Source organism: Trichosurus vulpecula, chromosome 3 (assembly GCF_011100635.1).
Source record: "Trichosurus vulpecula isolate mTriVul1 chromosome 3, mTriVul1.pri, whole genome shotgun sequence".
Lineage (NCBI taxonomy): Eukaryota > Metazoa > Chordata > Mammalia > Diprotodontia > Phalangeridae > Trichosurus > Trichosurus vulpecula.
Window position 1 is genome coordinate 174,412,060 of NC_050575.1, and position 71,746 is coordinate 174,483,805.

General features: G+C 38.4%; 4 protein-coding genes across 8 annotated transcripts; 2 read left to right on the plus strand and 2 right to left on the minus strand.

Annotated features, from left to right (window-relative positions):
* Positions 1 to 2,683: 2,683 nt before the first annotated feature.
* Positions 2,684 to 6,980, minus strand: LOC118842307 (late lactation protein B-like). The gene is made up of 6 exons (XM_036749880.1): positions 6,894 to 6,980; positions 6,080 to 6,207; positions 5,230 to 5,300; positions 3,715 to 3,825; positions 2,942 to 3,043; positions 2,684 to 2,709 (listed from the first exon to the last, which is right to left on the minus strand). Exons 1-6 carry the CDS (start codon positions 6,978 to 6,980, stop codon positions 2,684 to 2,686), a joined length of 525 nt encoding a protein of 174 aa, XP_036605775.1.
* Positions 6,981 to 8,244: 1,264 nt separating this feature from the next.
* Positions 8,245 to 8,811, plus strand: LOC118843281 (transforming protein RhoA-like). 3 transcript variants are annotated; one of them, XM_036750842.1, is made up of 2 exons: positions 8,245 to 8,400; positions 8,638 to 8,811. In XM_036750842.1, exons 1-2 carry the CDS (start codon positions 8,245 to 8,247, stop codon positions 8,809 to 8,811), a joined length of 330 nt encoding a protein of 109 aa, XP_036606737.1. The 3 variants fall into 3 exon arrangements, with proteins under 3 accessions (XP_036606737.1, XP_036606736.1, XP_036606735.1); XM_036750841.1 differs by having other exon boundaries at positions 8,245 to 8,357; positions 8,454 to 8,811; XM_036750840.1 differs by having other exon boundaries at positions 8,245 to 8,811.
* A 15,320-nt stretch (positions 8,812 to 24,131) lies between these two features.
* LOC118842308 (late lactation protein B-like) lies at positions 24,132 to 28,438 on the minus strand. Its single transcript, XM_036749881.1, has 6 exons — positions 28,352 to 28,438; positions 27,538 to 27,665; positions 26,687 to 26,757; positions 25,167 to 25,277; positions 24,394 to 24,495; positions 24,132 to 24,157 (listed from the first exon to the last, which is right to left on the minus strand). Exons 1-6 carry the CDS (start codon positions 28,436 to 28,438, stop codon positions 24,132 to 24,134), a joined length of 525 nt encoding a protein of 174 aa, XP_036605776.1.
* A 1,248-nt stretch (positions 28,439 to 29,686) lies between these two features.
* Positions 29,687 to 50,076, plus strand: LOC118844250 (transforming protein RhoA-like). Of its 3 annotated transcripts, none has more exons than XM_036752103.1 (2): positions 29,687 to 30,209; positions 49,664 to 50,076. In XM_036752103.1, exons 1-2 carry the CDS (start codon positions 29,687 to 29,689, stop codon positions 50,074 to 50,076), a joined length of 936 nt encoding a protein of 311 aa, XP_036607998.1. The 3 variants fall into 3 exon arrangements, with proteins under 3 accessions (XP_036607998.1, XP_036607999.1, XP_036608000.1); XM_036752104.1 differs by lacking the exon at positions 49,664 to 50,076 and having other exon boundaries at positions 29,687 to 29,842; positions 30,080 to 30,253; XM_036752105.1 differs by lacking the exon at positions 29,687 to 30,209 and having other exon boundaries at positions 49,510 to 49,665; positions 49,903 to 50,076.
* The last annotated feature ends 21,670 nt before the right edge of the window (positions 50,077 to 71,746 follow it).

Here is a 71,746-nt window from a genome sequence, read left to right on the forward strand (position 1 = left end):
CAGCAAATACAACCTCTTCTCTCTCCTCATCACACATGTGCCTTCTGCCATGATTTCCTTCTTCATTCCTCTTTCACGTGAATAGATGACCTTTCTTCTTGCCAAGGAAAATCCCTCTACATTCAGGAGGGATCCCATTCCACCCCATCTCCTTCAGCAGATTGCCTCTCTCTATCAGCCATAATCTCTCACACCATTCTCTTTGTCTTTACTGTCTGCTTTTCTGCTGCCTACAAATATGTCCATTTCCCTCAACCACAAAAAACTGTTACTTGATTCAACCCCCACCACAGCTATCATCCTATATTTCTCCTTCCTTTTATGACTCAAATCCTTGAAAAATATATCTACAATAGGTATCTCCACTTCCTATCCTTTTTACCTCCTAATTCCCTAAAGTCTGGCTTCCAACCTCATTATTTAATTAAAATTACTCTCTCTAAAGGTATTCATTTTTCTCCTTGATACTCTTTTCTCTCCAGGTTTTCATGCATTACTCTCCCCCTTCACAACTTCTAAACTTCCCAATTTCTGTCAAGAGCACTACAACTCTCCCAGTCACCCAGGCTCAAAACCCTAGATACATCTAAATCATCTCACCAATGACAGCTAATGATATCACCAATAGAAGCAATGTAGGGGTTAAGAAAAAGAAAATACACTAGGGCAGAGACTTTAGGTATGGTCGAGTTAGGTGGTGTGACAAGGATGAATATCCAGCAAAGAAGACTGAAAAAAATACTTGAATATGTAGGAGAAGAAGCAGGAGAAAATAGAGATCAATGCTTTCAAAGACTACAGAGAGCTCAAGCAGAATGAGGACTGGAAAAATATCATAAGAAAGAGGAGGCTGTAAGAGAACTCATTTGTTTATTACAAAGTTGAACTGGCTCAGAGAAAGAAAGACATTGTTTTGATATGAACAGAGGAGGAAGAACAATTTTTGCACTCAGAATGAGCAAATTCCCAGGATTAAAGAGAATGAAATTTAAAATAAAATTCAATTGAGAGTGATCCGATCCATGGAGCACAGAGTCAGAGAGAAACTTTGGGAAGCTATTAGGAGTTGTCTTAGAAAGGGATGAAGGAAACAAGGAAATGAGGGAGGTAAGGAGGAAACACATCCTCCTGATTTACTATTTGAATAGTTTAATATCTGGAAAAATTATACTTACAAAATTATAGTGAAACTCAACTGATCCTCCATTGCTAAGGGTTTCAAGTGCTCAACTTTAGAGCCACGGAACATAAATTCATTTGCTATCATTACTGCTATGCTTAACATTATGAAGAGAAGGTGGATTACACTTTCATTTTTCAGGCAATAATTTCAATATTATATATATATGGAATGTTTGACTAAACAATATAGAAGACCCAAGTTCTTCTCAAACGTTGGAAATCCAAGGTCATAGATTTCCAGTCAAGAGTATCTAATATACTTGTCACCCACTTCTTATCCATGCTCCCAATTAAATTTTAAAAAAAAAGGGAGACTGAGGAAAAATGATTGCTTTATTTATTTATTTTGCATTGAAAGAAAGTACTTAAAAGTTGGGGAAAGAGGTTAAGAACTAAAGGGACAAGTTTAAGCAGCAGCCAGGCACAAGGAACAGCATGTCATTTAAGGCTATGACTGGGATTTCCTAGGCAGCAATGGTTATGAGGTTGAAGGGAATCATCTTCTCCTAGAAAACATCAAAGAGAAAGTCAGTGATAAGTGTCTAGGATTGCACGGAGGAGCTAAAATGATGGTTTCCCATGACCTAGCAAAAGCTAGCCCCAAAATGCAAGATAGGTGAGAAAGAGCAGAGAATTTAAAATCAGAGGGAGTGGTTTCCCTTATGGGTTTCACTGATTCAGAAAAGGTCACTTGTGCGATCTCTCTAGGCTTCATTTACAACAACTGAAAAATGAGTAGGTTGAACGACATGAAAAGTTCTAAACTTAGAACTCTATATCCTCAGAAAAGGAGAGGCCACTGCTAAGTAAGAACCTACCATGTGTAAAGCTATGGACAGGTTGATTTCCATGTCCCTGAAACCCTTTGTGTAAATAAACTTTTTATCCAACTGGATCATGTATTTGAGAGACCCTAAGAGATCCCCTGGAGAAACTTGGAGGGGAAGAATAAAGGACAATTTCATCACAACATTCAAAAACTTGAAATCATGATTATTATTATTATTAATTATTATATTCTAGATTTAAAGCTTGAAGACATAATAGGAGTGATCTAATCCAACCTCACTCATTTTGAATAAGAGGAACCTGAGGCCAGAGAGGTGAAGGGACTTTCTCAGGGTCACCCAGGTAGTTGAAACTTGTGCCTCCACATTATCATTCTTCACACTGATTCTCCTAAGGCTATGCATTTGAGACACTTGCTCTCTCCTTCCACTGAGAAACAAACAAGAGGTAGTAGTCTCAAAATGAAATGCCAGGCAATAGATCGAGATGTATCAAAACATTTCTAATGTGCGGAAAGACAAAAGACTAAGATAGAAATCCAAAGGGGCCTCAAACCTATCTGAGATGGGCAAAACAATCTCGCTGTCAAGATTAGAGAGTTCATCTTCCTGTATTTGAACTAGACCAAGTAGATGTTTAAATCCCAGGTAAAGTGGAAGATTTTAGATTATTTTGGAAAAATTTGTCTAGATGTCTTGAAAGAGTACATACCTTAATCATGTTCTGGGGTGCAGGCCTCTGCAGAAACAAAGATATATGTGAGTGGATTGGCCAAAATCACTTCCTAACATCAAGTTCAAACAATTATACAAGGTCTCCTAAGATATAAATGTATAATAGTTTGTAACAGCTTCTAAAAGGGAAATCTATGGGAAGGGAAGACCAAGAAAAGAAGGGAAATGAAGAGTTTGGGGTTCTGGGGATGGCAGAATATGGTACAACAAAGTGGAGCCAATTCTATTCTTATTACCAAGTTGGATGGGAAAGTCAATTTCTTCTTGTTTAAATCCTTTAAGGCTGACAAACTTCTTATATTCCTCTAAGGCTTTTGCGTTCTCTTCTAAATCTAGACCTGCAAAGAGAGGGCAGAATGAATAACAGTTCCTTCTAACTCAATCCTTCTCTCCTATAGTGATAGTCCTTGCATTTTGCCTCATGGTCAGTTAAATTGCAAGCACAAAAAGAGATGAGAGAACTAAGTGGTTGTGAGCAGTTCAGCACTCTTATCTTCTGCCAACAAATGCCCTACTCCCCCAAATTAAGCAATTCTCAAACCCATCTCTCTACAGAAAAACCCATCTACATCTCCCAAGCATGCACTAAAACAAAATAGCCCTAATGCCCTCAAATCTGCAGAAGTGGGATGGAAGAGAGAGGTAAAATATGAAGACACAATGTCTTCTTCCCCCTGCTGCTTTCTTCAAAGCAGCATTTTGCTTTTTACAAACTCATTACAGAGTAGTTCGGTCAGCATTGACAGCCTGGGAATGGGATTGCTAAGCAATGCCTTTGTTGCCATGAAATCTTCAGAGAGAAAAACATTTGAGGGAATGCACGGAATCCACTGGCCACTCTATTGGGCTTTGGTTTGTATCAAAATGCATTCCCTCCTGCTGTTTTTAAAAATGCCAAATCTGGGAAAACCTGAAGAGCAGAAGGAATCCAGGTCAGCAGTTTCTAGCAGCTGTTCCACATCTTAACACTCTTCTCTTCGAGAAATTCATAGAATCCCACATTCCTTACCCAGAAGGTCGGCGATTCTTATTTGCCTGCCATAGAACTCCCCTTCAGAGAAGATAATCCAATGATCCTTGACAGATGTCTTTTCTATGAGTACCTGGCGTTTGCCCTCATCTGTGGAGATGGTGAAGAGATATACTGTTAGCATCTCTAATCCTCTTGGAAAATTTGTTGGGAGGAGACTACTGCAGGCTTTAGGATCTCACTCTGTTGGGAAAGACCCCACACCTGGTGGGCAGCAGCATCCAAGAATCAAGAAAAAGAGCTAGGTGGCCCCATAACCAGGACAACATCCCCTTGGATCTGATATGGCAGCCTTCTAATGTACTTATCAAGTAATATTGTATATTAAAGAAGCCCAGGACTGAATGTTTAAGAGTTTCAAAGTACCTAAAAAAAACCCAATACATTCCCTAATTTTACAGATAAGGAAACTGAGATGAAGAAAGTAATTAGTTTATCCTACTATCAAGGGATACTGTGCTGTAGTGAACAGAGAAACATTGGGGTTTGTTGGTCCTGAGTTTAGTCTCACCTCTGACATATACTGACAAGGTTACCATGACCAAGTCACTTAAATTCTCAATACCCTCAACCAACTCTCCAAGAATATAACTTGCAGAACAGGGGCTGATCTGTCTCGATAGAGGGAGTTTCCTTACTGGAAGGTCTTGATACCAATGAAATCATAAGTCAGGTCTAAAGTGACAAAGAAAGCAAGAATAAATGCATATCTGTTTTTGTGCCTTTGGCAAGAATCCCATTGAACTAAAATTTTGTCCCCTCCCTCAAAGACAAGCATAATGCTCTAAACATTGGTGTTGGTTAATAAATGTTTGTTGAATGAGGGCAGCAGTAGCATGATGTCACTGTCCTTGGCTTTGGGAAATGATTCAGACTCAATTCTTCCTAATATATAAATGGAAACCTCCATTTTAAAAAATAGTGATGCAGATCGCTTGTTTTTGCATATAATCCCTTGCATACAAAAATCTGATCCCAGGAATCAAAGCAAGTGACTGGTTTAGTGCCCCATCTTTTGATGTCTTCCTCTTCCCCCCCCCCAAGAAACATTCTGCAGAGTCGTCATATTTATTTGTAATGAGCCCTATTGTGACACGTTTTTACAGATTAATTATGAATCCCAAGAACACCATTCATAACAATATTTTGGCCCAGTGAAGTTTCTAATGGTAGGACAAAACTTAAAGAAATGTTCTTGTTCCCATAGCAAATTATAAGAGTAGCTACATAATCTGACTTTGTCACTGCAGCTCTTCATACCCAGGGATTTAGTCAGTCACATCTGCAGACAGACAATCCTACTCATAGACTCAATCTATATCATAGAAAATGCATGTAAATTTGCTAGATATTGTCAAGAAAACCCAGCTTTTGAACTCCATCATTTAAGAAAAGACTCATGTCGCAACCACTGTTTGGACCTGACAGATCACCTTGAAGGAGGCCTTATCTCAGGCTGGATTTCCTTTAATACAGAATGTTTGATTTACTTACCCGCAGAAAATATCCCAGGCTGGTTTGTTTTCTCTAATTTAAATTTAATCTCTTTGCACCTGCCATGCTTGCTAGAAAACAGAACACATGTGATGATTTTGCTGGAGACAACAAGAGGAAGACAAATTTATAAGTGACTGAAATGAGGAAAGGTTATTTGATTCCTTCACTCCTATCCCAGTTCTCAACGTGGCAAGCACTGGAAAATGTCCGAAAGCGATTAGCATTACAGACTGTGGTCTGATTATTCACACTCATAGAAAAGAACTGTGTGACTGAGCACCCATCTTTTGAATATTGAAAAATCTCTGGGTCAAGCTATAGAGCTGGAAATCACAGTATACCATGACTTCTAAGAAATCCAAACCCAAGTGACCCCAAAGGAAGTGAAGAGAGATGCACACTATGAGGAGGCTGCAGTATATAACCTAGGACATCTCATGTCATGAACTTCATGGAGCAAAGGCATCCACAGAAGAACAAGAAAAGTTTAGAGGAGGCCTAAGGCCACGTGGGGATTGGAGTTAGACAATGAATCAGAAAAAATTTAGTCAATGAGTGCACTGTAAGCATTTCACTCATTGCTGGGAAAGTAAGCCAAAGTTTCATATACATACATGTTTTTATATGTCTATATGTACATGTACGCAATTGTATATGTCTATGTATATACTCTAACTATAACCTGAATCTTAACTTTCTCAGTCTCTAACTCTAACACATATAGATACTGTGTGTGGTCATATTAGAGATGCAGAGGATATCAAGTGATCTGCTCTAGTTGTGTTCCTAGAATAGGAGAGGTAAAGATGAAGCAGGGTGACAGGACAATTCTCGATGGTCTACTTACTTGCTGGTAAGTTTGACCTCCAGATTCCCATCACTAAATTGGGTGACTGTCAAGGGTGGTATATGCTTATGCTTCTTCTTCCGAGGTAATTCATTGTGTGCCACAATGGCCTTTACAAAGTATGTACCCTAGAGGCAATTGTGATATGTAGCTAGTAATTGAAGGAGGAAAAATGAGGGAGAAAATGAGGGACCCAACCCTTCACAAATGTCTCTTCATCATCTGGACCTTCTTCCCCATCTCTCAAAAGAATCCCAGCTCTGAGGCAAAATTCTTGCATGGGTCAGTTACCCAGGAATGACCATGGACTTTCAGGCAACATATACAAAGTAGAGTTTTGTGAGAAACCATTAGGTTGAAGTGAACTAGCCACGAGAACACAAACCTATCAAACTGGCCCAACTTCAACATGCCCTAAATGGAAGCAGACATTTGGCAATGAACCCCCAAATGGAATCCTTAAAAAAATTCACTGAACCTTGGGAGACTTAACTCCACTCAAGAACATTATTTGTTGTGAATGGTCATTAGCAAAGATAAAATAACTGAATCATGTCCCCCATTTCCAGTTCATTCTGGAAAGAGTAAATTAAAGCAAGAGAAAAGTGAAATGCTTGACTTGAAATCAATTTCTTATACTAACTTTCCCCCGTAAACTCAATACAAGATTTTCTGATGGAATCTATAGTGCTAAAATATAAGGCTACAGAACCAAATTAAAAAGAGCCCAGTGGGGCCCTAATTTTGAAATGAGAGCCTTTTGCTAGCATACATCCCTCCTTCTAGTCTACAAGATCTCCCAATGAAGTCTCACCTCAAATTGTTCTTCAGAAGAGGATGACTCCTGAGCTTGGAGGATAGAGAACAAGCTTAGTGCTAGAGTGAGGAAAAGGACCTTCATCTTTGCAGACTTTCACAGATCTTTACCTTCAGTCCCTCACTCACTGAAGCAGGTGACAGTATGTGTCCTCCTCTCCTAACATCTCTCCCTATAAATATATTCTGAGATCAATGTGGCATTGAAAACTCTTATCTTTTTGCACAGTGTTCCAGTAAGTCTTACAACAGAGCAATGGGAGATAAGAGAAAGGTAAAATACTATGTTATTATTTTTGGAAGCCTCATGCCTTTCTTCATTTTCAATGACTACTCATTAAAATCCATCCAAATAATCAACTAGACCTAACTTTTGCATTGCTGCATCCTCCTCCAGTTCTAATAATTGATTCATTTACTCTTGGGAAGGAGATTGTTATCAGAATAGGAAGCAGTTCAAAGATTCTTTGAGCAACAAAGAGAAAATCAGTGGCTTTAATCCAACCACACCCCATCCCACCCCCTCATTTTTGCTGGCACATTTTGTAAAGTTTTTCATGTGTATTAAAGACCTCTCTCTAGTTCTGTTTCCATGATGCAGTAAAAAATAAATAAATAAATGACCACACACACACACACACACACACACACACACACACACACACACACTGGGCAAAACAACAGTCAGAAAATCTGGGTTTGAATGCCACTTCCCTTACTCATTCCATGTTAAACAAGGTTCCCCTTCTCTCAATCAGAAAGGGCTCTTAACTTCTAGCACTTTCACATCAGTCCTGTAACGTCAACAAATTATACATCGTGATCCCCATTGTGGAGGCAGAGACCTTAATGACTGCCCTGCCATCACAAAGAGTGGAAGAACTAGAGCCAAAGTCCAGTTCTCCTAGGCTTGGCCCCACCACTCTCACAAACACGTCACTAAAAATGAAATTGTCTTTTTCCTTGGAACGTTTATAATTATCTGAGTTGGGGAGACCCACCCGACACCATGAATCTACCCAGGTTGTTTGGACGTATGATATTGATCACGTGAAAACTGGCGGTAGAGCATTTGGGCTGAGTTTTACTTGTCAAAGTGAAGCTCTCTGGGACATTGAATCATATATGTTTAACTTCTTTAAAAGTAAAAAAGTACATCAGGCTTTGCAACCAGCCCTCCAGCTACCGCCGCCACCGCTGCCCGCCAGCACTCCTGCTCGCCCCCAGCACTCCTGTTCCCCACCCGCCTGCTCCTCCAGTTTTTTTGTGTAGAAACGTCCTGGTTCCTAGAACGCGAGCCTCGAGGGGCAACGGGTCTGTCGCCAAGGTACTCGAGAAACGCCTGAGCGATGGCCACCACTAGAAAAAAGTTTGTTGTAGTGGGTGATGGTACATGTGGGAAGACATGCTTGCTGATTGTATTTAGCAAAGACCAGTTCGCTGAAGTTTTTGTGCCCGTGTTGTTTGGAAATTATGCGGCAGATATTGAAGTGGATGGAAAACAGGTGGAGTTGGCTCTGTGGGACACAGCTGGTCAAGAAGATTATGACCGCCTCAGACCTCAATACCATCCAGATACAGATGCTATACTTATGTGCTCTTCCATCGATAACCGTGACAGTGTAGCAAACATCCAAGAGAGGTGGACCCCGGAGGTGAAACATTTCTGTCCCAATGTGCCCATCATCCTGGTTGGGAACAAGAAGGATCTTCGAAATGATGAGCACACGAGACGAGAGAAGAAGCCAGTGAAACCTGAAGAAGGCAGAGATGTGGCAAATCGGATTGGTGCGTTTGGTTATATGGAGTGCTCAGCAAAGACCAAAGACAGTGTGAAGGAGGTCTTTGAAATGGCCACAAGAGCAGCTTGGCATGGCAGATGTGGAAAGAAAAAATCCAGGTGCCTTGTCTTGTAAACACAGTGGAAAGCGCAAGCCTTCACTTGGTTATGAAGTTCTGTTTATTAATCTTAGTGTGTGCTTACTGGCCTTTTTCATTTATCTAAATTTCCTTGAAGAGATTTACAAATCAGAAATCAACTTGCTACCAGCATTTAGAAGCCAACCATGATTGTTTAATGACAGTCTGTGTCCAACACATCTGTGCACACCAGGGTCCTTCTGACATTACTCTTAATAACCTTCTTCATTCTCCCAACCAGCATATCACGTGCTCATTCAAAGGAAGTCTTAACTTCTTTCTAGAAAGAGAAATTTTGTGAAATTGGACTTTAACTGCTTTTATACCTACCATGTCCTGTTGCTGTCAGTTGCAGGGCCCTGTGGGGAGTAAATACAAAGTCACTTCAGAGCAGGACCTCTAATAAGGCTTTCATTGCTATAGCACTGGGGTATTATTCAATTGTTTGAAAATGGGACCCAGCCAGAGATGCCAAGTCCCCATATAACTGCGGCAAAGCTACAGTTCTGTGGTTTCATGTTAGTTACCTTAGAGTTACTGTATAATTAGTGTCACTTAATGTATGTCACCAAAAAATAAATATATCTACCCCTCCCCCAAAAAAGAAAAATAAAAGTAGCAGATCATTTATTTGCAGGTCACTCAGCAACAACTTCACTAATATTTTCCTAGGGAACCTTATTTTTTCTTGCAAACAAACTCTTTGACTACTGATCAGTTACCCCAGATATTGATAATTTTACTGCGATATACCAAACAATAATTATTAATTAAGTGCCTGCTATGTGCCAGACATTGTGCTAGCCATTAAACAAAACCAATATAGTCTCTGTGCTCAAAGTGCTTCTGTTCCATTAAGGAAACAACATGTATGGGTATAGTAATGTATATGGAATAGCTAAAAGGTAATTTGAGAGGCAAGAGAAGCATTAACTGCTAGTAAGATAAGGAAAGGCCTCATGTTTGAAGTGGCTTTTAAAGTGTAAAATCCCTAAAGATTTCAGCAAATGACCCCTACCAACTCCTCCCTGTCTCTCTGTGATCAGAAATGCTGCTCCAGTACACATTTTCCTGGGTTTTTTGTCAGTGTTGCAAGAATGGGAGGTAAATCAGATAAATGGTGTAAGCATAGGGAACATCTATTTCAACTACACGTGTGTCAAAGTTTCATAGGTTCTCCTTCTATGCAAAATGGGTTTCATGATGATTTTCAATATCCACAGAATTACTGGACCTCAAAAGTAAATTATCACATTTGTAAAATGACATAAAGCTTAGGAAGTTAGCTAACATGAAGAACAGATTAGGATCCTAAATGATCCAAACTACTTAGAATGGATGGGCCATACTAAGGGAATATACCTGGATTGAAAAAAAATCAGCTTCTCAAGACAAGACTAGAAATTTGTACAATAATTCACAGGAAAAATAGTGATTCTTTGGGCATCCCAGTTCAACAAGAGGCAACATCATGTCCTACATGAACAAACTAACAGAATTCTAGGCTCTTAGCTGTACGTCAAATTTCAAGAATAAGAGAGATGATATTCATGTTCTGCCATGCCCTGGTCAAATGTCATCCGCATTAGCATGTTCAGTTCTGAGTGCTACCTAACAGTGACAAGCCGGAGCATATCCAGAATAAGACTGCCAAGATGGTGAAGAGACCCAAAACTATGATATACAAGAATCTGTTAAAAGAACTGCCATGCTTGCCTGAAGAAGAGACTTATGAGACTGTAAAAATAGTCTTCATGAACTTGAAGGGATCTGTGATGGGAAAGGATTGAATTTGGAACAATGGGTGTTGCAAGGAGAAAGTTTTGGCTGAATTTGAGGAAAAACTTTCTAACAATGCTAACAAAAGTGGAATGAGGTGCCTGGGGAGACAATGGATATCCCAGATATGTATATCTATTATTTGTCTATGTGTCTTAGATACAAATCACTTATCACAGAAATTCAATGAAAAGATTTATCCCATTCAACCACTTCTTATCTTAACCTACATTCATTCATTTTGTTGTTGTAGAAACTTTTCAATTTCATGGAATAGATTAGGTGCACTATATACAGTAGCAAATGGAAACAGCCATCAAGTGCTTCATAAATCCAAAGATCTCACCTATTGAGGAAAGAACTCACTATCTGACAAAAACTGCAGGAAGAACTGGAAAACATCTGGCAGAAACTAGGCATAGATCCACATCTCACACTATATATGAAGACAAACTCAAAAATGATGATATGATTTAGATTTAAAGGGATATATCATAAGCAAATTAGTGAAACGTGGAAAAAAATTACCTTTCAGACCTATGGATGGGGAAGAGTTCATGACCAAACAAGAGATAGAGAGGACCATAGAAGGTAACATGGATAATTTTGATCACATGAAATTAAAAGATATTTGCCTAAACAAAACCAATGCAGTCAAATTTAGAAAGTAAGAAATTGGTAGGAGAATTTGCAGTAAGATTCTCTAATAAAAGTCTCAGTTCTCAAAATTACAGAGAATAGAATCAAATATACAAAAATAAGCCATTTCCCAATTGACAAATGGTCAAAGAATATGAACTAGCAGTTTTCAAAAGAAAAAAAATCGTAGTTATCAATGGTCAAGTAAAAATGCTCTAATAATTAGGAAAATACAAATTAAAAGAGCTCTTAGGTACCAAGAAATGCCCATCAAATTGATCAAAATGACACAAAGGGAAAGGGAAAATGACAAATGCCATAGGAGTTGTGGGAAAATAGGTATACCAATGCCCTATTGGTGGAGCTGTGAATTAGTCCCACCATTCTGAAGAACAATTTGGAACTGTGCCCAAAGGGCCATAAAACTATGCATACCCTTTGACCCAACAATACTACGGTAATACTAGGTCTATACCCAAAAGAGATGAAAGACAAAAGAAAAAGACCCATATGTACAAAAATATAGCAACTCTTCTTCTGAAGGCAAAGAATTGGAAAATGAGGGGATACCCATCAATTGGAAAATGGCTGAACGAGTTGTAGCATGTGATTGTGATGGGCTACTATTGTAATACTATTGAAATGAAAAGCACTATCGGTCCAGAAAAAACTAAAAATAACTTATATGAACTGATGCAAAGTGAAGTGAGCAGAACAAGGAGAACCACGTACAAGGTGATGGCAATATTGTAATGATAATCAACTGTGAAGGACTTAGCTATTCAGATCAATACAATGATCCACAACAATCCCAAACTGATGAAAAATACTAAAGACTTCCTGATGGAGAAGTGGTAAATTTCTGCATATAGTACAATAGAACACTGCATTGTGAAAAATATTTTTCCTCCTCACTTTTTTTAATTGCAACGTGGTGAATGTGAACATTTGTTTCACATGACTTTATATGTAAAATTGGTTTCATATTTCTTTAAATCTCAATGCAGGACACAGGGAGAGAAGTTTGGAGCTGAAAATAAAAATTTGAAAGAAAAAACAAAAATCTGATTCACAAGTAGAAAGTGTTATTAGGTCTAAGCCATAGGGTTTCAGGCTTGTTGTTCCATGTTTTCTCAGTTTAAGTTCTACTTTCATCCTTATCTTCTTTTAGAATGAAAATTATGAATTTACTTCCTCTAGTTTTTTTGTTATCATTGTTGCTTTTAAATAAATCCACGTTTTTATTTCTAGACTTTCCCTTATTTTTCTGAAATAATTTCTTACCCTTGCTTTCCATTGAAGCTGTCTTCACTTACCTATCTTGAACTTCTGTTGTCTGCAGTATTTGCAAAGCAAGCAAATACTCAATTCTGTTTAAACATAACAAATGTATTCCTAAAAATCACCTCAATATGCAAAACTGAGCAATAAAAACTACAGGCCTGATGGGAAAATGGAGTTAGGGCTACAACACTCAAAAACTTCATCACTGACACATAAAAAAGATAGGAACCTAATGAAAGTGGTAGCATGTTTTTATACTTGTTAAATTATTAAGAAATGCGTAAATACTACATTAAGTAGTAACATTATCCTAAGTCTTAGGCTGTTGCTCTTTCTTGGTCCCATATTTCTGCAGGGCTAGGACTAGCAAAATAGTGAAGCCAGAGGGTAACCTTGATATGCCTGAACACCAGGGTCCAGGCTTTGGCCATCGTGGAATGTGGGTGAGGAAGTAGCAGCAGACCAGCCCTCCTATCACCACAGTTCCTACTGTACCAAAAACATAAAAATAAATATGGTACTTTACCCTGAAAAAGATACAAAGTGTGGGCAGAGCCACAATGGTGGAGAAAAGGTAGAGACTTCCATGAGTTCTCCCCTAAACCCCTCCAAATACCTTTTAAAATGACTCTAAACAAATTCTAGAGCAGCAGAACCCACAGAAAATGGAGTGAAAGAAATTTCCAGCCCAAGACAACTTGAGAGGTCATCAGGAAAGGTCTTTTGAACTAGGGGGAGAGAAAAGTAAAGTCCAATGCAGGCCAAGCCACAGGCCCAGCCCCATCAAAAATGGAACAGGCATAGAAACAACTGAATCTCCTGCAGCAATGGCAGCTTCCGGACTTCTCAGCCTATACACACCAAAGACAAGTTGGAAGATCAGACAACTTTTTCTGAAGTTTTTACTTTTGGGTGACAATGGAACACAGTCCAGTGCAGGCCTCACAAGCACAGCCTCAGTCTAAGTAAACCAGGAGGAGGCCTTGGGAGTGATTGAATCAGCAGCAGCAGTGGCAGTGGCTGCTTTCCAGAGCTCTCAGACCATAGATAGTAAGGGGGTCAAACAACTGGTGAGAAGGAGAGTTAAATTATTTTACATTATATTATTTTTAGTATATTTATATTATTATATTGGTCATTACTAGCAGTGGGGGCAGCATTCTATTGCTTTGCTCATACTTGGATACAGACCCCAGTCCTGGGAGGCAGTCCCAGGGTGAGGAAGAGCACTAGCAGAGCAGAGATAGCAGCCACAGTGAAGGGAGACCCTCCTCACAGTTCCAGGGCAGAAGATAGTGCTTTTGGTCACTCACAGACCAGAGTGCAGGCCAGGACAATAGTAAACACTTCTCCTTAGATAATACCACCTTGGAACAACTGAAAACTTACAGGTCCCTAGAAGTATCTCTGAAAATAGCTGCACAAAACCCCTGAAGATTGGGACAGTGTGCCCTCCATACTGGAAGCAGAGCACTATTTTAAAAAAAGAGTTAAATGTCAAGTAACAGGCTGGGAAATGAGCAATCAATAGAAAAAACTCTGACTATAGAAAGTTGCTATGGTGACAAGAAAGATGAAAACAAACACTCAGAAGAAGACAACAAAGTGACAACTCCTACATCCAAAGCCTCAAAGAAAAAATATGAATGGGTCACAGGCCATGGAGGAGCTTAAAAAGGATTTTGAAAATCAAGTAAGAGAAGTAGAGGAAAAATTGGGAACAGAAATGAGAGTGACACAAGAAACTCATGAAAAACAAGTCAATAGCTTGGTAAAAGAGACACAAAAAATAATGAAGAAAATAACACCTTAAAAAACAGACTAACCCAAATGGCAAAAAAGGTCCAAAAAGCCAATGAGGAGAAGAATGCCTTACAAAGCAGAATTGGCCAAATGGAAAAAGAGGTCCAAAAGATCACTGAAGAAAACAATTCCTTAAAAATTAGAATGGAGCAAATGGAAGTCAATGACTTTATGAGAAATCAAGCAACAAAGAAAAAAAATCAAAAGAAAGAAAAGGTAGGAGACAACGTGAAATATTTCATTGAAAAAAAAACTGACCTGGAAAACAGATCTAGTTGATATAACTTAAAAATGATAGGACTACGTAAAAGCCATGATGAAAAAAAGGATCCTAGACATCATCTTTCAAGAAATTGTCAAGGAAAGCTGTCCTGATATTCTAGAACCAGAAGGTAAAATAGAAATTTAAAGAATCCACTGGTCACCTGCTAAAAGATATCCCCAAAAGAAAACTTTGAGGAATATAGCCAAATTCCAGAGTTCTCAAGTCAAGGAGAAAATATTGGAAGTAGCCAAAAAGAATCAACTCAACTATCATAGAGGCACAGTGGGGATAACACAAGATTTAGCAGCTTCTACATTAAAGAATCAGAGGGCTTATAATATGATATTCCAGAGGGCAAACAAGCTAGAATTGCAACCGAGAATCACCTACCCAGCAAAACTAAATATAATTCTTCCAGGGGAGGGTGGGGGACATGGATATTCAATGAGATAAAGGACTTTCAAGCATTCTTTTTTTATTTTATTTTAGGTTTTATTTTATGTAATATTTTAGTTTTCAACATTGATTTCCACAAGATTTTGAGTTACAAATTTTCTCCCCATTTCTACCCTCCCCCCATTCCAAGATGGCATATATTCTGATTGCCTGGTTCCCCAGTCAGCCCTCTCCTCTTTCACCCTACTCGCTCACCCCATCCCTTTTCCCCTTACCTTCTTGGAGGGCAGAATAGATTTCTATGCCCCATTCCCTATATATCTTGTTTCCCAGCTGCATGCAAAAAAACTTTTTTTTATTTTTTAAGCATCTGCTTTTAAAACTTTGAGTTCCAAATTCTCTCCCCTCTTCCCTTTGCACACATCCTCCACAGGAAGGCAAGCAATTCAACATAGATCACACATGTATCATTATGTAAAACACTTCCACAATGCTCATGTTGTGAAAAGCTAACTATATTTCCTTCCATCCTATCCTGTCCCCCTTTATTCCGTTTTCTCCCTTGACCCTGTTCCTTTTCAAATGTTTTTGCTTTTGATCACCTCCTCCCACTATCTGCCCTCCCTTCTATCATCCTCCCTTTTTTATCCCCTTCACCTTACTTTCCTGTGGAGTAAGAAAACCAATTGAGTGTGTATGATATTCCCTCCTCAAGTTGAATCCGATGAGAGTAAGATTCACTCATTCCCCCTCACATGCCCCCTCTTACCTTCCAACACAACTGATTTTTCTTGCCACTTTTATGTGAGATAATTTACCCCATTCTATCTCTCCCTTTCTCCCTCTCTCAATATATTCCTCTCTCACCCCTTAAATTTATTTCATTTTTTTAGATATCATCCCTTCATATTCAACTCACCCTGTGCCCTCCATCTATATTCCCTTCAACTCCCCTAATACTGAGAAAGGTCTCATGAATTACACACATCATCTTTCCATGTAGGAATGTAAACAAAACAGTTCAACTTTAGTAAGTCCCTTATGAATTTCCTTTCTTATTTACTTTTTCATGCTTCTCTTGATTCTTGTATTTGAAAGTCAAATTCTCTATTCAGCTCTGGTCTTTTCACTGACAAAGCTTGAAAGTCCTCTATTTTGTTGAAAATCCATATTTTGCCTTGCAACATTATATTCAGTTCTGCTGGGTAGGTGATTCTTGGTTTTAATCCTAGCTCCTTTGACCTCTGGAATGCCATATTCCAAGCCCTTCAATCCCTTAATGTAGAAGCTGCTAGATCTTGTATTATCCTAATTGTTTTTCTACAATATTCAAATTATTTCTTTCTGGCTGCTTGCAGTATTTTCTCCTTGACCTGGAAACTCTGGAATTTGGCAACAATATTCCTAGGAGTTTTCTTTTTGAGATCTTTTTCAAGAGGCAATTGGTGGATTCTTTCAATTTCCATTTTACCCTCTGGTTCTAGACTATCAGGGCAGTTCTACTTGATAATTTCTTGAAAGATGATGTCTAGGCTCTTTTTTTCATCATGGCTTTCAGGTAGTCCAATAATTTTTAAGTTCTCTCTCCTGGATCTATTTTCCACGCCAATGGTTTTTTCCAATGAGATATTTCACATTGTCTTCCATTTTTCATTCCTTTGGTTCTGTTTTATAATACCTTGGTTTTTCATAACTTCACTAGCTTCGACTTGCTCCAATCTAATTTTTAAGGTGGTATTTTCTTCAGTGGTCTTTGGGACCTCCTTCTCCATTTGGTCAATTTTGCCTTTCAAGGCATTCTTCTCCTCATTGGCTTTTTGGAGCTCTATTGACATTTGGGTTAGTCTGTTCTTTAAGGTGGTATTTTCTTCAGTACTTTTTCAGTCTCCTTTAGCAAGTCATTGACTTGTTTTTCATGGTTTTCTCGAATCACCCTCATTTCTCAGCCCAATTTCCTCTACTTCCATTACTTGCTTTTCCAAATCCTTTTTGAGTTCTTCCATGGCCTGAGCCCAACTCATATTTTTCTTGGAAGCTTTTGATGTAGGCTCTTTGACTTTATTGACTCCTTCTGGCTATATGTTTTGAACTTTGACACAAAAAAAGGAATCTAGAGTTTGAGTCTGAGTCTGAGTTTCTTTTCACTGCCTGTTCATGTTCCCAGCCAACTACTTGACCCTTGAGCTTTTTTGTCAGCATATGACTGCTTGTAGAGTAGAGAGTACTTTCCCTCTGCTGTTTTGTGGGTTCTGCAGCTCTAGAATTTATTCAGAGTCATTTTTACAGTGGTTGCAGGGATTTGGGGAGAAGCTTAAGCAAATCCCTGCTTTCCAGCCACCATCTTCCTTTCAAGCATTCTTGATGAAAAGACCAGGGCTGAATACAAAATTGGACTTTCAAATACAAGACTCAAGAGATGCATAAAAATGTAAACAAGAGAAATCATAAGGAATTGAATAAAGTTAAACTGTTTACATGCCTACATAGGAAGATAATATTTGTCACTCATAAGACCTTTCTCTTTATGAGGGCAGTTAGAAGGAGTGTATATGGACAGAGGGCACAGATGTGAGTTGAATATGAAGGGATGATAGCTAAAAAAATAAAATTAAGTGGTGAGAGAGAAATGTACAGGAAGAAAAAGAAAGGGAGAGGTAGAGAAGCAAGAAAAGGTTTTACAGTGGAGGGGAAGAAGGGAGAGAGGAGGGAGAGTGCATGAAGCTTACTCTCATCGGAATTGACTAAAAAAGGCAATAACACATTCATTTGGGTATAGAAATCTATCTTACCATACATGAAACTAGGAAGGGAGGAGGATAAGAAAATAGGGGGTGATAGAAGGGAAGGCAGATTGGGGGAGTGGGTAATCAAGCAAACACTTTTGAGGAGAGACTGGGCAAAAGTAGAGGGAGAATAGAATAGATCGGGTAATAGGATGGAGGAAAATATGTTATCAAATGTGTGAACAATTTTTTGAAGCAAGCTTCTCTGATAAAGGCTTCATTTCTCAAATATATAGAGAACTGAGGCAAATTTATAAAAAAAATAAGAGCCATTCCACAACTAGTAAGTGATCAAAAGATATGATCAGTTTTCAGATAAAGTAAGCAAAGCTATCTGTATAAAAATGAAAAATTACTCTAAGTCAACAAAATTACTCTACTCAAACAATTCTGACATACTACCTCATACCTATTAGGTTGGCTAATAGAATAGAAAAGGTAAATGACAAATGTTGGAGGGGATGTGGGAAAAATGAGACATTAACACACTGTTGGTGGAGTTGTGAACTGCTCCAATTATTCTGTAGAGCAATTTGGAACTATGCCCAAAGGGCTATAAAACCATGCATAGCCTTTGACCTAGTAACATTACTTTTAGGTATGTATACCAAAGGAGAGCTAAAAAAAAAAGAAAAGGACCTGTATGTACAAAATATATATAATACCTCTTTGCTTATGGCAAAGAATTAGAAATTGAAGGGATACCTATCAACTGGGGCATGGCTGAACAATTTGTGGTATGTGATTATGTTGGAATACTGCCGTACTATAAGAAATGGTGAGCAGGATGCTCACAGAAAAAGCTGGAAAGATTTGCATAGGTAGATGCCAAGTGAAAAGTGTGCACGAACTAATAGCAATATTGTAAGATGAGCAGCTTTGAATGATTTAGCTATTCTCACCAATACAATTATCCAAGAAAATTCTGAAGGACTCATGATGAAAAATGCTATCCATCCAGAGAAAAGGAAATGATGGTGTCTGAAAATAGAGTGAAGCGTACTTTTTTTACTTTATTTTTCTTGTTTTTTTTTTATTTTAGTCTGTATTCTTTCACAACATGACTATTGTGTATATGTTTTGCATGACATGTATAACCAAAATCAACTTATTTGCCTTCTCAGTGAGGGGGGCATGGGCAGGGAGGGAATTTGGAACCCAAATTTTTTAAAATGAATATTAAAAATTGTTTTTACATGTAACTGGGGGAAAATAAAATACTAAATACAATATAGTTTTAGATCTGTAAAAAAAAAATACCAAAAGTTATCTATTAGTGGTGGGCATCAAAGGGGTACACTTTAGGAGTTATTGTGAAATGGTACAGTTTCTGTATTGTCTTCCTAATTTCTCAGAAAAAATAGCAAATGTGTAAATGAAAACTTCTAGTTATGATAAAAATCTTTCAATCAGGTTAAAACAAATTTGTATTTTCAAAATAAGCATTTTATCAGACCTAATTGTAATTGGTTGAGGATGATTTTTCATTGTAGAAATACTTCAAATGCCTTCTCTTTTATTAAATATCCATCTTTTTTCATTTATAATTATGACTGTTTTGACGTATGTCACCTTAGATTGTATCTTGAACTTCTTGGCTCCTTGAAACAAAATTTCCATTCCCTTATGTGGTTTCCTTTTGGGTACAGAATCACTTTTTTAAATTACCAAGATCTGGGCAGGCTAAAGAGGGTCCTTAAGTTGATAGGGTGATTTTTGTGTGTTGAGCTCTAGGAGCAAGGGCCTTGACCATGGTGGGAGATGGAGGACAAGGGATGGTGTTATAAGATTGGTCCTGGTAGTCTTGAAACCACCATGAGGGTTTCCCCTTGAGGGAGACCATAGCTTATAAAATCTATGCATGGACACCATTGTTAACTTATTAAACCTTGATGGTCTTGAAGCTCACTTCTATATAAGTTCAAGGCTTCTTCAATGTGATATATTTATTGTATATATTCTGGTGCAATAGGACATGAGGGTTAAAGAAGGTTGCTCTATCCCTCTGTTTTGAGATAGTCCTCTGGCATAAGGGAATCCCTGCTGGCAGAACATAGGGTTCCCCTATTGACCCTTGCTGTCCATAAATGGGATCACAGTGCCATACTCCCCTAGCATAGGTGGAACTGTCTATAGGTTAAGTCCTTGTCCAAGTATCCATTCTACGTGTAACTAAGGGCCCATGGGCGAGCCAGCGATGTTGGGAAAATAATCTCTTAATGAGTTCAATTGCTGAGTAACAATGAGAGTCAGGTCAATGCAAAACTTTATTACTAGCAGTGGGAGAAGGTGGAAAGAGAGAAAGAAAAAGGAGAGCCAAGACATATACACTAACAAACACTATAACTCACATAACGGCAGTGCTGAATTTGGAACACAAAGACATGTGTCCATCCAGTAAAAAAGGGTGCTCCAGGGAGAAGAGGTGATCCTGTTAGAGAAGAGAGTATGCCCCAAAGTATTCTTCTGAGAGGGAGGTTCTTATTATACTATCATTTTGGATGGTCTCCCTGGATCTGGCATAATTGGTATTAGGGTCAGAGAAAAATATTTGGGGGGAGGGGATGTTATCAGGAAGAAAAATAATATATTGCAAAGGTTTTAGGGAACCTGTGAAGGATCATATGAGATGATACAAAAATAGGGGCAGATTCAGGTGAATATACATAATAAGAACAACATTGTAAAGACATTTCCTCATACCCCCTGACTCATTGACTTAGGTTGTGGAGTTGGAATAATTCTTACTCTGTATTGCTGTTTCAAGGTTTTGCCTGCACCCTCTATCATGCTGTAACCCCTCCTGCTTTAAGGTTCACTCAGTCCATATGTACCACTCGCTCTTTTGTTGCTTCTTCTCTACTAAAATACAAGACACACTCTTCAACATTCTCTCCTTAATATGTTCAGTGCCTGGGCCACAATCTTTCTCCTCCTCAATGCCTGCCTTTGTGCTATAGGACTTCAATATACATAACTGATATTCCCTAAAATAAACAAATCTCACAGTCCCTCAATTTTATTCATTTCACATAACTAACTCCTCCCATAGCCACCTCCAAAGATGTCAACATCCTTAATCTTCCCATCACCTACAATACTCCAATTCCACATTCATGAATTATTAAATTCCTTTATCTGAGCATAAGCTGATGTTATTCCATTTCTGCCTTAAAAACTAACACTGTTCTTCATCTTTATCAAGAGCTCCAATACCTCTACTTCTCCATTCTTTCCCAGGCCATCACCTTTGCATCACCTACATTCTCCACCCTCATTTTGATTACTTAGTTAAACATTCCAATTCTACACTGTCCTCATCTCTTCAGTCCCTTGCCCTATGAGGATGGTGCCTATCTTGTCCTGACAATGCTCAATTTTTAATAACTCCCGCAATCTGTTGTCTTCATTCGGATTTATGTGTTAATGAAAAAAGCTGGAGAAAAGCATGCAACTGTGCTGACTGGGTCCATTAAACAATCTATGTAACATGTCCTCAATAGGGTCCTTGCTACAAGTAATGGAGCATTTTACACCTCCCTAATTAACTCATTAATACCCTCCCCATAATAATTCTTGCTTCTTCAAACATTTCCATCTCTCTTCTGATGTCTCTTAGTCCCACCTTACCCCCATTCTCAGCTGAGAACCTTACATTATATTTTACTGAAAAAGCTGAGGCTATTCAGCAAATACAACCTCTTTTCCCTCCTCATCACACATATGCCTTCTGCCATGATTTCCTTCTTCATTCCTCTTTCACATGAATAGATGACCTTTCTTCTTGCCAAGGAAAATCCCTCTACATTCAGGAGGGATCCCATTCCACCCCATCTCCTTCAGCAGATTGCCTCTCTCTATCAGCCATAATCTCTCATATCGTTCTCTTTGTCTTTACTGTCTGCTTTTCTGCTGCCTACAAATATGTCCATTTCCCTCAACCACAAAAAACTGTTACTTGATTCAACCCCCACCACAGCTATCATCCTATATTTCTCCTTCCTTTTATGACTCAAATCCTTGAAAAATATATCTACAATAGGTGCCTCCACTTCCTATCTTTTTTATCTCCTAATTCCCTAAAGTCTGGCTTCCAACCTCATTATTTAATTAAAATTACTCTCTCTAAAGGTATTCATTTTTCTCCTTGATACTCTTTTCTCTCCAGGTTTTCATGCATTACTCTCCTGCTTCCCAACTTCTAAACTTCCCAATTTCTGACAAGAGCACTACAACTCTCCCAGTCACCCAGGCTCAAAACCCTAGATACATCTAAATCATCTAACCCATGATAGCTTATGATATCATCAATAGAAGCAATGTAGGGGTTAAGAAAAAGAAAACATACTAGAGCAGAGACTTTAGGTATGGTCGAGTTAGGTGGTTTGACAAGAATGAATATGAAGCAAAGAAGACTGAAAAAAATACTTGAATATGTAGGAGAAGAAGCAGGAGAAAATGGAGATCAATGGTTTCAAAGGCTACAGAGAGCTCAAGGAGAATGAGGACTGGAAAAATATGATAAGATAGAGGAGGCCGTAAGAGAACTCATTTGTTTATTACAAAGTTGAACTGGCTCAAAGAAAGAAAGACACCGTTTTGATATGAACAGAGGAGGAAGAACAATTTTTGCACTCAGAATGAGCAAATTCCCAGGATTAGAGAGAATGAAATTCAAAATAAAATTCAATTGAGAATGATCCGATCATGGAGCATGGAGTCAGAGAGAAACTTTGGGAAGCTATTAGGAGTTGTCTTAGAAAGGGATGAAGGAAGCAAGGAAATGAGGGAGGTTAAGGAGGAAACACATCCTCCTGATTTACTATTTGAATAGCTTAATATTTGGAAAAATTATACTTGCAAAATTATAGTGAACCTCAACTGATCCTCCATTGCTAAGGGTTTCGAGTACTCAAATTTAGAGCCATGGAACATAAATTCATTTGCTATCATTACTGCTATGCTTAACATTATGAAGAGAAGGTGGATTACACTTTCATTTTTCAGGCAATAATTTCAATATTATATATATGGAATGTTTGACTAAACAATATAGAAGACGCAAGTTCTTCTCAAACGTTGGAAATCCAAGGTCATAGACTTCCAGTCAAGAGTATCTAATATACTTGTCACTCACTTCTTATTCATGCTCCCAATTAAATTTCAAAAGCAAAGGGAGACTGAGGAAAAATGATTGCTTCATATATTTATTTTGCATTGAAAGAAAGTACTTAAAATTTGGGGAAAGAGGTTAAGGACTAAAGGGACAAGTTTAAGCAGCAGCCAGGCACAAGGAACAGCGTGTCATTTAAGGCTATGACTGGGATTTCCTAGACAGCAATGGTTATGAGGTTGAAGGGAATCATCTTCTCCTAGAAAACATCAAAGAGAAAGTCAGTGATAAGTGCCTTGGATTGCACGAAGGAGCTAAAATGATGGTTTCCCATGACCTAGCAAAAGGTAGCCCCAAAATGCAAGATAGGTGAGAAAGAGTAGAGAATTTAAAGTCAGAGGGAATGGTTTCCCATATGGGTTTCACTGATTCAGAAAAGGTCATTTGTGTGATCTCTCTAGGCTTCATTTACACCAACTAAAAAATGAGTAGGTTGAACGACATGAAAAGTTCTAAACTTAGAACTCTATATCCTCAGAAAAGGAGAGGCCACTGCTAAGTAAGAACCTACCATGTGTAATGCCATGGACAGCGTGATTTCAATGTCCCTGAAACCCTTTGTGTAAATAAACTTTTTATCCAACTGGATCAAGTATTTGAGAGACCCTAAGAGATCCCCTGGAGAAACTTGGAGGGGAAGAATAAAGGACAATTTCATCCCAACATTCAAAAACTTGAAATCACGATTATTATTATTATTAATTATTATATTCTAGATTTAAAGCTTGAAGACATAATAGGAGTGATCTAATCCAACCTCACTCATTTTGAATAAGAGGAACCTGAGGCCAGAGAGGTGAAGGGACTTTCTCAAGGTCACCCAGGTAGTTGAAACTTGTGCCTCCACATTATCATTCTTCACACTGCTTCTCCTAAGGCTATGCATTTGAGACACTTGCTCTCTCCTTCCACTGAGAAACAAACAAGAGGCAGAATTCTCAAAATGAAATGCCTGGCAATAGATCAAGATGTATCAAAACATTTCTAATGTGCAGAAGGACAAAAGACTAAGATAGAAATCCAAAGGGGCCTCAAACCTATCTGAGATGGGCAAAACAATCTCGCTGTCAAGATTAGAGAGTTCATCTTCCTGTACTTGAACCAGACCAAGTAGATGTTTAAATCCCAGGTAAAGTGGAAGATTTTAGATTATTTTGGAAAAATTTGTCCAGAAGTCTTGAAAGAGTACATACCTTAATCATGTTCTGGGGTGCAGGCCTCTGCAGAAACAAAGATATATGTGAGTGGATTGGCCAAAATCACTTCCTAACATCAAGTTCAAACAATTATACAATGTCTCCTAAGAAATAAGTGTATAACAGTTTGTAACAGCTTCTAAAAGGAAAATCAATCTATGGGAAGGGAAGACCAAGAAAATAAGGGAAAGGAAGAATTTGGGGTTCTGGGGATGGAGGAATATGGTACAGCAAAGTGGAGCCAATTCTATTCTTATTACCAAGTTGGATGGGAAAGTCAATTTCTTCTTGTTTAAATCCTTTAAGGCTGACAAACTTCTTATACTCCTCTAAGGCTTTTGCGTTCTCTTCTTCATTTGGACCTGCAAAGAGAGGGCAGAATGAATAACAGTTCATTCTAACTCAATCCTTCTCTCCTATAGTGATAGTCCTTGGATTTTGCCTCATGGTCAGTTAAATTACAATCACAAAAAGAGATGAGAGAACTAAGTGGTTGTGAGCAGTTCAGCACTCTTATCTTCTGCCAACAAATGCCCTTCTCTCCCAAATTAGACAATTCCCCAATCCATGTCCCTACAGAAAAACCCATCTACATCTCCCAAGCATGCACTAAAACAAAATAGCCCTAATGCCCTCAAATCTGCAGAAGTGGGATGGAAGAGAGAGGTAAAATATGAATACACAATGTCTTCTTCCCCCTGCTGCTTTCTTCAAAGCAGCATTTTGCTTTTTACAAACTCATTACAGAGTAGTTCGGTCAGCATTGACAGCCTGGGAATGTGATTGCTAAGCAATGCCTTTGTTGCCATGAAATCTTCAGAGAGAAAAACATTTGAGGGAATGCACGGAATCCACTGGCCACTCTATTGGGCTTTGGTTTGTATCAAAATGCATTCCCTCCTGCTGTTTTTACAAAGGCCAAATCTGGGAAAACCTGAAGAGCAGAAGGAATCCAGGTCAGCAGTTTCTAGCAGCTGTTTCACATCTTAACACTCTTCTCTTCGAGAAATTCATAGAATCCCACATTCCTTACCCAGAAGTTCGGCGATTCTTATTTTCCTGCCAAATAACTCCCCTTCAGAGAGGATAATCCGGTGATCCTTGACAGATGTCTTTTCTATGAGTACCTGGCATTTGCCCTCATCTGTGGAGATGGTGAAGAGATATACTGTTAGCATCTCTAATCCTCTTCGAAAATCTGTTGGGAGGAGACTACTGCAGGCTTTAGGATCTCACTCTGTTGGGAAAGATCCCAGACCTGGTGGGCAGCAGCATCCAAGAATCAAGAAAAAGAGGTAGGTGGCCCCATGACCAGGACAACATCCCCTTGGATCTGATATGGCAGCCTTCTAATGTACTTATCAAGTAATATTGTATATTAAAGAAACCCGGGACTGAATGTTTAAGAGTTTCAAGGTATCTAAAAAACCCAGTACATTCCCTAATTTTACAGATAAGGAAACTGAGATCAAGAAAGTAATTAGTTTATCCTACTGTCAAGGGTTACTATGCTGTAGTGAACAGAGAAACAAACTTGGGGTTTGTTGGTCCTGAGTTTAGTCTCACCTCTGACATATACTGACAAGGTTACCATGATCAAGTCATTTAAATTCTCAATACCCTCAACCAACTCTCCAAGAATATAACTTGCAGAACAGCGGCTGATCTGTCTTGATAGAGGGAGTTTCCTTACTGGAAGGTCTTCATACCAATGAAATCATAAGTCAGGTCCAAAGTGACAAAGAAAGCAATAATAAATGGGTATCTGTTTTTGTGCCTTTGGCAAGAATCCCATTGAACTAAAATTTTATCCCCTCCCTCAAAGACAAGCATACTGCTCTAAACATTGGAGTTGGTTAATAAATGTTTGTTGAATGAGGGCAGCACTAACATGATGTCAGTGTCCTTGGCTCTGGGAAATGATTCAGACTCAATTCTCCATAATATATAAATGGAAACCTCCATTTTAAAAAACAGTGATGCAGATCGCTTGTTTTTGCATATAATCCCTTGCCTACAAAACTCTGATCCCAAGAATCAAAGCAAGTGACTGGTTTAGTGCCCCATCTTTTGATGTCTTCCTCTGCACGCCCCCACCCCAAGAAACATTCTGCAGAGTCGTCATATTTATTGGTAATGAGCCCTATTGTGACACGTTTTTACAGATTAATTATGAATCCCAAGAACACCATTCATAACAATATTTTGGCCCAGTGAAGTATCTAATGGTAGGACAAAACTTAAAGAAATGTTCTTGTTCCCATAGCAAAATATAAGAGTAGCTACATAATCTGACTTTGTGACTGCAGCTCTTCACACCCAGGGATTTAGTCAGTCACATATGCAGACAGACAATCCTAATCATAGACTCAATCCATATCATAGAAAATGCATGTAAATTTGCTAGATATTGTCAAGAAAACCCAGCTTTTGAACTCCATCATTTAAGAAAAGTCTCATGTGGCAACCACTGTTTGGACCTCACAGATCACCTTGAAGGAGGCCTTATCTCAGGCTGGATTTCCTTTAATACAGAATGTTTGATTCACTTACCCACAGAAAATATCCCAGGCTGGTTTGTTTTCTCTAATTTAAATTTAATCTCTTTGCACCTGCCATGCTTGCTAGAAAACAGAACACATGTGATGGTTTTGCTGGAGACAACAAGAGGAAGACAAATTTATAAGTGACTGAAATGAGGAAAGGTTATTTGATTCCTTCACTCCTATCCCAGTTCTCAACGTGGAAAGCACAGGAAAATGTCCCGAAGAAGATTTGCATTACAGACCGTGGTCTGATTATTCACACTCATAGAAAAGAACTGTGTGACAGAGCACCCATCTTTTGAATATTGAACAATCTCTGGGTCAAGCTATAGAGCTGGAAATCACAGTACACCATGACCTCTAAGAAATCCAAACCCAAGTGACCCCAAAGGAAGTGAAGAGAGATGCACAGTATGAGGAGGCTGCAGTATATAACCTAGGATATCTCATGTCATGAACTTCATGGAACAAAGGCATCCACAGAGGAACAAGGAAAGTTTAGAGGAGGCCGAAGGCCACGTGGGGCTTGGAGTTAGACAATGAATCAGAAAAAATTTAGTCAATGAGTGCACTGTAAGCATTTCAATCATTGCTGGGAAAGTAAGCAGAAGTTTCATATACATACATGTTTTTATATGTCTATATGTACATGTATGCAATTGTATATGTCTATGTATATACTCTAACTATAACCTGAATCTTAACCTTCTGAGCCTCTAACTCTAACACATAGAGATACTGTGTGTGGTCATATTAGAGATGCAGAGGATATCAAGTGATCTGCTCTAGTTGTGTTCCATGAATAGGAGAGGTAAAGATGAAGCAGGGTGACAGGACAATTCTCGATGGTCTACTTACTTGCTGGTAAATTTGACCTCCAGATTCCCATCACTAAATTGGGTGACTGTCAAGGGTGATATGTGCTTACGCTTCTTCTTCCCAGGTAATTCATTGTCTGCCACAACGGCCTTTAAAAAGTATGTGCCCTAGAGGCAATTGTGATATGTGGTTAGTAATTGAAGAAGGAAAAATGAGGGAGAAAATGAGGGACCCAACCCTTCACAAATGTCTCCTCATCATCTGGACCTTCTTCCCCATCTCTCAAAAGAAGCCCAGCTCTGAGGCAAAATTCTTGCATGGGTCAGTTACCCAAGAATGACCATGGACCTTCAGGCAACATATACAAAGTAGAGTTTTGTGAGAAACCATTAGGTTGAAGTGAACTAGCCATGAGAACACAAACCTATCAAACTGGCCCAACTTCAACATGGCCCAAATGGAAGCAGACATTTGGCAATGAACCCCCAAATGGAATCCTTGAAGAAATTCACTGAACCTTGGGAGACTTAACTCCACTCAAGAACATTACTTGTTGTGAATGGTCATTAGCAAAGATAAAATAACTGAATCATGTCCCCCATTTCCAGTTCATTCTGGAAAGAGTAAATTAAAGCAAGAGAAAAGTGAAATGCTTGACTTGAAATCAATTTCTTATACTAACTTTCCCCCATAAACTCAATACAAGATTTTCTGATGGAATCTATAGTGCTAAAATATAAGGCTACAGAACCAAATTAAAAAGAGCCCAGTGGGGCCCTAATTTTGAAATGACAGCCTTTTGCTAGCACACATCCCTCCTTCTAGTCTACAAGATCTCCCAATGAAGTCTCACCTCAAATTGTTCTTCAGAAGAGGATGACTCCTGAGCTTGGAGGATAAAGAACAGGCTTAGTGCTAGAGTGAGGAAAAGGACCTTCATCTTTGCAGACTTTCACAGGTCTTTACCTTCAGTCCCTCACTCACTGAAGCAGGTGACAGTATGTGTCCTCCTCTCCTAACATCTCTCCCTATAAATATATTCTGAGATCAATGTGGCATTGAAAACTCTTATCTTTTTGCACAGTGTTCCAGTAAGTCTTACAACAGAGCAATGGGAGGTAAGGGAAAGGTAAAATAATATGTTATTATTCTTGGAAGCCCCATAAATTTCTTCGTTTTCAATGACTACTCATTAAAATCCATCCAAATAATCAACTAGACCTAACTTTTGCATTGCTGCATCCTCCTCGAGTTCTAATAATTGATTCATTTACTCTTGGGAAGGAGATTGTTATCAGAATAGGAAGCAGTTCAAAGATTCTTTGAGCAACAAAGAGAAAATCAGTGGCTTTAATCCAACCACACCCCATCCCACCCCCTCATTTTTGCTGGCACATTTTGTAAAGTTTTTCATGTGTATTAAAGACCTCTCTCTAGTTCTCTTTCCATGATGCAGTAAAGAATAAATAAATAAATGACCACACACACACACACACACACACACACTAGGCAAAACAACAGTCAGAAAATCTGGGTTTGAATGCCACTTCCCTTACTCATTCCATGTTAAACAAGGTTCCCCTTCTCTCAATCAGAAAGGGCTCTTAACTTCTAGCACTTTCACATCAGTCCTGTAACGTCAACAAATTATACATCGTGATCCCCATTGTGGAGGCAGAGAAGACCTTAATGACTGCCCTGCCATCACAAAGAGTGGAAGAACTAGAGCCAAAGTCCAGTTCTCCTAGGCTTGGCCCCACCACTCTCACAAACAAGTCACAAAAAAGGAAATTGGCTTTTTCCTTGGAACGTTTATAATTATCTGAGATGGGGAGACCCACCCGACACCTTGAATCTACCCAGGTTGTTTGGACATATGGTATTGCTCATGGGAAAACTGGCAGTAGAGCATTTGGGCTGAGTTTTACTTGTTAAAGTGAAGCTCTCTGGGACATTGAATTATATATGTTTAACTTCTTTAAAAGTAAAAAAGTACATCAGGCTTTGCGACCAGCCCTCCAGCTAACGCCGCCACCGTTGCCTGCCAGCACTCCTGCTCGCCCCCAGCACTCCTGTTCCCCACCCGCCTGCTCCTCCAGTTTTTTTGTGTAGAAACGTCCTGAGTCCTAGAACGCGAGCCTCGAGGGGCAATGGGTCCGTCGCCAAGGTACTCGAGAAACGCCTAGCGATGGCCGCCACTAGAAAAAAGTTTGTTGTAGTGGGTGATGGTGCATGTGGGAAGACATGCTTGCTGATTGTATTTAGCCAAGACCAGTTCTCTGAAGTTTTTGTGCCCGTGTTGTTTGGAAATTATGCGGCAGATATTGAAGTGGATGGAAAACAGGTGGAGTTGGCTCTGTGGGACACAGCTGGTCAAGAAGATTATGACCGCCTCAGACCTCAATACTATCCAGATACAGATGCTATACTTATGTGCTCTTCCATAGATAACCGTGACAGTGTAGCAAACATCCAAGTGAGGTGGACCCCGGAGGTGAAACATTTCTGTCCCAATGTGCCCATCATCCTGGTTGGGAACAAGACGTATCTTCGAAATGATGAGCACACGAGACGAGAGAAGAAGCCAGTGAAACCTGAAGAAGGCAGAGATGTGGCAAATCGGATTGGTGCGTTTGGTTATATGGAGTGCTCAGCAAAGACCAAAGACGGTGTGAAGGAGGTCTTTGAAATGGCCACAAGAGCAGCTTGGCATGGCAGATGTGGAAAGAAAAAATCCAGGTGCCTTGTCTTGTAAACACAGTGGAAAGCACAAGCCTTCACTTGGTTATGAAGTGCTGTTTATTAATCTTAGTGTGTGCTTACTGGCCTTTTTCATTTATCTAAATTTCCTTGAAGAGATTTACAAATCAGAAATCAACTTGCTACCAGCATTTAGAAGCCAACCATGATTGTTTAATGACAGTCTGTGTCCAACACATCTGTGCACACCAGGATCCTTCTGACATTACTCTTAATAACCTTCTTCATTCTCCCAACCAGCATATCAGGTGCTCATTCAAAGGAAGTCTTAACTTCTTCTTTCTAGAAAGAGAAATTTTGTGAAATTGGACTTTAACTGCTTTTATACCTACCATGTCCTGTTGCTGTCAGTTGCAGGGCCCTCTGGGGAGTAAATACAAAGTCACTTCAAAGCAGGACCTCTAATAAGGCTTTCATTGCTATAGCACTGGGGTATTGTTCAATTGTTTGAAAATCGGACCCAGCCAGAGATGCCAAGTCCCCATATAACTGTGGCAAAGCTACAGTTCTGTGGTTTCATGTTAGTTACCTTAGAGTTACTGTATAATTAGTGTCACTTAATGTACGTCACCAAAAAATAAATATATCTACCCCTCCCCCAAAAAAGAAAAATAAAAGTAACAGATCATTTATTTGCAGGTCACTCAGCAACAACTTCACTTATGTTTTCCTAGGGAACCTTATTTTGTCTTGCAAACAAACTCTTTGACTACTGATCAGTTACCCCAGGTATTGCTAATTTTACTGTGATATACCAAACAATAATTATTAATTAAGTGCCTGCTATGTGCCAGACATTGTGCTAGCCATTAAACAAAACCAATATAGTCTCTGTGCTCAAAGTGCTCCCATTCCATTAAGGAAACAACATGTATGGGTATAGTAATGTATATGAAATAGCTAAAAGGTAATTTGAGAGGCAGGGGAAGCATTAACTGCTAGTAAGATAAGGAAAGGCCTCATGTTTGAAGTGGCTTTTTTTTCACTTCTTTTTTTTAAATTTATTTTTATTTTTAGTTTACAACAGACGGTTCTATATAATTTTGAGTTCCAGATTTTCTCCCCTCCCTCTCTCCTCCCTCCCCAAAATGGCATGGAATCTCATATAATTACCACAAATGACTTCGCATTGAATTAATTTATACACTAGTCAAATTGGGGAGAAGAATTAGGACCAATGGAATGAATAACGAGAAAGAAGAAATAGAACCAAAAAAAAAAAAAACAATCCAAAAACTAAAACAAAAGAGAAGAGAAAAAGGCGAGCATGAAGTGTGCCTCAATCTGCATTCAAACTTCACAGTTCTTTCTCTGGATGTAGATAGCATTCTCCATCGTGAGTCCTTTGGAGTTGTGCCTGCACCTTGTGTTACGGAGAGAAGCGAAGTCTGTCAGGCTTGGTTCTCACAGAATCCGTGTATCTGTGGTTACGTACAGTGTTCTCCTGGTTCTGCTCCGCTCACTCAGCATTATGTCGTGTAGGTTTTTCCAGGTTGTTATGAAGTCCATAGCATCCCCATTTCTTATGGCACAATAGTATTCCATTACCTTCCTATGCCACAGCTTGTTCAGCCATTCCCCAATTGATAGGCATGCCTTTGATTTCCAATTCTTGGCTATCACAAAAAGAGCCGCTATAAATATCCTTGTACGTATGGGTCCTGGTCCTGCTTGTGTGATTTCTTTGGGATACAACACTAGAGGTGATATTGCTGGGTCAAAGGGTATGAATATTTTTATAGCCCTTTGGGCATAGTTCCAAATTGCTCTCCAAAATTGCTGGATCAGTTCACAACTCCACCAGCAATGTATCAATGTTCCAATTTTCCCACATCCTTTCCAGCATTTATCATTTTCCTGTTCTGTTATTTTAGCCAATCTGACAGGAGAGATATGGTATCTAAGAGTTGTTTTGATTTGCATTTCTCTAATCAGTAGTGATCCAGAGCATTTTTTCATATGCCTATAGATAGCTTTAATTTCTTTCTCTAAAAACTGCCTGTTCATATCCTTTGACCATTTCTCAATTGGGGAATGGCTTGTATTCCTATATATTTGGCTCAGTTCCCTGTATATTTTAGAAATGAGGCCTTTATCAGAGATACTAGTTGTAAAGATTTTCTCCCAATTTTCTGCATCTCTTCTAATTTTTGTTGCATTGGCTTTTTTTGTACAAAACCATTTCAATTTAACATAATCAAAATTATCCATTTTGTATTTTGTAATGCTCTCTATCTCTTGTTGGGTCATGAATTCTTTTCCTTTCCATAAATTTGATAGGTAAACTATTCCTTGCTCTCCCAAATTACTTATAGTATCAGCCTTTACTCCTAAATCATGAACCCATTTTGACTTTATTTTGGTATATGGTGTAAGACATTGGTCTATGCCCAGTTTCTGTCCTACCATTTTCCAATTTTCCCAACAGTTTTTGTGAAATAGTGAATTATTAGCCCAGAAGCTGGCCTCTTTGGGTTTATCAAAGAGTAGATTGCTATAGTTGTTGACTTCTCCATCTTGTATTCCTATCCTATTCCACTGACCCACACCTCTGTTTCTTAGCCAGTACCAGGTAGTTTTGATGACTGCTGCTCTGTAGTACAGTTTAATATCTGGTATGGCTAGGCCACCTTCTCTAGCCTGTCTTTTCATTAATACCCTAGATATTCTAGACCTCTTGTTTTTCCAGATGAATTTTCTTATTATTTTGTCCAGCTCAGAAAAATAATTTTTTGGTAGTTCGATTGGTATGGCACTGAATAGATAGATTAATTTAGGTAAAATTGACATTTTTATTATATTAGCTCGGCTTAACCATGAGCAACTGATATTTTTCCATTTATTCAGATCTGACTTTATTCGCATGAAAAGTGTTTCATAGTTATGTTCATATAGGCCCTGGGTTTGTCTTGGCAAATAGACTCCCAAATATTTTATAGTGTCTACAATAACTTTGAATGGAATTTCTCTTTCTCTCTCTTGCTGTTGGGCTTTGTCAGTAATGTACAGGAATGCTGAGGATTTATGTGGGTTTATTTTATATCCTGCAACTTTGCTAAAGTTGTTTATTATTTCAAGTAGTTTTTTCTTGATTCTCTAAATAAATCATCATATCATCTGCAAAAAGTGATAATTTAGTTTCTTCTTTTCCTAATCTAATTACTTCAATTTCTTTTTCTTCTCTTACTGCTACAGCTAACGTTTCTAGTACCAAATTGAATAGTAGGGGTGATAATAGACATCCTTGTTTCACCCTTGATCTTATTGGGAATGCATCTACCTTATCCCCATTACAAATAATGCTTGTTGATGGTTTTGGGTAAATGCTTTTTATAATTTTAAGGAAGGTTCCATTTATTCCTATGCTTTCTAGTGTTTTTAATAGGAATGGGTGTTGTATTTTATCAAAGGCTTTTTCTGCGTCTATTGAAATGATCATATGGTTTCTGCTAGTTTTGTTGTTGATATGGTCAATTATGCTAATAGTTGTCCTAATATTGAACCAGCCTTGCATTCCTGGAATAAATCCTACCTGGTCATAGTGTATTATTCTTGTGATGAGTTGCTGCAATCTTTTTGCTAATATTTTATTTAAAATTTTTGCATCAATATTCATTAGAGAAATTGGTCTATAATTTTCTTTCTCTGTTTTAACTCTACCTGGTTTGGGTATTAGTACCATATTTGTGTCATAAAAAGAATTTGGTAGGACTCCTTCTTCACCTATTTTCCCAAATAGTATACAAAGAATTGGAATTAGTTGTTCTTTAAATGTTTGATAGAACTCACATGTAAAACCATCTGGCCCTGGAGATTTATTCCTAGGGAGTTCATTGATGGCATGCTCAATTTCTTTTTCTGAGATGGGGTTATTTAGAAATTTTACTTCCTTTTCTGTTAACCTGGGAAGTTTATGTTTTTGTAGATATTCATCCATATCTCTAAGGTTCTCAAATTTATGGGCATACAATTGGGCAAAGTAATTCCTAATTATTGTTTTGATTTCCTCTTCATTAGAGGTGATTTCACCCTTTTCATTTTTGATACTGGTAATTTGATTTTCTTCTTTCTGTTTTTTTTAATTAAATTGACCAAAGGTTTATCAATTTTATTTGTTTTTTTCATAAAACCAGCTCTTTGTTTTATTTATTAATTCAATAGGTTTCTTGGTTTCAATTTTATTAATCTCTCCTTTGATTCTCAGAATTTCTAATTTGGTATTTAATTGGGGATTTTAAATTTGCTCTTTTTCTAGCTTTTTCAGCTGTATGCCCAGATCATTTATCTCCTTTATCCCTATTTGATTCATGTAATCATTTAGGGATATAAAACTTCCCCTAAGGACTGCTTTTGCTGCATCCCATAAGTTTTGGTATGTTGTTTCATTATTGTCATTCTCTTGAATGAAGTTATTAATTGTTTCTCTGATTTGTTCTTTGGCCCACTCATTCTTTAGAATTAGATTATTTAGTTTCCAATTAGTTTTTAGCTTATTTTTCCATGGTTCTTTATTAAAAATGATTTTTATTGCACCATGATCTGAAAAGGATGCTTCAAATACTTCTGCCTTTCTGCACTGGATTGTGAGGTTTTTATGCCCTAGTACATGGTCAATTTTTGAGTATGTGCCATATACTTTTGAGAAGAAAGTATACTCCTTTTTATCCCCATTCAGTTTTCTCCAGAGGTCTATCATATCTGTCTTTTCTAAAATTCTGTTTACCTCCTTACCTTTTTTCTTATTTGTTTTGAGGTTAGATTTATCAAGTTCAGAAAGGGGGAGGTTGAGGTCTCCCAATATTATAGTTTTGCTGTCTATTTCTTCCTGTAACTCCCTTAACCTCTCCTCTAAGAATTTGTATGCCTTACCACTTGGTGCATATATGTTAAGCAATGATATTGCTTCATTGTTTACGGTGCCTTTTAGCAGGATATAATGTCCTTCCTTATCTCTTTTAATTAGATCTATCTTTACTTTTGCTTTGTCTGAGATTAGGATTGCTACACCTGCTTTTTTTACTTTAGCTGAGGCACAATATACTTTACTCCAGCCTTTTACCTTTACCCTGTGTGTATCCCCCTGTTTCAAATGTGTTTCTTGTAAACAGCATATTGTAGGATTATGGTTTTTAATCCATTCTGCCATATGCTTCTGTTTTGTGAGAGTGTTCATCCCATTCACGTTCAGAGTTATGATTTCTATCTGTGTCTTTTTCTCCATCCTATTTCACCCTGTTTATGCTTTTATTTCTCCCTTTCCACTTCTCCTCCTCAACAAAGTTTTGCTTTTGACCACTGCCTTCCTCAGTTTACCCTCCCTCTTTACTCCCCTCCCTTATCTTACCATTTCCCACTTCCTACTTCTCCCCTCCCTTCTGACCCCCCCTCCCTTTTCCACCCTTCCCTTCCTACTTCCCGTAGGTCAAATTAGATTTCTAAACTTATCAGGGTATGTTATTCCCTTCTTGAACCAGATCAGATGACAGTGATGCTCAAATACTGCTCTTCTCCCTCCCTTCTTTCCCTCTACTATAATATGTTTTTGTGTCACTTCATTTGGTGTAATTTACCCTTTTCTACTACCTCCTTACCTCTTTTCTCATAGCCCTCCCTTTACATCTCTTACCTGTGTTTTTTATCTTTACATCAGTTATCAGTTAGTTTATACAGGCATTCACAATCTATGTGTATCCCTTTCAATTGTCATAATAGCTGTACCATTCTCAAGACTGACATATATGCGTGTGTATATATATATACATATATATGTATATATATACATATATATATAAAACATACATATGATGATATAATCCCACGTAAAGATACAGACAACCTGCCCTTATTAGTTAATAAGGTTTGTGGGGGTTTCCCCCCTGGTTACCTTTTTATGTCTCTCTTGAGTTTTGTATTTGGAGATCAAATTTTCCCTTGAGTTCTGGCCTTTTCATCAGGAAGGTCTGGAATTCCCTTATTTCATTGCACGTCCATCACCTTGCCTGAAAAATTATGCTTAGTTTCGCTGGGTAGTTGATCCTTGGTTGTAGTCCCAGCTCCTTTGCCCTTCGGAATATTATATTCCAATTTCTCCTGTCTTTTAATGTGGAAGCTGAGAGATCCTGTGTGATCCTGACTGTAGTTCCACGATATTTGAATTGCTTCTTTTTGGCTGCTTGCAGTATTTTCTCCTTTAGTTTATAGTTCTGAAATTTGGCTATAATATTTCTTGGTGTTTTCAGTTTGGGATCTCTTTCAGGAGGTGATCGGGGAATTCTTTCAATAACTATTTTGCCCTCTGGTTCTAGGACCTCTGGGCAATTGTCTTTAATAATTTCTTCGAACATACTGTCAAGGCTCTTTTTTTCATCATGGATTTCTGGTAGACCAATAACTCTTAGGTTGTCTCTCCTGGATCTATTTTCCAGGTCAGTTGTTTTCCCAATCAGATATTTCACATTTTTTTCTATTTTTTCATTCTGTACATTTTTTTACTACATCTTGGTGCCTCATAGATTCATTAGCTTCCACTTGCTCAACTCTAATTTTTAATGAGTTAGTGGTTTCATTTTGCTTTTGAGTCTCCTTTTCCAATTGGTTGATTTTGCCTCTCAGGGTGTCATTTTTCTCTCTCTAGATTCTGAATCTCCGTAGCCATTTCACCAATCTTATTCTTTAGGGACATTTCCATTTTTTCCATGTTTTCTTTTACCTCCCTAATTTGGTTTTTAAAATCCTCCTTTAGCTCTTCCAGCAATGCTTTTTGGGCTGGAGACCAGTTCATATTACCTTTTGAGGTATCCAATGTATCTACAATGTCATTGCTGTTTTCTTCCATATTGATATTTTGATCCTGCCTGTCTCCATAAAAAGAATTTATTGTCCTTGGGTTTTTTGTGTTCTTCTTCATGTTTGTTGGTTTGCCTTTTCCGGGTTTACAACGAATTTCTACCTTTGGACCTCAGGGCTCTCTGTCCCAGCTTTCTTATTCTGGGGGTTGTAAGTCTAGAATTATAGCCTTCAGTTTCCTGAGGTGTGGGGGAAGGGTCTGGCTCCCTGACATCTCCCTCCCTATGGTTGCTCTCCAGCACTGTTGCTCTTCAGCAGTGGTCTCAGCTGTTTGTTGTTTGAGCTGATGTCTGGCACTACCCCTGGGGGAGCAAGATTATGTCTGGGCTGCTGGCGTTGACCCCTGCTGACTCTGTCCTTCTGGGACTGATGAACTTCTACTATTTGACCACTGAAGCCCCACTACTTTCTGCTCAGTTCCAGTGTCCTTTTTTTTTTCCCCAAGGAATTCTCTGGGTGAGAAGAGGAGGGATTAGAGCCATTTACCTGGACATTATGTCTTCTGCAAGTTCAAGAAACCGAGTTTCTGGGCTGCAAGCATCAGGAGTTGGTGTTTTCCCAGCCGGTGGCGTTGCACTGCCTCTCCTCGCTTCCACAGACTGCCGTCCTGTGTTGGGAGTCCTGGGGATCTCCGCCGGTTTCGGGCACCCAGCTTTTTCCCAGCCAGTCTCCCACGTGGATTACCCGGGTGGCCGATTCTGCTTTGGTCTGGAGTAGCTCCGCACCGAGCACTCCCGAGCCTACAGGTTCTTACCTTTGGCCTTTCAGACTCTCCCGGCTCGGAGATTTGCCCCACTCAGACTCCTTGCGGTTTCTAACTCTCTCAAATCTGCTCAAATTCACTTTTTTATAGGAATCTGACAGACCTTGTGAGAGAAATCTGGTAAGACACTGCCTTCATGCAGCCATCTTGGCTCCGCCCCTCTGAAGTGGCTTTTAAAGTGGGAAATCCCTAAAGATTTCAGTAAATGACCCCTACCAACTGCTCCCTGTCTCTCTGTGATCAGAAATGCTGCTCCAGTACACTTTTCCTGGGCTTTTGTCAGTGTTGCAAGAATGGGAGCTAAATCAGATAAATGGTGTAAACATAGGGAACATCTATTTCAACTACAAATGTGTCAAAGTTTCATAGGTTCTTCTGGTCAAAATGGGTTCCATGATGATTTTCAATATCCACAGAATAACTGGACCTCAAAAGTAGCTTATCACATTTGTAAATGACATGAAGCTTAGGAAGTTAGCTAACATGAAGAACAGATTAGTATCCTAAATGATCCAAACTACTTAGAAGGGATGGGCCATAATAAGGGAATATACTTGGATTGAAAAAGTCAGCTTCACAAAACAATATGAAAAAATTTGTACAACAGTTCACAGGTAAAAGAATCAATTATTCTAGGGACTTTCCACTTCCACATGAGGCAACGTTGTGACCTACCTTAACAAACTGACACAATTCTAGGCTCTTTGCTGTAAGTCAAATTTCAAGAATAAGAGAGATGTTTTCATGTTCTGCCATGCCCTGGTCAAATGTCATCTGCATTAGCATGTTCAGTTCTGAGTGCTACCTAACAGTGACAAGCTGGAGCATATCCAGAATAAGGCTGCCAAGATGGTGAAGAGACCCAAAACTATGATATACGAGAATCTATTAAAGAACTGCCGTGTTTAACTGAAGAAGAGACTTATGAGAATATAAGAACAGTCTTCATGGACTTGAAGGGATCTGTGATGGGAGAGGATTGAATTTGGAACAATGGGTGTTGCAAGGAAGCAGATTTTTGGCTGGATTTGAAGGAAAACTTTCTAAGAATGCTAACCAACCAAAGTGGAATGAGTTGTCTGGGGACACAATGGATGCTCCAGATATGTATATCTATTATTTGCCTATGTGTCTGAGATACAAATCACTTATCCCATTCCACCACTTCTCATCTTAACCTACATTCATTTATTTTGTTGGTGTAGAAGCTTTTCAATTTCATGGAGTAGATTAGGTACACTATATACAGTAGCAAATGAGAACAGACACCAAGTGCTTCACTGATTGAGGAAAAAACTCACTATTTGACAAACACTGCAGGAAGAACTGGAAAACATCTGGTAGAAACTAGGTATAGACCAACATCTTGCACTACATACCAAGACAAACTCAAAATGAGTATATGATTTAGACTTAAAGAGTTTTATCATAAGCAAATTAGTAGAGCAAGGAAAAATTACCTTGCTGATCTATAGATGGGGAAGAGGTCATGACCAAACAAGAGATAAAGAGCATTACAGGAGGTAACATGGGTAAATGTGCTTACATGAAGTTAAAAGGTATTTGCACAGACAAAACCACTGGAGTCAAAATTAGAAAGAATGTAAACTGGTAAGAAAGTTTACAGTAGGATTCTCTAATAAGGGTCCAAATTCTCAAAATTACAGAGAACAGAGTCAAGTATACAAAAATAAGTCATTTCCCAATTGACAAATGGTCTAAGAATATGAACTAGAAGTTTTCAAAAGAAAAACACCATAGCTATGAGTGATCAAAAAAAGGAATAGGGAAATACAAATTAAAACAGCTCTTAGGTACCAACAAATGCCCATCAAATTGATTAAAATGACAGAAAGGGAAAATGACAAATGCCATAGGAGTTGTGGGAAAATAGGTATACTAATGCCCTATTGGTGGAGCTGTGAATTAGTCCAACCATTCTGGAGAACAACTTGGAACTTTGCCCAAAAGGCTATAAAATCATGCATACCCTTTGACCTAACAATACTACTACAGTACTAGGTCTATACTCCAAAGAGATGAAAGACAAAGGAAAAGGACCCATATGTACAAAAATATTTATAGCAGCTCTTTTTCTGAAGGCAAAGAATTGGAAAATGAGGGAATGCCCATTAATTGGAAAACGGCTGCACAAGCTGTGGCATATGATTGGGATGGAATACTATTGTGCTATAAGAAATGACAAGCCCTACGTTTTCAGAAAAACCTGAAAAATACTTTTTAAAAATGATGCAAAGAGAAGTGAGCAGAACAAGTAGAACCACATACACGGTGATGGCAAAATTCTAATGATAATCAGCTATGGAAGACTTAACCTGTGAACAATCATATATGATGCAGAAATAGGGGCAGATTCAGGTGAATATACATAATAAGAACAACATTGTAAAGACATTTCCTCATACCCCCTGACTCACTGACTTAGGTCGTGGAGTTGGAATAATCCTTACTCCCTATTGCTGTTTCAAGGTTTTCCCTGCACCCTCTATCATGCTGTAACCCCTCCTGCTTTAAGGTTCACTCAGTCCATATGTACCACTCGCTCTTTTGTTGCTTCTTCTCTACTAAAATACAAGACACACTCTTCAACATTCTCTCCTTAATATGTTCAGTGCCTGGGCCACAATCTTTCTCCTCCTCAATGCCTGCCTTTGTGCTATAGGACTTCAATATACATAACTGATATTCCCTAAAACAACTGAATCTCACAGTCCCTCAATTTTATTCATTTCGCATAACTACCTCCTCCCATAGCCCCCTCCAAAGATGTCCACATCCTTCATCTTCCCATCACCTACAATGCTCCATTTCCACGTTCATGAATTATTAAATCCCCTTATCTGAGCATAACCTGATGTTATTCCATTTCTGCCTTAAAAACTGTAACACTGTTCTTCATCTTTATCAAGAGCTCCAATACCTCTACTCCTCCATTCTTTCCCAGGCCATCACCTTTGCATCGCCTTCATTCTGCTCCCTCATTTTGATTACTTTGTGAAACATTCCAATTCCACACTGTTCTCATCTCTTCAGTCCCTTGCCCCTTTAGGATGTTGTCTATCTTGTCGTAACAACACTCAATTTTTAACATCTCCGCCAACTGTTGCCTTCATTCAGATGTATGCGTTAACAAAAAAAGCTGGAGAAAAGCATGCAACTGTGCTGACTGGGTCCATTAAAAATCTATGTTATATGTCCTTAATTGGGTCCTTGCTACAAGCAATGGAGCATTTTACACTTCCCTAATTAACTCATTAATACCCTCCCCTAATAATTCTTGCTTCTTCAAACATTTCCATCTCTCTTCTGATGTTTCTTGGTCTCTCCTTACCCCCCATTCTCAGCTGAGAACCTTACATTATATTTTCCAGAAAAAGCTGAGGCTATTCAGCAAATACAACCTCTTCTCTCTCCTCATCACACATGTGCCTTCTGCCATGATTTCCTTCTTCATTCCTCTTTCACGTGAATAGATGACCTTTCTTCTTGCCAAGGAAATCCCTCTACATTCAGGAGGGATCCCATTCCACCCCATCTCCTTCAGCAGATTGCCTCTCTCTATCAGCCATAATCTCTCACATCATTCTCTTTGTCTTTACTGTTTGCTTTTCTGCTGCCTACAAATATGTCCATTTCCCTCAACCACAAAAAAACTGTTACTTGATCCATCCCTCACCATAGCTGTCATCCTATAGTTCTCCTTCCTTTTATGACTCAAATCCTTGGAAAATATATCTACAATAGGTGCCTCCACTTCCTATCCTCTTTATCTCCTAATTCCCTAAAGTCTGGCTTCCAACCTCATTATTTAATTAAAATTAATCTCTCTAAAGATATTCATTTTTCTCCTTGATACTCTTCTCTCTAGGTTTTCATGCATTACTCTCCCCCTTCCCAAATTCCAAACTTCCCAATTTCTGTCAAGAGCACTACAACTCTCCCAGTCACCCAGGCTCAAAACCCTAGATACATCTAGATCACCTAAGGCATGATAGCTTGTGATATCACCAATAGAAATATTGTAGGGGTTAAAAAAAAAGAAAATAGACTAGGACAGAGACTTTAGATATGCTTGAATTAGGTGGCATGACAAGGATGAATATCCAGCAAAGAAGACTGAAAAAAGTACCTGAACATGTAGGAGAAGAAGCAGGAGAAAATGGTGATCAATGGTTTCAAAGGCTACAGAGAGCTCAAGCAGAATGAGGACTGGAAAAATATCATAGGAAAGAGGAGGCCATAAGAGAACTCATTTATTTATTACAAAGTTGAGCTGGCTCAGAGAAAAAAAGACACTGTTTTGATATGAAGACAGGAAGAAGAACAATTTTTGCACTCAGAATGAGAAAATTCCCAGGATTAAAGAGAATGAAATTCAAAATAAAATTCACTTGAGAATGAGATGATCCATGGAGCTGGCAGTCAGAGAGAAACTTTGGGAAGCTATTAGGAGTTGTCCTAGAGTGGGTTGAAGGAGACAGAGAAGGAGGGAGGTAAGGAGGAAACACATCCTCCCGATTTACTATTTGAATAGCTTAATATTTGGAAAAATTATGCTTGCAAAATTATAGTGAAACTCAACTGATCCTCCATTGCTAAGGGTTTCAAGCGCTTAGCTTTGGAGCCATGAAACATAAATTCATTTGCTATCATTGCTACGATGCTTAAGATTATAAAGAGAAGGTGGATTACACTTTCATTTTTCAGGCAATAATTTCAATATTATATATATGGAATGTTTGACTAAACAATATAGAAGGAAAAAGTTCTTCTCAAACTTTGGAAATCCAAATTCCATAGACTTAGAGTCAAGAGTGCCCGATATACTTGTCACCCACTTCTTATTCGTGCTCCCAATTAAATTTCAAAAACAAAGGGAGACCGAGGGAAAAATGATTGCTTTATATATTTATTTTGCATTGAAAGAAAGTACTTAAAAGTTGGGGAAAGAGGTTAAGAACTAAAGGGACAAGTTTAAGCAGCAGCCAGGCACAAGGAACAGCTTATCATTTAAGAATATGACTAGGATTTCCTGGACAGCAATGGTTCTGGGTTGAAGGGAATCATCTTCTCCTAGAAAACAACAAAGAGAAAGTCAGTGATGAGTCCCTTAGATTGCACAAAAAAGCAGAAATGACAGTTTCCCATGACCTAGAAGAACCTAGCCCCAAAATGCAAGAGGTTCAGAAAAAGGCACCATTATAGGTAAGAAAGAGCAGAGAATTTAGAGTCAGAGGGAACGGTTTCCCATTTGGGTTTCCCTGATTCTGAAGAGGTCATTTGTGTGATCTCTCTAGGCTTCATTTACAACAACTGAAAAATGAGTAGGCTGAACTACATGAAAAGTTCTAAATCTAGAACCCTATATCCTCAGAAAGGGAGAGGCTATTGCTAAGTAAGAACCTACCATGTGCAAAGTCATGAACAGGATGATTTCAAGGTCCCTGAAACGCTATATGCAAACAAATATTTTACCCAAATGGATCATGTATTTGAGAGACCCTAAGAGATCCCTTGGAGATGCTTGGAGGGGAAGAATACAGGACAATTTCATCACAACATTCAAAAACTTGAAATCATGATTATTATTATTAATTATCATTATTAATTATTATATTCTAGATTTAAAGCTTGAAGACATAATAGGAGTGATCTAATCCAACCTCACTCATTTTGAATAAGAGGAACCTGAGGCCAGAGAGGTGAAGGGACTTTCTCAAGGTCACCCAGGTGGTTTAAACTTGTGACTCCACATTATCATTCTTCACACTGCATCTCCTAAGGGAATGCATTTGAGCCACTTGCTCTCTCCTTCCACTGAGAAACAAACAAGAGGCAGTAGTCTCAAAGTGAAATGCCTGGCAATAGACGGAGATGTATCAAAACATTTCTATTGTGCAGGAAGACAAAAGATTAAGATAGAAATCCAAAGGGGCCTCAGACCTATCTGAGATAGGCAAAACAATCTCGCTGTCAAGATTGGAGAGTTCGCCTTCCTGTACTTGAACTAGACCAAGTAGACACCTAAATCCCAGGTAAAGTGGAAGATTTTAGATTATTCTGGAAGATTTGTCTAGAAGTCTTGAAAGAGTACATACCTTAATCATGTTCTGGGGTGCAGGCCTCTGCAGAAACAAAGACATATGTGAGTGGATTGGCCAAAATCACTTCTACCATCGAGTTCAAACAATTATACAAGGTCTCCTAAGATATAAGTGTATAATAGTTTCTAACAGCTACTAAAAGAGAAGTCTATGGGAAGGGAAGACCAAGAAAAGAAGGGAAAGGAAGAGTTTGGAGTTCTGGGGATGGAAGAACAGGGCACAGCAAAGTGGACCTAATTCTATTCTTATTACCAGTATGGGTTGGAAAGTCGATTTTTTCTTGTTTAAATCCTTTAAGGCTGACAAACTTCTTATACTCCTCTAAGGCTTTTGTGTTCTGTTCTACATCAGGACCTGCAGAGAGAGGACAAAATGAATAACAGTTCATTCTAACTCAATCCTTCTTTGGCCCTTGTTTCTATAGCAGTCATCTCCTATAGTGAAAGTCCTTGGATTTTGCCTCATGGCCAGTTAAATTACAAGCACAAAAAGAGATGAGAGAACTAAGTGGTTGTGAGCAGTTCAGCACTCTTATCTTCTGCCAACAAATGCCCTTCTCCCCCAAATTAAGCAATTCCCAAACCCATCTCTCTACAGAAAAACTCATCTACGTCTCCCAAGCATGCACTTAAACAAAATAGCCCTAATGCCCTCGAATCTTCAGAAGTGGGATGTAAGAAACAGGGAAAGTATGAAGACACATTGTCTTCTTCCCCCTGATGCTTTCTTCAAAGCAGCATTTTGCTTTTTACAAACTCATTACACAGTAGTTCGGTCAGCACTGACAGCCTGGGAATGTGATTGCTAAGCAATGCCTTTGTTGCCATGAAATCTTCAGAGAGAACAACTTTTGAGGGAATGCATGGAATCCACTGGCCACTCTATTGGGCTTTGGTTTGTATCAAAATGCATCCCCTCCTGCTGCTTTTAGAAATGCCCAATCTGGGAAAACCTGAAGAGCAGAAGGAATCCAGTTGAGAAGTTTCTAGTAGCTGCTCCACATCTTAACACGCTTCTCTTGGAGAAATTCATAGAATTGCATGTTACTTACTCATAAGTTTGGCACTTCTTATTTGCATGCCATGTAACTCCCCTTCAGAGAAGATAATCCAATGATCCTTGACAGATGTCTTTGCTATGAGTACCTGGCATTTGCCCTCATCTGTGGACATGGTGAATAGATATACTGTTAGCATCTCTAATCCTCTTGGAAAATCTATTGGGAGGAAACTATTGCAGGCTTTAGGATCTCACTCTGTCAGGAAGGACCCAAGACCTATTGGGCAGCAGCATCCAAGAATCAAGAAAGAGAGCTAGGTGGCCCCATGACCAGGACAACATCCCCTTGGATCTGATATGGCACCCTTGTAATGCACTTGTCATGTAATCTTGTATACTAAAGAAGCCCAGGACTGAATGTTTAAGAGTTTCAAGATACTTAAAAAACCCCTGTTCATTCCCTAATTTTACAGATAAGGAAATTGAGGACAAGAAAGTAATTAGTTTATCCTACCTTCAAGGGATAGTATGCTATAGTGAACAGAGAAACAAACTTGGGGTTTGTTGATCCTGAGTTCAAGTCTCATTTCTGACATATACGGACAAGGTTACCATGACCAAGTCACTTAAATTCTCAGTTCCTTCAACCAACTCTCAAAGACTATAACTTGCAGAACAGGGGCTGATCTGTCTTGATAGAGGGAGTTTCCTTACTGGAAGGTCTTGATACCAATGAAATCATAAGTCAGATCCAAAGTGACAAAGAAAGCAAGAATAAATGGCTACCTGTGTTTCTGCCTTTGGCACGAATTCCATTGAACTAGAATTTGGTCCTCTCCCTCAAAGACAAGCATAATGCTCTAAACATTGGAGTTGGTTAATAAACATTTGTTGAATGAGGGCAGCACTAGCATGATGTCAGTGTCCTTGACTCTGAGAAATGATTCAGACTCAATTCTCCCTAATATATAAAGGGAAACCTCCATTTTAAAAAATACTGATGCACATCGCCTTTTTGCATATAATCCCTTGTCTACAAAACTCTAATCTCAAGAACCCAAGCAAGTAACTGTTGCAGTGCCCCATCTTTCCATGTCTTCCTCTTCCCCCCACAAGAAACATTCTGCAGAGTCATCATATTTATTTTTAATGAACCCTATTGTGACACACGTTTTTACAGATGACTTTTGAATCCCAGGAACACCATTCATAACAATATTTTTGGCCAGTGAAGTACCTAATGGTAGGACAGAACTTAAAGAAATGTTCTTCTGATTTCCCAAAGCAAATCATAAGAGTAGCTATCTAACCTAACTTTGTTACTGTAGCTCTTCACATCAGCGGATTTAGTCAGTCACATCTGCAGTCACATCAACTCAATCTATGTCATAGAAAAGGCATGTAAATCCGCTAGACATTGTCAAGAAAACCCAGCCTTTGATCTCCAACATGTAAAAAAAGTCTCATATCCCAACCATTGTCTGGGCCTGGAAGACCACCTGAAAGGAGGCCAGATCTCATACTGGATTTCCTTTAATACAGAATGTTTGATTCACTTACCCACAGAAAATATCCCAGGCTGGTTTGTTTTCTCTAATTTCATTATAATCTCTTTGCACCTGCCATGCTTGCTAGAAAACAGAACACATGTGATGGTTTTGCTGGAGACAACAAGAGGAAGACAAATTTATAAGTGACTGAAATGAGGAAAGGTTATTTGATTCCTTCACTCCTGTCCCAGTTCTCAACGTGGCAAGCACTGGAAAATGTCCCAAAGCAGATTAGCATTACAGACCGTGGTCTGATTATTCACACTCACAGAAAAGAACTGTGTGACTGAGCACCCATCTTCTGAATATTGAACAATCTCTGGGTCAAGCTATAGAGCTGGAAATCACAGTACACCATGACTTCTAAGAAATCCAAACCCAAGTGACCCCAAAGGAAGTGAAGAGAGATGCACAGTATGAGGAGGCTGCAGTATATAACCTAGGATATCTCATGTCATGAACTTCATGGAACAAAGGCATCCACAGAGGAACAAGGAAAGTTTAAAGGAGGCCTAAGGCCACGTGGGGATTGGAGTTAGACAATGAATCAGAAAAAATTTAGTCAATGAGTGCACTGTAAGCATTTCACTCATTGCTGGGAAAGTAAGCCAAAGTTTCATATACATACATGTTTTTATATGTCTATATGTACATGTATGCAATTGTATATGTCTATGTATATACTCTAACTATAACCTGAATCTTAACCTTCTAAGCCTCTAACTCTAACACATATACTGTGTGTGGTCATATTAGAGATGCAGAGGATATCAAGTGATCTGCTCTAGTTGTGTTCCTAGAATAGGAGAGGTAAAGATGAAGCGGGGTGATAGGACAATTCTGGACAGTCTACTTACCTGCTGGTATATATGGCCTCCAGATTTCCATCACTAAGTTGGGTGACTGTCACGGGTGACATGTCATTACGCTTCTTCTTCCCAGGAATTTCATTGTCTGCCACAGTGGCCTTTACAAAGTATGTACCCTACAGGCAATTCTGATATGTGGTTAGTAATTGAAGGAGGAAAAATGAGGGAGAAAATGAGGGACCCAACCCTTCACAAATGTCTCCTCATCATCTGGACCTTCTTCCTCATCTCTCAAAAGAATCCCAGCTCTGAGGCAAAATTCTTGCATGGGTCAGTTACCCAGGAATGACCATGGACCTTCAGGCAACATATACAAAGTAGAGTTTTGTGAGAAACCATTAGGTTGAAGTGAACTATCCATGAGAACACACATCTATCAAACTGGCCCAACTTCAACATGGCCCAAATGGAAGCAGACATTTGGCAATGAACCCCCAAATGGAATCCTTGAAGAAATTCACTGAACCTTGGGAGACTTAACTCCACTCAAGAACATTACTTGTTGTGAATGGTCATTAGCAAAGATAAAATAACTGAATCATGTCCCCCATTTCCAGTTCATTCTGGAAAGAGTAAATTAAAGCAAGAGAAAACTGAAAGGCTTGACTTCAAATCAATTTCTTATACTAACTTTCCCCCATAAACTCAATACAAGATTTTCTGATGGAATCTATAGTGCTAAAATATAAGGCTACAGAACCAAATTAAAAAAGATCCCAGTGGGGCCCTGATTTTGAAATGACAGCCTTTTGCTAGCATACATCCCTCCTTCTAGTCTACAAGATCTCCCAATGAAGTCTCACCTCAAATTGTTCTTCAGAAGAGGATGACTCCTGAGCTTGGAGGATAGAGAACAGGCTTAGTGCTAGAGTGAGGAAAAGGACCTTCATCTTTGCAGACTTTCACAGGTCTTTACCTTCAGTCCCTCACTCACTGAAGCAGGTGACAGTATGTGTCCTCCTCTCCTAACATCTCTCCCTATAAATATATTCTGAGATCAATGTGGCATTGAAAACTCATCTTTTTGCACAGTGTTCCAGTAAGTCTTACAACAGAGCAATGGAAGGTAAGGGAAAGGTAAAATAATATGTTATTATTTTTGGAAGCCTCATGCCTTTCTTCATTTTCAATGACTACTCATTAAAATCCATCCAAATAATCAACTAGACTAACTTTTGCATTGCTGCATCCTCCTCGAGTTCTAATAATTGATTCATTTACTCTTGGGAAGGAAATTGTTATCAGAATAGGAAGCAGTTCAAAGATTCTTTGAGCAACAAAGAGAAAATCAGTGGCTTTAATCCAACCACACCCCATCCCACCCCCTCATTTTTGCTGGCACATTTTGTAAAGTTTTTCATGTGTATTAAAGACCTCTCTCTAGTTCTGTTTCCATGATGCAGTAAAGAATAAATAAATAAATGACCACACACACATAGCAAAACAACAGTCAGAAAATCTGGGTTTGAATGCCACTTCCCTTACTCATTCCATGCTAAACAAGGTTCCCCTTCTCTCAATCAGAAAGGGCTCTTAACTTCTAGCACTTTCACATCAGTCCTCTAACGTCAACAAATTATACATCGTGATCCCCATTGTGGAGGCAGAGAAGACCTTAATGACTGCCCTGCCATCACAAAGAGTGAAAGAACTAGAGCCAAAGTCCAGTTCTCCTAGGCTTGGCCCCACCACTCTCACAAACACGTCACTAAAAATGAAATTGTCTTTTTCCTTGGAACTTTTATAATTATCTGAGTTGGGGAGACCCACCCGACACCTTGAATCTACCCAGGTTGTTTGGACGTATGATATTGATCACGTGAAAACTGGCGGTAGAGCATCTGGGCTGAGTTTTACTTGTCAAAGTGAAGCTTTCTGGGACATTGAATCATATATGTTTAACTTCTTTAAAAGTAAAAAAAGTACATCAGGCTTTGCAACCAGCCCTCCAGCTACCGCCGCCACCGCTGCCCGCCAGCACTCCTGTTCCCCACCCGCCTGCTCCTCCAGTTTTTTGTGTAGAAACGTCCTGAGTCCTAGAACGCGAGCCTCGAGGGGCAACGGGTCCGTCGCCAAGGTACTCGAGAAACGCCTGAGCGATGGCCGCCACTAGAAAAAAGTTTGTTATAGTGAGTGATGGTGCATGTGGGAAGAGATGCTTGTTGATTGTATTTAGCAAAGTCCAGTTCTCTGAAGTTTTTGTGCCCGTGTTGTTTGGAAATTATGCGGCAGATATTGAAGTGGATGGAAAACACGTGGAGTTGGCTCTGTGGGACACAGCTGGTCAAGAAGATTATGACCGCCTTAGACCTCAATACTATCCAGATACAGATGCTATACTTATGTGCTTTTCCATCGATAACCGTGACAGTTTAGCAAACATCCAAGAGAGGTGGAACCCAGAGGTGAAGCATTTCTGTCCCAATGTGCCCATCATCCTGGTTGGGAACAAGAAGGATCTTCAAAATGATGAGCACACGAGACAAGAGAAGAAGCCAGTGAAACCTGAAGAAGGCAGAGATGTGGCAAATCAGATTGGTGCGTTTGGTTATATGGAGTGCTCAGCAAAGACCAAAGACGGTGTGAAGGAGGTCTTTGATATGGCCACAAGAGCAGCTTGGCATGGCAGACTTGGAAAGAAAAAATCCAGGTGCCTTGTCTTGTAAACACAGTGGAAAGCACAAGCCTTCACTTGGTTATGAAGTGCTGTTTATTAATCTTAGTGTGTGCTTACTGGCCTTTTTCATTTATCTAAATTTCCTTGAAGAGATTTACAAATCCGAAATCAGCTTGCTACCAGCATTTAGAAGCCAACCATGATTGTTTAATGACAGTCTGTGTCCAATACATCTGTGCACACCAGAGTCCTTCTGACATTACTCTTAATAACCTTCTTCATTCTCCCAACCAGCATATCAGGTGCACGTGGTGATGGCAACATTCTAATGATAATCAGCTATGGAAGACTTAGCTATTCTGATCAATATAATGATCCACAATAATCCCAAAATGATGAAAAATACTATCCACTTCCTGGTAGAGAAGTGAAGGATTTCTGCATAGTACAATAGTACATTGCATAGTGAAGAATATTTTTTCCTCTTCATTTTTCTTCTTTTTATTTGCAACATGGTCAATGTTTCACATGACTTCATATGTAAAATGAGTTTCATATTTCTTTAAATCTCAATGTAGCAGGGAGAGAAAGAAATTGGAACTAAAAATAAAAATTTAAAATTAAAAAATCTGATTCCCAAATAGTGTTATTAGGTCTACTCCATAGGGTTTCAACCCTATTCTTCCACCATCTACACTGGTTCTACTTCTATCCTTATCTTCTTTTAGAATGAAAATTATGAATTTTCTTCCTCTAGTTTTTTTTGTTATCATTGTTGCTTTTAAATACATCCGTGTTTTTATTTCTAGATTTTCCCTTATTTTTCTGGAATAATTTCTTACCCTTGCTTTCCATTGAAGCTGTCTTCATTTACCTGTCTTGAACTTCCATTGTCTGCAATATTTTCAAAGCAAATAGCCAATTCTGTTTAAAAATAACAAATGTATTCCTACAAATCACCTCATTATGCAAAACTGAGCAATAAAAACTACAGGCCTGATGGGAAAATGGAGTTAGGGCCACAACACTCAAAAACTTCATCACTGACACATTTTTTAAAAAAAGGAAACTAATAAAAATGATAGCATGTTTTTATACTTGTAAAATTATTAATATATGCATGAATGACACACTAAACAGTAACAGTATCCTAAGCTCATAGTTGGCCCCAGATTTCTGCAGGGCCAGCACTAGCAAAATAGTGAGGCCAGAGGGTAACCTTGATAGGCCTCAACTCCAGGGCCCAGGCTTTGGCCAATGTGGAATATGGGTGAGGAAGTAGCAGCAGACCAGCCCTCCTATCACCACAGTTCCTACTGTACCAGAAGACATAAAAATAAATATGGTACTTTACCCTGAAAAAGACACAAAGGGTGGGCAGAGTCAAGATGGTGGAGAAAAGGTAGAGACTTACATGAGCTCGCCCCTAAACCCCTCCAAATACTTTTTAAAATGATTCTAAACAAATTCTAGAGCAGGAGAACCCACAAAAAGATGCAGTGAAAGAAATTTCCAGCCCAAGACAACTTGGAAGGTCAGCAAGAAAGGTCTTTTAAACTACGAGGAGAGAGGAGCAAAGTCCAATGCAAGCCAAGCCAGCTCAGACCTAGTCCCATCAAAACTGGAACAGGTATAGTGACAACTGAATCACTGGCAGCAGTGGCAGTTTCCAGACGTCTCAGCCCATAGACGCCAAGATCAGACAACTTCAGAAGGTCGCTCCTTGGTGAAAGTGGAGTGCAATCCAGTGCAGGCCTCATAGCATATCCCCAGCCATAGCAAACCAGGAGGATGCCTTGGGAGTGACTGAATCAGCAGCATCAGGCAGCTGATATGTTTGCTTCTGGAGCTCATGGCCCACAGACAGTAAGGAAGTCAAACAACTGGTCAGAAGGAGATTACAAAGGTCTCTTTGCTAGCAGTGGGGGCAGGATTCTGGTGCTTTGCCCATACTTGCATCCAAGTCCCAGTCCTGGGAGGCAGTTCCAAAGGAGAAGTATTAGCAGAGCAGAGCTAGAAGCCAGGGAGGAGAGGGGACCCTCTCCACAATTCCAGAGCAGAAAAGAATGCTTGTGGTCATTCACAGATCAGAGCACAGGCCAGGAGAGTAGTAAACACCTCTCCTTAGATCATACAACCTTGGAAAAACTGAAAACTTATAGGTCCCTAGAAATACTTCTGAAAACAGCTGCACAAAATTCCCAACTGTAAGCAAAGCCCTACTTTTAAAAAACAGTTAAATGTCAAATAATAGGCTGGGAAAATGAGCAAACAATGGAAAAAACTCTGATTATACAAAGTTACTACTATCAAAATCAGTTAATGCACACTGTGGCTGTTATTGTGTACAATGTTCTCCTGGTTCTGCTCACTTCACTCAGCATCATTTCATATAAGACTTTTCTGGTTTTCCTGAAGTCCTCATCATCATCATTTCTTAAAGTACAATAATATTCCATTATATTCTTATACCATGACTTGTTCAGCCATTCCCCAATTAATGGGCATGCCCTCAATTTCCAGTTCTTGACCATCACAAAAAGAGCTCCTATAAATATTTTTATACATGTGAATCCTTTTCCCATTTTTATGATCTCTTTGAGATACAGCCCTAGAAGTGGTATGCACATTTTTATAGCCCTTTGGGCTTAGTTCCATTGCTATCCAGAATGGTTAAATCAGCTCACACCTCCACCAACAATGAATTACTGTTCCAAATTTCTCACATCTTCTCCAGCATTTATCACTTTCCTGTTTTCTCATGTTATTCAATCTGGTAGGTGTGATGGGGTACCTGAGAGTTGTTTTGATTTGCATCTCTCTAATCAATAGTGATTTGGAGCATTTTTTCATATGACTATAAATAGCTTTAACGTCTTCCTCTGAAAACTGCCTGTTCATATCTTTTAATCAATTGGGGAATGATTTGTGTTCTTATAAATTTGACTCAGTTCCCTGTATATTTTAGAGATGAGGCCTTTGTCAGAGACACTAGTTATAAAAATTCTTTCCCAATTTTCTACTTCCCTCCTAATCTTGGTTGCATTGGCTTTGTTTGTGCAAAAACTTTAAAATTTAATGTAATCAAAATCATCCCTTTTGCATCTCATCATGTTCTCTATCTCTTGTTTGGTCATAAATTCCTCCATTCCTCATAAATCTGACAGATAAATTATTACTTGCTCCCCTAATTTGTTTATATTATCAGCCTTTATATCTAAATTGTGTACCCATTTGGACTTTATTTTGGTATACAGTGTCAGATGTTGGTCTATGCTCAGTTTCTGCCATACTCTTTTCCAGTTTTCCCAGCAGTTTTTGTCAAATAGTGAGTTCTTATCCCAAAAGCTGGGATCTTTGGGTTTATGAAAAATTAGATTGCTATAACCACTGACTACTATGTCTTGCGTACCTAATCTATTCCTGATCTACCCCTCTATTTCTCAGCCAGTACCAAGGAGTTTTGATGATTGCTGCTGTATAATACAATTTAAGATCTGGTGTGACTATGCCACCTTTGATAGCATTTCTTTTCATTAATTCCCTTGATATTCTGGATCTTTTGTTCTTCCAGATGAATTTTGTTATTATTTTTTTTAGCTCTATAAAATAATTTTTTGACAGTTTGATTGGTATGGCACTGAATAAGTAAATTAATTTAGGGACAATTGTCACTTTTATTATATTAGCTTAGCCTACCCATGAGCAACTGATATTTTTCCAATTATTTAGGTTTGACTTTATTTGTGTGAAAAGTGTTTTGTAATTGTGTTCATATAATTCCTGAGTTTGTTTTGACAGGTAGACTCCCAACCATTTATAATGTCTACAGTAACTTTAAATAGTATTTTTCTTTCTATATCTTGCTTTTGGGCTTTGTTAGTAATATATAGAAATGCCAACAATTTGTGATGGTTTATTTTATATCCTGCAACTTTGCCAAAGTTGTTTATTTATTTCAAGAGTTTTTCACTTGATTCTCTAGGATTCTTTAAGTTTATCATCATATCATATGCCAAGAGTGATGACTTAGTTTCTTCTTCACCTATTCTAATTCCTTCAATTTCTTTTTCTTCTCTTATTGCTAAAGCTAACATTTCTAGTACCAAATTCAATAACAGGGGTGATAATGGACATCCTTGTTTCACCCCCGATCTTATTGGAAATGCTTCCAGCTTATTCTCATTACATATAATGCCTGCTGATGGTTGTAGGTAGATGCCACTTATCATTTTAAGGAAGGCTCCATTTATTCCTATGCTATCTGGTGTTTTTAATAGGAATGAGTGTTGTATTTTGTCAAAAGCTTTTTCTGCATCTATTGAGATAATCATATGGTTTCTGCTACTTTTGTTGTTGATATGATCAATTATGCTGATAGTTTTCCTAAAATTTGAACCATCCTTGCATTTCTGGTATAAATCCTACCTGATCAAAGTGAATTATTCTTGTGATAGGTTGCTGTAACCTTTTTCCTAATATTTCATTAGAAATTTTTGCATCCATATTCCTTAGGGAAATTGGTTTATAACTTTCTTTCTCTGTTTTGGCTCTTCCTGATTTAGGTATGAGTACCATATTTGTATCATAAAAAGAATTCAGTAGGACTCCTTCTTTGCCAGTTTTCCCAAATAGTCTATATAGTATTGGAATTAATTCTTCTTTAAATGTTCGATAGAATTCACATGTAAAACCATCTGGCCCTGGAGATTTTTTCCTGGGGAGTTCATTGATGGTTTGTTCAATTTCTTTTTCTGAGATGGGGTTATTTAAGTATTTTACTCCCTCTTCTGTTAATCTGGGCAATTTATATTTTTGTAAATATTCATCCACTTCACTAAGATTGTCAAAATTATGGGCATACAATTGGGAAAATAATTTCTAGTTATGGTTTTAATTTCCTCTTCTTTGGTGATAAATTCACCCTTTTCATTTTTGATAATGGTAATTTGTTTTCTTCTTTCCTTTTTTAATGAAATTAACCAAATGTTTATCAATTGTATTGGTTTTTTCATAAAACCAGCTCTTAGTTTTATTTATTAGTTCAATAGTTTTCTTAATTTCAATTTTATTAATCTCCCCTTTGGTTTTCAGTATTTTTTAACTTGGTATTTAATTGGACATTTTCAATTTGTTCTTTTTCCAGCTTTTTCAGTTTAATTCCCAATTCTTTGATCCTCTCTTTCTCTATTTTATCCGTGAAGCATTGAGAGATATAAAATTTCCCCTAAGAACCGCTCTCACTGCATCCCATAACTTGGTATGTTGCCTCATTATTGTCATTCTCTTGAATGAAGTTACTGATTGCTTCTGTGATTTGTTGTTTGACCTACTCATTCTTTAGGATTAGATTATTTAGTTTCCAATTAATTTTTATTCTATCTTTCCAAGGCCCTTTATTACATATAATTCTTAGTGCATTAAGATCTGAAAAGGATACATGTAATATTTCTGCCTTTCTGCACTGGATTGTGAGGTTTTTATGCCCTAACACATAGTCAATTTTTGTGTATGTGCCATGTACCACTGAGAAAAAGGTATATTCCTTTCTTTACCCATTCAGTTTTCTCTAGAGGTCTACTATATCTACATTTTCCAAAATTCTATTCACTTCCCTAACTCCTTTCATGTTCATATTGAGATTAGATTTACCAAGTTCAGAGAAGGGACAGCTGAGGTCCCCCACTAATGTAGTTTTGTTATCTGTTTCTTCCTGTCTAAGAATGTGGATGCTATACCACTTAGTGCATGCATGTCTAATGATGTTACTATTTCATCATCTATGGTGTCTTTTAGCAGGATGTATTTTCGTTCCTTATTGCTTTGAATTAGATCTATTTTTGCTTTTGCTTTGTCTGAGGTTAGGATTGCTACTCCTGCTTTTCTTACTTCAGCTGAAGGATAATATATCCTACTCCAGCCTTTTACCTTTGCCCTGTGTGTATCACCCTGTTTTAAATGTGTTTCTTGTAAATAATATATTGTAGGGTTATGGTTTTTAATTCATTCTGCTATCCACTTCCATTTTATGGGAGAATTCATCTCATTCACATTCACAATTATGATTACTATCTGTGTCTTTCTCTCCATCCTATCTCCCCCACCCCGTTTATGTTTTTATTTCTCCCTTCTCACGTAACTTCCTCAAAAGAGTTTTGCTTTTGACCACTGCCTCCTTCAATCTTTTCTATCAGACCCCTCCCTTTTCTTTCCATTTTCCCTTACTACTTCTTCCATCTCTTCTAACCACCCCCTTCCTTTTCTTTCCCCTTTCCCCTCCTACTGCCTATAGGGCAAGTTAGATTTCTATACTTAACTCAGTATGTTGTTCCCTCCTTGAACCAAATCCAATGAGAGTGAAATTCAAAGAATGTTTATCTACCTCCCTTCTTTCCCTCTACTATAATATTTTTGTCCCTGTTCATGTGATGTAATTTACCCTTTCCTTCCTCCTCCTTTCCTCTTCTCCCATTACAATCCCTTTGCACCCCTTAATTAGGTTTTTTATCACCACATCAGATGATTTATACCCCCACCCTCTCTCTATGTATATCCCTTTTAAGTGTCATAATAAAGAGACATTCCCAAGATTTAAAAGTATCATCCTCCCATGTAGGGATGTAAACAGTTTGCCTATATTGAATAACCTGTTTTTTCCCCTGATTACCTTTTGTATGCCTCTCTTGAGTCTTGTATTTCAATCAAATTTTCCACTGAGCTCTGGCTTTTTCATCAGGAAGGTCTGGAAGTCCCTCATTTCACTGAATGTCTATCTCCTTGCCTTAAAGGTTATGCTCAATTTTGCTGGATAGTTGATCCTTGGTTGTAGTCCAAGCTTTTTTGCCTAATGGAATGTCATATTCCAATCCCTCTGATCTTTTAATGTAGAGGCTGCAAGGTCCTGTATAATCCTAACTGTAGTTTCACAATATTTGAATTGTTTCTTTCTGCCTGCTTGCAGTATTTTCTCCTTGACCTCATAATTCTGGAATTTGGCTACAATATTCCTTGGCATTTTCAATTTGGGATCTCTTTCAGGAGGTTATCAGTGGATTCTTTTGATGACTATTTTACCCTCTGGTTCTAGATCCTCTCGGCACTTTTCCTTGATGATTTCTTGGAAGATACTGTCCAGGCTCTTTCTTCCATCATGGCCCTCCGGTAGACAAATAATTCTTAATGTATCTCTCCTGCATCTATTCCCCAGGTCAGTTGTTTTTCCAATGAGATATATTATGTTTTCTTCTATTTTTTCATTCTTTTGCTTTTGTTTGACTGATTCTTGATGCCTCATAGAGTCATTAGCTTCTACTTGCCCAATTCTAATTTTTAATGAATTGTTTTCTTCAGTTAGCTTTTGTACCTCCTTTTCCATTTGGCCAATTTTACTTTGTAAGGAGTTGTTTTCTCTTATTAGGTTTTTGTATCTCCTTATCCATTTGGCCAATTTTACTTTTTAAGGAGTTGTTTTCTGCAGTGAATTTTTTTCCATTTTGTTAATTGTATTTTTGAACAATTGATCGATTTTTCTTCTGCTTCTCTAGTTTGACTTTTAAAATCCTTCTTGAGCTCTTCCAAGAATGCTATTTGGGCTTCAGTCAAGTTCATATTTCCTTTTGAGGTTTCAGATGTGAATATAGTATCAATGCTATCCTCTTCTGAATTCATATTTTGATCTTCCCTGTCCCCATAGTAAGAATCTATGATCTTTGCTCTTCTAATTTGCTTTTCTCTCATTGTGATTGTCTTTTTCCTGGCTTTTAAAGTGGATCTCTGCTTCTGGGGCACAGTGGGCTCTGTCCCATGCTTCTTGTGCTGGGGGCTAGGGGCCTGGTTACTGGCTTTGAGTGCCGTGGCCTCTGGTTCTGGCAGCTAGAAACTGTATAATGTTGTAGCTTACCTTGCTGAGCTGGAGCTGGCTGGTGTGTGCTTAGGCCACCTAAGATCTTTTTGCATTTCCCCAGGGGTTACATTGTAGCTTGTGACATGAGGTGTGGGGGAGGGGTAGTCTGGCTGCTGGAGATCTCCTCTCCTAGGGCTGCATTAGAGCACAGGTAGGCTCAACCACCTGCCCACACTGGTGTCTGCCAGTTCTCATAGTTATACAAAGGCATGCCTTGGGTCCTGGTGTTAGCACTTGCTGGCTCCACCACACAGGATCTCCCACTAGTTTGCTGAGGTGGGGCTTGTTGCTGGCTTGCTGGGACACCTCCCATCTTGTATTGGTCTCCTTCTGCCACAGCAAGAGAGACCTTTCCCATTAATCCCCCTAGCTTGCGAAACTAAAAGACTACCATGCCCTGTTTTTCTGCTTGCTCCACTATTCCAGGATTTTTCCTGTGGCAATATTCTCTGGGTTTTTCAAGATCAACAAAAGAGGGTGAGAGCAACTTACTATTTACTCCTCCATCTTGGCTTCTAGAAGTTTAAATACGTGACTTTCAAACATTCAGTCTGTGGGCTGATAGCCCCAGGAGTAGCTGTTGCTGTTGCTACTACCACAGGCCCTATGCAGGACTATACTTCTTTCGTAGCCAGTTGCAACAGACACTGCTCTTGTGCTGAGAGGTCTGGGAATCACCACTGCTGCCCATGATTCTGTTATGGTAATTAAGGTGGGACTTTTTTACTGTTTTCTCTTTTGGAATGCTGAAGTAATTAAGTGCCTTTGATGAGTCTTGCCTTTCAAATGCAATGGCAAGCAAAGTGAACTTTTTGTTGTCTTTGTTTTGGGCTGTTTCTCAACACTAAGGAATCTTTGATTAAATCAGGAGTCTTTGATGACTTGCTTACATCAAGGGAAAGCCTAGTTCACATGAGTTTGAGTGGCATGGTTGTGATGCCCTCTGACCCTGAGATGTGTATATAAGATCTGAGGTAAGAGTGTTGGTGACAAGGTGTTGGGTAGCTAAAGGATCCCCCCTGCCTTTGAAAACCCAAATATTGGTGCTTCTCTGACAACTATGTATTGTGATTTGATTAGACAGAAACATTGATCTCTTTATACTGTCTCTGTTTATAAGTTCTGTTTGCATTTGCTCTGAAGTTCAGGATGCTGGCTTTTACCCCTGAACTAAGTGAATGGTGTATGTATGTTTAATTAAAGTAAGATTTTTAACCCTTTAAAGTCGCTTTCCTTAGAAAAGCAGATCAAAGAAATTGTGCTGACAGCCCTTCTGTGTGCCAGTGTTGTTGATCTTAAATAGTCACAGTAGCAGCAAGCAGCAAGTAGCATTGTTGTTACAGATTCAGTCCACAGGGATCTGCTCCAGCTTTGCTATGGTGGAGTCTGTGCTGGTGCAGCTGCTGCACTGAACCTAGGTGGACTTTCAAGCATTCTCAATGAAAAGACCTAAGCTGAATAGAAAATTTTACTTTCTAATAAAAGACTCAAGAGGAGCATAAAAAGGTAAACAGGAAAGGGAAATTGTAAGGGACTGAATAGGGTTAAACTGTTTACATTCCTACATAGGAAGATGATATTTGTCATTCAAAAGACTATTCTCACTATTAGAGTAATTAGAAGGAGTATATATAGACAGAGGTCACAGATGTGAGTTAAATATGAAGGGATGACAGCTAGAAAATAAAATTAAAGGGTGAGAGAGAAATGTACAGGGAGAAAGAGAAAGGGAGAGGTACAACAGGATAAATTATCTCACATAAAAGAGGCAAGAAAAGGTTTTCCAGTGGAAGGGAAGAAGAGAGAGGTGAAAGGAGTAAATGAACCTTACTCATCAGAATTGGCTCAAAGAGGAAATAACATGCATATTCATTTGGGTATAGAAATCTATCTTACCATATGGGAAAGTAGGAAAGAAAGGAGATAAGAGTTTAGGAGGGCAGTGATAGAAGGGAAGGCAGATTGGGGGAGGGGCAATTAGAAGTAAACACTTGAGGAGAGGGATTGGGTGAAAGTAGAGGAAAAAGAGAATAAATGGGGGGATAGAATGAAGGGAAATACAGTTATCAAATGTAAGTGTGAACAAATTTTTGAAGCAAGTTTCTTTGATAAAGGTTTCATTTCTCAAATATATGGAGAACTGAGTCAAATTTATAAAAGTAAGAGCCATTCCACAATTGATAAATGATCAAAGATATGACCAGTTTTCAGATAAAGTAATCAAAGCTATCTATATCCAAATGAAAAATTACTCTAACTCACTATTGATTAAAGAAATACAAATTCAAACAATTCTCAGGTATTACCTCATACCTACGAGTTTGGCTAATGGAACAGAAAAGGTAAATGACAAATATTGGAGGGGAGGTGGGGAAAAGTAAACATTAACATTGTTGATGGAGTTGTGAACTGTTCTAACTATTCTGTAGAGCAATTTGGAACTATTCCCAAAGGACTATAAAACTATGCAGAGCCTTTGACCTACTAATATCACTATTAGGTCTGTATATCAAAGTAGATTTAAAACAAAGGAAAAGGACCTATATGTACAAAAATATTTATGGTAGTTCTTTTCTTGGGGCAAAGGATTGGAAATTGAGGGGATACCTATCAATTGGGGAATGGCTAAACAAGTTGTACTGTGTGATTATAATGGAATGCTTTTGTACTATAAGAAATGATAATCAGGATGCTCACAGAAAAAGCTGGAAAGATTTGCATGGGTGGATGCAAAGTGAAATGTACTGTGTACAAAGTAACAGCAATATTGTAAGATGAGCACCTTTGAATGACTTAGTTATTCTCAGCTATACAATGACCCAAGAAAACTCTGAAGGACATGTTGGAAAATGCTATCTATTCACAGAGAAAGAACTGATGGTGTTTCAATACAAATTGAAGCACATTTTTTTACTTCCTTTTTTCTTTTTTTTTTATTTTATTCTGTTTTCTTTCACAACATGACTATTATGTATAACATTTTGCATGACATGTATCACTTAAATCCAATTGCTTGCCTTCTCGATGGGGGCTGTGGGCAGGGAGGGAGAAAATTTGGAATGTAAATTTTTTAAATGAATATTAAAAATTGTTTTTACATGTAACTGGGGAAAAATAAAATACTAAATACAATATAGTTTTAAATCTATTTTAGAAAGACCTAAAGTTATCTTGTAGTGATAGGCATCGGAAGGGGTGCACCTTGGGAGTTATTGTGAAGTGATACAGTTTCTGTATTGTCTTGCTGTTTTCTCAGAAAAAAAATAGCAAATATGCAAATGCAAAATTCCAATTGTGGTGAAAAATTATTCTCCAATTAATCAATCAAGTTAAAATAAATTTGCATTTTTAAACAAGTATTTTATCAGACCTAACTGTAATTGCTTGAGGATGAATTTTTTATTGTAAAAATACTTCAAATGCTTCTCTTTTCTTAAATACCCATCTTTTTTCATTGATGATTATGCCTGTAGTTTCCCCTCAAAGAAGGCCATAGCTTATGAAATCTATGCATGGAAGCCATTGTTATAAGATTAGGCCTGATGGTCTTGATGCTCACTTCTATATGCTAAGTTCAAGTCTTTTTCAAGGTGCTATATTTATTGTATATATTCTGCTACAGTAGGACCTGAGGGTTAAAGAAGGTTGCTCTATCCCTTCGTTTTGAGATAGTCCTCTGGCATAAGGGAATCCCTCCTGGCAGGACATAGGGTTCCCCTATTGACCCTTGCTGTCTACAACTGGGATCACAGTGCCATCCTCCCCCCAGCATAGGTGAAACTGTCTATAGGTTAAGTCCCTGTCCAAGTATCCATTTAATGTGTAAGTAAAGGCCCATGGGCCAGCCAGAGATGTTGGGAAAATAATCTCTTAATGAGTTCAATTACAGTTCAATACAAAATTTTATTGCCAGCGATAGGGAAAAGGGGGGAAGGGAGACAAAAAAAGGGGGAGCCAAAATACAACTCAGACATACACACTAACGAAGACTATAACTCATACAAGGGCAGTGCTGAGTTGGAAGAGCAAAGACATGGATCCCATCAGTAAAAAGGGGTACTTGAGGGAGAAGGGGTGTCCCTGCTGAAGGGAAAAGTTTGCCCAGAGTGTTCTTCTGAGAGGAAGGATCTTATACTAGTATTTTGGATGTTCTCCCTAGATCTGGCATAATTGGGTATCAGGGATCAGAGGAAAAAATTTGGGGAAAAGGTGTTGTTAATCAGGAAGAAAAATAATGTATTACAAATGTTTTAGGGAACCTGGGAGGAATTGTATGAGATGATGCAGGGATATAGGCAGATTCAGGTGAACAATTTATACAATAAGAACAACATTGTAAAGCCAATGTCACAATGGAAGCACCATTTTCACTTTTGTGCATGCCCCCTTACTCACTAATTCAGGTTGTAGAGTTGGAATAAGCCTTGCTCCCCATTGCTATTTCAAGGCTCTCTATCATGCTGTAACCTCTCCTGCTTTGAGGTTCACTCAATCCATATTGACCACTCACTCCTTTATTAGTTGTTATCTACTATTAACCAAGGTGCTCTCCTCAAGATACTCTCCTTAATGAGTTCGGTGCCTGACCCACAATCTTTCTCCTCCTCAACTCCTGCCCTTGTGCTATGGGACTCAAGATACATAACTGATAATCAGTAAAACAATGTAATCTCACAGTCCCTCAATTTTATTTATTTCACATAACCGACTCCTCTTTCCCACCACAGCCACATCCAAAGATGGCCATACCCTTAATCTTGCCATCACCTGCAATGCTCTATTTCTACATTCATGAATTATTAAATTCCTTTATCTGAGCATCATCTTGTTATTCCATCTCTGCCCAAAAAACCCTAACATTGTTATTCATCTTTATCAAGACCTCCAATCTTCTACTCCTTAGTTCTTGTGCAGGCCAGCACCTTTGCTACGTTCTCCTCCCTCATTTTGATTCCTTGGTGAACTATTCCAATTCTACATTGTCCTCATCTCTTCAGTCCCTTGCCCCTTTATGATATTACCTGTCTTGTCCTGACAAGACTCAGTTCTTAATAACTCCCATCATCTGTTGTCTTCATTCCCATTTATGTGTGAATGAAAAAAGCTAGAGAAAAGAATGAAATTGTGCTGACTGGGTCCATTACAAATACATGTAACATAACCTCAATTAGGTCCTTGCTACAGCAAGGGAGTATTTTACAGCTCCCTAATTCACTCACTAATCTACATTCCACAATTATTCTTCCTTCTTCCAAACATTTCCATCTCTCTTCTGACCTTCCTTGATCCCACCTTACCTCACATTCTCAGCTGAAAAGCTTGCCTTATATTTTACTGAAAAACTCGAGACTATTCACCAAACACAACCTCTTATCCCTCCTCATCCCACATATGTCTTCTGCCATGATCTCCTTCATTCCCCTTTCACACAACCTTTGTTAATGACCTTTGTTCTTGCCAAGGAAAATCCCTCTACATGCATGAGGGGTCCCATTTCATCCCATCTCTTTCAGCAGATTGCCCCTCTCTATCATCCACAATCCCTCGCATCATTCTCTGTGTTTTCCACTGTCTGCTTCTACGCTGCCTACAAATATGTCCATTTCCCTCATCTACAAAAAACTGTTTCTTGATCAATCCATCACCATAGCTATCATTCCATATTTCTCCTTCCTTCTCTTTCAAATCTTTGAAAAATATAGGTGCCTCCACTTTCTTAACTCTTCATCTCCTCTTAATTCTCTAAAGCCTAGCTTCCAACCACATTATTCAATTTAAATTGCTCACTCCAAAGATATTAATTTTTCTCTTTGATACTCTTTTCTCTCTAGGTTTTCATGATATTATTCTCCTCCTTCCCAAATTCAAAACTTCCCAATTTCTGTCAAGGGTACTACAATTGTCCCAGTCACCCAGGCTCAAAACCATGGATACAGGTCATCCAACCCATGGGAGCTAATGATACCACCAACAAAAGCAATGTAGAGGTAAAAAAGAAAATAGACTAGGACAGAGCCTTTAGGGATACTGAAGTTAGGTGGTGTGACAAGTATGAAGATCCAGCAAAGAAGACTGGGAACGGTCGAATAGGTAGGAGAAGAAGCAGGAGATGGTGCTCATCAGTGTCAAAGGATACATAGAGTTTAAGAAGAATGACGATTGGAAAAGGACCATAAGAAAGTGGAGGGTGTAAGTGAACTGATCTGATTATTGCAAAATTGTGCTGACTCAGAGAAAGCAATATACTGTTTTTAGAGGAAGAGAGGATGAAGAGTAATTTTTGCACTCAGAATGAGCAATACAACAAATTCCCAGGATTAAACAGAATGAAATTCAAAGTAAAATTCAGTTGAGAATGAGCAGATAATCCATGAAGCAGGCAGCCAGATAGAAACTTTGGGGAGCCATTAGGAGCTCTCCTAGGGAGGAATGAAAGAAACAGAGAAGCAGGGAGGTAAGGAGGAAACACATCCTTCTGATTTATTATTTGGGTAGTTTATTATTTAGAAAAATTGTACTTATAAAATTACAGTGAAATTCAGCTGATCCTTCATTGCTAAGGTTTTCAAATGCTCAACTTTGGAGCCATGAAACATTAAACTGGTTGCTATAATTACTGCTATGCTTAACATTACAAAGAGAAGATGGATTACCCTTTCATTTTTCAGCTATCAATTTGAGAATTATATATACAGAATGTTTGACTACACAATATAGAAGACATAAGTTCCCCTCAAACTTTAGAAATCCAAGGCCCATAGACTTCCAGTCAATAGCACCTGATCTAGTTGTCACCCACTGCCTATTCATGCTCCCAATTTAATTTCAAAAACAAAGAGAGACTGAGGGGAAAATGATTGCTTTATATATTTATTTTGCATTGGAAAAAATACTAAAAGTTGCTGAACGAGGTTAAAGACTAAAGGAAGAAGTTTATGCAGCAGCCAGGCACAAGGAACAGCTTATCATTTAAGGATATGACTAGGATTTCCTGGATACCATTGGTTCTGAGGTTGAAGGGAATCATATTCTCCTAGAAAACATCAAAGAGAAAGTCAGTGATGAGTCTCTTGGATTGCACAAAGGAGCAGAAGTGACAGTTTCCCATGAGCTAGCAGAACCTAGCCCTAAAATGCAAGAGGTTCAGAAAAAAAGCACCATTATAGGTGAGAAAGAGCAGAGGTTTCAGAGTCAGAGAGAAGGGTTTCCCATTTGGGCTTCACTTATTCTGAAGAGGTCATTTGTGTGAACTCTCTAGGCTTCATTTACAAAAACTGAAAATTGAGCAGGATGAACTAGATGAAAATTTCTAAATCTAGAACCCTATATCCTCAGAAAGGGAGAGGCCATTGCTAAGTAAGAACCTACCATGTGCAAAGTCATGAACAAGATGATTTCAAGGTCCCTGAAACCCTATATGCAAACAAACTTTTTATCCAACTGAATCACATATTCAAGAGACCCTAAGAGATCCCATGGAGAAAGTTGGAGGGGAAGAATAAAGGACAATTTCATCACAACCTTCAAAAACTTTAAATATTATTATTGTTGTTATTAATATTGTTATTATTATGAGATTCTACATTTAAAGCTGGAAGAGATAATAGGAGCAATCTAATCCAACCTCACTCATTTTACATAAGAGGAAACCGAGGCCAGAGAGGTGAAAGGACTTTCTCAAAGTCACACAGGTACTAGAAGCTTGTGACTCCACATTATCATTCTTCACACGGCTTCTCCTAAAGAAATGCATTTGAGCCATTTGCTCTCTCTTTCCACTAAGAACCAAACAAGAGTCAGTAGTCTCAAAATTAAATGCCTGGCAATAGATGGACATGTACCAAAATGGTTCTAATATGCAGGAAGACAAAAGACTAAGTCAGACATCCAAAGGAGCCTGAAACCTATTTGAGATAGGTAAAATAATCTTGCTGTCAAGATTGAAGAGTTCGCCTTCTTGTAGTTGAACGAGACCAAGTACATGCTTAAATCCCATGTGAAATGGAAGATTTTAGATTATTCTGCAAGATTCTTTAGAAGTCTTTAAAGAGTACATACCTTAATCATATTCCAGAGTGCAAGCTTCTGCAGAAGCAAAGACATATGTGAGTGAATTTGCCAAAATCACTTCCCATCATACAGTTCAAACAATTACACAAGGTCTCCTAAGAAATTAGTACATTACAGTTTCTAACAGAAGAGAGTAACAAGAAAAGAGGGGAAAAGAAAGGGTTGGGGTTCAGTGATAGAGGAGCAGGGCACGACAAAGTGGAGCCAATTCCATCCTTATTACCATCTTGTCTGGGGATGTTGATTTTTTCTTCCTTAAATCCTTTAAGGCTGACAAACTTCTTATAGTCTTCAAAGGCTTTTGGGTTCTCTTCTGCATCTGGACCTGAAGAGAGTAGTCAGAATGAATAGCCATCCTGACTCAAGCCTTCTGTAGTCCCTGTTTCTACAGTAATCACCACCTATAGTGAAAGTCCTTGGGTTTTGTACCTTGGTCAGTTAAATTACCAGCACAAAGGTAGATGAAAGAACGAAGTGTGGTGAGCAGTTTACTACCCTAATCTTCTACCTACAAATACCCTTCTTCTCCACATTAAGCACTTCCCAAACCTACCTCTCTACAGAAAAACCCATCAATATCTCCCAACCATGCACTAAAACAAAATAGCCCTACTCTCCCCAAATCTCCAGAAGTGGGATGGAAGAAAGAGGGAAAGTATGAAGACACACTGTCTTCTTCCTCCTGTGGCTTTGTTCAAAGCAACATTTTGCCTTTTACAGACTCATTAAAGAGTAGTTCATTCAGTACTGGCTGTCTGGAAACGTGATTGGTAAGCTAGGCCTATGTCACCATCAAATCTCCAGAGAGCAAAAACTTTCAAGAAATTCATGAAATCCACTGGTAGCTTTATTTTGCCTTGGTTTGTATCAGAATGGATGCCCTCCTGCTACTTCTAGACATGCCAAACCTGAGAATGCCTAAAGAGCAGGAGGAATCCAGGTGAGCAGTTTCTAGCAGCTGCTCCACATCTTAACACTCTTCTCTTGGAGGAATTCATAGAATCCCATGTTACTTACCCACAAGTTTGGCAATTCTTCTTTGTATGCCGTGTAACTCCCCTTCACAGAGGACAATCCAATGATCCCTCACAGACGTCTTCTCTATGAGTACCTGGCGTTTGCCCTCATCTGTGGAGGTGGTGAGGAAATAAACCTTTAGCATTCCCAATCCTCAATATGTTGGGAGGAGACTACTACAGGCTTTAGGATGTCCCTCTGTCAGGAAGGACCCGAGCCTTAGTGGCAGCAGCACCCAAGAATCAAGAAAAAGAAATGAGTGCCCCCATGACCAGGAGAACATCCCCTTGGATCTGATATGGTAAATTTTTAATGAGCTTATCATGCAATATTGTACATTAAGGAAGCCTGAGACTTAAAGGTTTAAGAGTTTCAAGGCACCTAAAAAAGTATTCCCTAATTTTACAGATAAGGAAACTGAGGACAAGAAAGTAATTAGTTTGTCTTACTTTACAGGGATAATATGTTGTAGTGAACAAGAGAATAAGTTTGGGGTGTGTTCATCCTGAGTTCAAGTCTAACCTCTGACATATACTGACAAGGTTACCATGAGTAAGTCACTTAAATTCTCAATTCCTTCAAACAACTCTCAAAGACTATAACTTGCAGAACAGAGGCTGATCTATCTTGATAGAGGGAGTTTCCTTACTGGAAGTTCTTGATACCAGTGAAATCATAAGTCAGGTCCAAAGTGACTAAGAAAGTAAGAATAAATGGGTATCAGTGTTCTTGACTTTGGCAAGAATCACATTGAACTTAAATTTTGTCCCTCCTCCAATGACAAGCAAAATGCTCTAAACACTGGAGTTGGTTAATAGATGTTTGTTGCATGAGGGCAGCACCAGCATGATGTCAGTGTCCTGGCTCTGGGAAATGATTCAGGCTCAATTCTCCCCAATATATAACTGGAAACATCCATTTTAAAAAATAGTGATACAGATGGCTTATTTTTTACATATGTCCCTTCTCTACAGAATTCTAATCCCAAGAACCCAAGCAAGTAACTGCTGCAGTGCCCCATCCTTGGATGTCTTCCCCTTCACCTCATGAAAGATTTTGGAGAGTCATTCTATTAATGTGTTAATGAACCCTATTGCACCACATGTTTTTCTAGATGACTTATGAATCCTGAGAATAGCATTTAAGAAAAAACTTTGCCCCATTAATAGTGAGAGAGAAGTTAAATAAGTGCTCTTGTTATTTCCCAATGCAAATCATAAGAGCAGTACCTAACCTGCCTTTACTTCCCAACCCATCACACTCAGGGATATAGTGAGTCACATCAGCAGACAGACAAAACCACTCACCAATTCAGTCCATGCCACGGAAAAAGCATGCAAATTCACTAGATATTGTCAAGAAAACCGAGCCTTTGCACTCCAAGATTAAAGAGAAGTCTCAATTTCCAACCTTTGTTTTGGCCTTACATACCACCTGTAAGGAGACCAGGTCTCAGGCTGGGATTCTTTTAACATAGAATGTTTGATTCACTTACCCACAGAAAATAGCCAATGCTTGTGATAATTGTGATTACATGAAATTAGAAGGTATTTCCACAAACAAAACCAATGCAGTCAAAATTAGAAAGAAAGAAAGAAATTGGTAGGAAAGTTTACAGAAAGCTTCTCTAACAAAGGTCCCAATTCTCAAAATTACAGAGAACAGAGTCAAATATACAAAAATAAGTCATTTCCCAATTGACAAATGGTCTAAGAATATGAACAAACAGTTTTCAAAAGAAAAAAAATCATAGCTATCAAAGATCAAGTAAAAATGCTCTAACAATTAGAAAAATACAAATTAAAACAACTTTTAGGTACCAACAGATGCCCATCAAATTGGCTAAGATGACAGAAAGTGAAAATGACAAACGCCATAGGAGTTGTGGGAATACAAGTACATTATTGCCTTATGGTTAGAGCTAAGAATTAGTCCAACCATTCATTTAGAACTATGCTCAAAGGGCTATAAAACCATGTGCACTCTTTGACCCAACAATACTACTGCAGTACTAGTTCTATACCCCAAAGAGATCAAAGGAAAAGGAAAAGGAACCATATATACAAAAATATTTATAGCAGCTTTTCTCTGAAAGCAAAGAATTGGGAAGTGAGGGGATACTCATCAATTTAAAATGGCTGAACCAGTTGTGGCATATGATTGTGACAGAACACTATTATGCTATAAGAAATGACAAGCACTGTGATTTCAGAAAAACCTTAAAAGTCTTACATGAACTGATGAAAAATGAAGTAAGCAGAACCAGGAGAACCATGTATATAGCAGTGGCAATATTATAATCATAATTAACTGTGAAAGACTTAGCTACTTTGATCAATACAATGATCCACAACAATCCCAAAATGTTGAAAAATGCTATCCATGTCCTGATAGAGAAGTGATGAACTTCTGCATATGGTACAATAGAATATTGCATATTGAAGAATATTTTTCCCCTTCATTTTTCTTGTTCCTTTTTTTATTTGCTACATGGTAGCTGTGGACATTTGTTTTGCATGACTTCAAAAGCATAATGAGTTTCATATTTCTTGCCATCTCAATGGGAAAGGGAGGGAGAGAATTTGGAACTGAAAATAAAAATTAAAAAAAAACACTGGTTCACAGGTAGAAAGTGTTATTAGGTTTAACCCATAGGCCTGTTCTTCCAACCATCTTTTCTTGTATTTAAATTCTACTTTCATCCTTATCTTCTTTTAGAATGAAATTCATTAATTTTCTTCCTCTTGTTCTTTTGTTATCATTGTTGCTTTAAAATACATCAGTCTCTTTTTATTTCTAGTCTTTCCCTTATTTTTCTGGAATAATTTGGTACCCTTGCTTTCCTTTGAAGCTGTCTTTATTTACCTTTCTTGGACTTCCGTAGTCCATGTTGTTTGAAAAGCAAATTCAATACTGTTTAAACATAACAAATGAATTCCTAAAAATCACCTCAGTTTGCAAGTGAGCAATAAAAACTACACGACTGATGAGAAAATGGAGTTAGGGCCACAACACTCAAAAATGTATCACATAAAAAATAAGAACATAATAAAAATGGTAACATATTTTATACTTGTTAAATTATTAAGAAATGCATAAATACCACATTAAGTAATAATAGTATCCTCAGACTCAAGCTTTTGCTTATCCTTGGCCCCGTTTCTATAGGATCAAGGCTGGCAAAATAGTGTGGTCAAAGGGTAAACTTGATGGGCCTCAACTGCAGGGTCTGGGCTTTGTCCAAAGTGGAAAGTGGGTGAGGAGGTAGGAGCAGAACAGCCCTCCTCTGCCTGCAGCTCTTAATGCACCAGAAGACATACAGTAAATATGGTACTTTACCTTGAAAAAGACCCAGAGGTAGCAGGGCTGCAGTTATTGTGAAGTGGTACAGATTCTGTATTGTCTCATTGTTTTTCTCAGAAAAAAAATAGCACATGTGGAAATGCAAAATTTAAGTTGTGATAAAAGCATCCCCCAATCTATCAGTCATGTTGAAATAAATTTCCATTTTCAAAACAAGGATTATATCAAACATAACTGTAATTTTTTTCAATTAATCTTCAGTTTTCAGCATTCACTTTTATAAGATTTTGAATTCCAAATTTTATTTTCTTTTTCCCCTTCCCCCCTCTCCAAGACAGCATGCAATCTGATATAGGCTATATATGTACAATCATATTAAATATATTTCCACATTAGTTTTGTTGTGAAAGAAGAATCAGAACAAAAGGGAAAAACCATGAGAAAGGAAAAACTAAAAACACAAAAAAGAGAAAAAATAATGTTTTGACCCACATTCAGACTCCATAGTTCTTTCTCTGGATGTAAATAGCATTTTCCACCATGAGTCTTTAGGAGTTGTGTTAGATCATTGCATTGCTGAGAAGAGCTAAGTCTATCAAAGTCATTCATTACACAATATTGCTGTTACTATGTTCAATATTCTCCTGGTTCTGCTCACCCCGCAGCATCAGTTCATTAAGTCTTTTCCGGTTTTTCTGTAACTGCCTGTTCATCATTTCTTATGTAACAATAGTATTCCATTGCATTCATATATCACAACTTGTTCAGCTATTCCTCAATTGATGGGCATACCCGCAATTTCCAATTCTTCACCACCACAAAAAGAAGTGCTATAAATATTTTTGTATATGTGGATCCTTTTCCCTTTTCTATGATCTCTTTGGGATACTGACCTGATAGTGGTATTGCTGGATCAAAGGATATGTACTATTTTATAGCCCTTTGGGCATAGTTCCAAGTTGCTCTCCAAAATGGTTGCATTAGTTCATAACTCCACCAACAATACATCAGTGTTCCAATTTCCCTCCATCTCCAACATTTGTGATTTTCCTGTTTTGTCATGTTAGCCAAGTTAACAGGTATGGTGTGGTACCTCAGAGTTGTTTTGATTTAGTGTGATTTAGAGCATTTTTATATAACTAGAGATAGCTTTAATTTCTTCCTCTGAAAACTGCCTATTCATATCCTTTGACCATTTATCAATTGGGGGATGACTTGTATTCTTATAAATTTGACTCAGTTCTCTATATATTTTAGAGATGGGGCCTTTCTCAGAGACAATGGTTGCAAAAATTGTTTCCCAGTTTTCTGCTTCCCTTCTAATCTTGGTTGCATTGGCTTTGTTTGTGCAAAAACTTTTCAATTTAATGTGATCAAAATCATCCATTTTGTGTTTCATAATGTTCTCTATATCCTGTTTGGTCAT

Bases quoted from the DNA above. Each gene is read 5' to 3' on its own strand.
- LOC118842307 (XM_036749880.1), bottom strand. From the start codon at position 6,980: ATGAAGGTCCTTTTCCTCACTCTAGCACTAAGCTTGTTCTCTATCCTC. The intron at 5,301-6,079 runs GTAAGTAGACCA...TCTGTTTTCTAG, and splicing joins GAGGTCAAACTTACCAGCAA to CAAGCATGGCAGGTGCAAAG. The intron at 3,826-5,229 runs GTAAGTAAATCA...CCATCTCCACAG, and splicing joins GCCTGGGATATTTTCTGCGG to ATGAGGGCAAACGCCAGGTA.
- LOC118843281 (XM_036750840.1), top strand. From the start codon at position 8,245: ATGGCCACCACTAGAAAAAAGTTTGTTGTAGTGGGTGATGGTACATGT.
- LOC118842308 (XM_036749881.1), bottom strand. From the start codon at position 28,438: ATGAAGGTCCTTTTCCTCACTCTAGCACTAAGCCTGTTCTTTATCCTC. The intron at 25,278-26,686 runs GTAAGTGAATCA...CCATCTCCACAG, and splicing joins GCCTGGGATATTTTCTGTGG to ATGAGGGCAAATGCCAGGTA. The intron at 24,158-24,393 runs GTAATAAGAATA...TTGTTTCTGCAG, and splicing joins TGACTTTCCCATCCAACTTG to AGGCCTGCACCCCAGAACAT.
- LOC118844250 (XM_036752103.1), top strand. From the start codon at position 29,687: ATGGCCGCCACTAGAAAAAAGTTTGTTGTAGTGGGTGATGGTGCATGT. The intron at 30,210-49,663 runs ATGGCAGATGTG...TGGATGGAAAAC, and splicing joins GGCCACAAGAGCAGCTTGGC to ACGTGGAGTTGGCTCTGTGG.